Below are 72,089 nucleotides of genomic sequence, written 5' to 3'. Positions count from 1 at the left end.
CCGACTTAAGGACAAGAAGAGTGAAACTTCTAAGAGTATGTGCTTTGAACGACTCCTCGGAGACCAGTATTAGATTCCGATGCACCAGAGCAGGTTAACTGTATACCTTGGACCTTTACATTGACAGTGAGACACAGAAGTTGTATCGGCATTGGTTACGAAAAGGACAATGCCGACTTAAGTACATAAAGAGTGAATCTTCTAAGAGTTTGTGATTTTAGTGGCTAGTGGGAGACCAGTTTTAGACTCCGATGCACCAGTGCAGGTTTACTGTATCCCTTGGACCTTCACATTGACCATGAAGCACAGAAATTGCATCGGGACTGAATACAAAATGTACAATGCCGACATAAATACAAGAAGAGTGAATCTTCTAAGTGTTTGTACGTTGAGCGCCTCCTTGGAGACCAGTATTAGATTACAATGCACCATTGGAGATATACTGTATACCTTGGACATTCACATTAACCATGAAACACAGAAATTGCAACGGTATTGAATACAAAAGGGACAATGCCGACTTTGGTACAAGGAGAGTGAATCTTCTAAGAGTCTGTGCTTTGAGCGGCTCATGAGAGACTAGTATTAGATTCCGATGCACCAATGCTGGTTTACTGTATACCTTGGACCTATACATTGACCATGAAACACAGAAATTGCATCGGGATTGAATACAAATAGCACAATGACAACTTAAGTACAAGAAGATAGAATCTTCTAAGAGTTTGTGATTTCTGCGGCTCCTGGGAGACCAGTATTCGACTCCGATGCAGCAGTGCAGTTTTACTGTTTCCCTTGGACCTTCACATTGACCATGAAACACAGATGTGGCATTGGCATTGAGTACAAAAGGGACAATGCCGACTTAAGTACAAGGAGAGTGAATCTTCTGAAAGTTTGTGCTTTGAGCGGCTCCTGGGAGCCCAGTATTACATTCCGATGCACCAGTGCAAGTTTACTGTATCCCTTGGACCTTCACATTGACCATGAAGCACAGAAATTGCATCGAATTGAATACAAAATGCACAATGCCAACTTATGTACAAGAAGAGTGAATCTTCTACGAGTTTGTGGTTTGAGCGGCTCCTGGGAGACCTATATTAGAATCCGATGCACCAGTGCACGTTTACTGTATCCCTTTGACCTTCACCTTGACCATGAAACACACATATTGCATCGGGATTGAATACAAATTGGGAAATGCCGACTTAAGTACAAGAAGAATGAGCTTTCTAAGAGTTTGTGGTTTGAGCGGCTCCTGGTAGACTAGTAATAGATTACGATGCACCAGTGAAGGTCTACTGTAATCCTTGGACCTTCACATTGACCATGAAACAAAGAAATCGCATCGTGATCAAGTAAAGAAGCGCAATGACGAATTAAGTACAAGCAAAGTGAATCTTCTAAGGGTTTGTGGTTTTAGCGGCTCATGGGAGACCAGTATTAGATTCCGATGCACCAGTGCAGGTTTACTGTATCCCTTGGACCTTCACATTGACCATGACGCACAGAAATTGCACCGGGATTAATACAAATGGCACAATGACGACTTAAGTACAAGAGGAGTGAAGCCCCTAAGAGTATGTGTATTGAGCGGCTCCTGGGAGACCACTATTACATTCCGATGCACCAGTTCAGGTTGACTGTATCATTTGGACCTTCACATTGACCGTGAAACACAGAAATCCCATCGTGATTGAATACAAAAGGCACAATGCCGAATTAAGTACAAGATGAGTGAATCGCCTAAGAGTTTGTGGTTTGAGCGGCTTATGGGAGACCAGTATTAGATTCAGATACACCAGTGCAGGTTTACTATATCCCTCAGACCTTAACATTGACCATGAAACACAGAAATTGCATCGGGATTGAATAGAAAAAGCACAATGCCGACTAAAGTACAAGAAGAGTGAACCTTCTAAGAATTTTTGCTTTGAGCGTCTCCTGGGAGACCACTATTATATTCCGATGGACCAGTGCAGCTTTACTCTATCACTTGGACCTGCACATTGACCATGAAACACAGAAATTGCATCGGGATTAAATTCAGAAGGGACAATGGCGACTTATGAACAAGAAGAGTGAAACTTCTAAGAGTTTGTGCTTTGAGCGGCTCCTCGGCGACCAGTTTTAGACTCCGATGCACCAGTGCAGGTTTACTGTATCCCTTGGACCTTCACATTGACCATGAAGAACAGAAATTGCATCGGGACTGAATACAAAATGTACAATGCTGACATAAATACAAGAAGAGTGAATCTTCTAAGTGTTTGTACGTTGAGCGCCTCCTTGGAGACCAGTATTAGATTACAATGCACCATTGCAGATTTACTGTATCCCTTGGACCTTCACATTGACCATGAAACACAGAATTTGCATCGGGATTGAATACAAAAGGGACAAGGCCGACTTAAGTACAAGAAGAGTGAATCTTCTAAGAGTCTGTGCTTTGAGCGGCTCCTGAGAGACTAGTATTAGATTCCGATGCACCAGTGCAGGTTTACTGTATTCTTTGGACCTTCACGTTGACCATGAAACACAGATATTGCATCGAGGTTGAATACAAAATGCACAATGCCAACTTAAGTACAAGAAGAGTGAATCACCTAAGAGTTTGTGGTTTGAGCGGCTCCTGGGAGACCTGTAATAGATTCCGATGCACCAGTTCACGTTCACTGTATTCCTTGGACCTTCGCATTGACCATGAAGCACAGTAATTGCATCGGGATGGAATGCAAAAGGCACAATGTCGACTTAAGTACAAGACGAGTGAATCTTCTAAGAGTTTGTGATTTGTGCGTCTCCTGGGAGACCAGTATTAGAATCCGATGCACCAGTGCACGTTTACTGCATCCCACTTACCTTCACATTGACCATCAAACACAGAAATTGCATCGGGGTTGAATTCAAAAAGGACAATGCCGACTTAAGTACAAGTAGAGTAAATTTTCTAAGAATTTGTGGTTTGAGCGGCTCTTGGGAGACCAGCATTCCATTCCGATGCACCAGTGAAGGTTTACTGCATAACTTGTACCTTCAAATTGACCATGAAACATAGAAATCGCATCGTGATTGAATACAAAAGGCACAATGCCGGATAAAGTACAATAAGAGCGAATCTTCTAAGAGCTTGTGGTTTCAGCGGCTCATGGGAGACCAGTATTAGATTCCGATGCACCGCTGCAGGTTTGCCGTATCCTTTGGACCTTCACATTGTCCATGTAACACAGAAATTGCATCGAGATTAATACAAAAGGTACAATGCCGACTTAAGTAAAAGAAGAGTGAATCTTCTAAAAATTTGTGCTTTGAGCGGCTCCTGGGAGACCAGTATTAGATTCCGATGCACCAGTGCAGGTTTACCATATACATTGGACCATTACATTGACCATGAAACACAGAAATTGCATCGGGATTGAATACACAAGGCACAATGCCGACTAAAGTACAAGAAGAGAGAATCTTCTAAGTGTTTTTGCTTTGAGCATCTCCTAGGAGACCAGTATTATATTCTGTTGCACCAGGGCAGGTTTACTTTATCACTTGGACCTGCACATTGACCATGAAACACAGAAATTGCATCGGGACTGAATACAAAATGCACAATGCCGACTAAAGTACAAGAAGAGATAATCTTCTAAAAGATTTTGCTTTGAGCATCTCCTGGGAGATTATATTCCGATGCACTAGTGCAGGATTACTTTATCACTTGGACCCGCACATTGACCATGAAACACAGAAATAGCATCGGGACAATGCCGACTAAAGTACAAGGAGAGTGAGTTTTCAAAGAGTTTGTGGTTTTAGCGGCTCCTGGGAGACCAGTATTAAATTCCGATGCACCAATGAAGGTTTACTGTATCCCTTCGACCTTCACATTGACCATGAAACACAGAATTCGCATCGTGACTGAATACAAAATTCACAGTGCCGAATTAAGTACAAGAAAAGTGAATCTTATAAGGGTTTGTGGTTTGAGCGGCTCACGGGAGACCAGTATTAGATTCTGATGCACCAGTGCAGGTTTACTCTATCCCTTGAACATTTACATTGAGAATGAAACACAGATATTGCAACGGGATTGAACACAAAAACCACAATGCCGACTTAAGTACAAGATGAGTGAATCTTCTAAGAGTTTGTGCTTCCAGCGGCTACTGGGAGACTAGTATTAAATTCCGATGCACCAGTGCAGGTTTACCGTATCTATTGGACATTCACATTGACCATGAAACACAGAAAATGCATTAGGATTGAATACAAAAGGGACAATGCCGAATTATGTACAAGGAGAGTGAATCTTCTAAGCGTTTGTGCTTTGAGCGGCTCCTGGGAGACCTATATTAGAATCCGATGCACCAGTGCACGTTTACCGTATCCCTTGGACCTTCACATTGACCATGACACACAGAAATTGCACTGGGATTAATACAAATGGCACAATGACGACTTAAGTACAAGAAGAGTGAATCTTCTAAGAGTTTGTGCTTTGAGCGGCTCCTGAGAGACCTATATTAGAATCCGATGCACCAGTGCACGTTTACCGTATCCCTTGGACCTTCACATTGACCATGACACACAGAAATTGCACCGGGATTAATACAAATGGCTCAATGACGACTTAAGTACAAGAAGAGTTAATCTTCCAAGTGTTTGTGGTTTGAGCGGCTCATGGGAGACCAGTATTTGATTCCAATGCACCAGTGCAGATTTACTGTATCCCTTTGACCTTCTCATTGACCATGAAACACAGAAATTGCATCGGGATTAAATACAAAAGGCACAATGCTGACTTAAGTACAAGAAGAGTGAATCTTCTAAGAGTTCATGTTTTGAGCGGCTGCTGGGAGACCTGTATTACATTCCGATGCACCAGTAGAGATTTACTGTATCCCTTGGACCTTCGCATTGACCATGAAACACTGAAATTGCATCGGGATTGAATACAAAAGGCACAATGCCGACTAAAGTACAAGAAGAGTTAATCTTCTAAGAGTTTTTCCTTTGAGCGTCTCCTGGGAGACCAGTATTGTATTCCGATGCACCAGTGCAGGTTTACTTTATCACTTGGACCTGCACTTTGACCATGAAACACAGAATTTGCATCGGGATTGAATACAAAAGGGACAATGCCGACTTAAGGACAAGAAGAGTGAAACTTCTAAGAGTATGTGCTTTGAACGACTCCTCGGAGACCAGTATTAGATTCCGATGCACCAGAGCAGGTTTACTGTATACCTTGGACCTTTACATTGACAGTGAGACACAGAAGTTGCATCGGCATTGGTTACGAAAAGGACAATGCCGACATAAGTACATAAAGAGTGAATCTTCTAAGAGTTTGTGATTTTAGTGGCTAGTGGGAGACCAGTTTTAGACTCCGATGCACCAGTGCAGGTTTACTGTATCCCTTGGACCTTCACATTGACCATGAAGCACAGAAATTGCATCGGGACTGAATACAAAATGTACAATGCCGACATAAATACAAGAAGAGTGAATCTTCTAAGTGTTTGTACGTTGAGCGCCTCCTTGGAGACCAGTATTAGATTACAATGCACCATTGGAGATATACTGTATCCCTTGGACCTTCACATTGACCATGAAACACAGATTTTGCATCGGCATTGATTATGAAAGGGACATTGACGACTTAAGTACCTTAAGAGTGAATCTTCTAAGAGTTTGTGTTTTTGGTGGCTGCTGGGAAACCAGTATTAGAATCCGATGCACCAGTGCAGGTTTACTGTATACCTTGGACATTCACATTGACCATGAAACACAGAAATTGCAACGGCATTGAATACAAAAGGGACAATGCCGACTTTGGTACAAGGAGAGTGAATCTTCTAAGACTCTGTGCTTTGAGCGGCTCATGAGAGACTAGTATTAGATTCCGATGCACCAATGCTGGTTTACTGTATACCTTGGACCTATACATTGACCATGAAACACAGAAATTGCATCGGGATTGAATACAAATAGCACAATGACGACTTAAGCACAAGAAGATAGAATCTTCTAAGAGTTTGTGATTTCTGCGGCTCCTGGGAGACCAGTATTCGACTTCGATGCAACAGTGCAGTTTTACTGTATCCCTTGGACCTTCACATTGACCATGAAACACAGATGTGGCATTGGCATTGAGTACAAAAGGGACAATGCCGACTTAAGTACAAGGAGAGTGAATCTTCTGAGAGTTTGTGCTTTGAGCGGCTCCTGGGAGCCCACTATTACATTCCGATGCACCAGTGCAAGTTTACTGTATCCCTTGGACCTTCACATTGACCATGAAGCACAGAAATTGCATCGAATTGAATACAAAATGCACAATGCCAACTTATGTACAAGAAGAGTGAATCTTCTACGAGTTTGTGGTTTGAGCGGCTCCTGGGAGACCTATATTAGAATCCGATGCACCAGTGCACGTTTACTGTGTCCCTTTGACCTTCACCTTGACCATGAAACACACATATTGCATCGGGATTGAATACAAATTGGGAAATGCCGACTTAAGTACAAGAAGAGTGAGCTTTCTAAGAATTTGTGGTTTGAGCGGCTCCTGGTAGACTAGTAATAGATTACGATGCACCAGTGAAGGTCTACTGTAATCCTTGGACCTTCACATTGACCATGAAACAAAGAAATCGCATCGTGATCAAGTAAAGAAGCGCAATGACGAATTAAGTACAAGCAGAGTGAATCTTCTAAGGGTTTGTGGTTTTAGCGGCTCATGGGAGACCAGTATTAGATTCCGATGCACCAGTGCAGGTTTACTGTATCCCTTGGACCTTCACATTGACCATGACGCACAGATATTGCACCGGGATTAATACAAATGGCACAATGACGACTTAAGTACAAGAGGAGTGAAGCCCCTAAGAGTATGTGTTTTGAGCGGCTCCTGGGAGACCACTATTAGATTCCGATGCACCAGTTCAGGTTGACTGTATCATTTGGACCTTCACATTGACCGTGAAACACAGAAATCCCATCGTGATTGAATACAAAAGGCACAATGCCGAATTAAGTACAAGATGAGTGAATCGCCTAAGAGTTTGTGGTTTGAGCGGCTTATGGGAGACCAGTATTAGATTCAGATACACCAGTGCAGGTTTACTATATCCCTTAGACCTTAACATTGACCATGAAACACAGAAATTGCATTGGGATTGAATAGAAAAAGCACAATGCCGACTAAAGTACAAGAAGAGTGAACCATCTAAGAATTTTTGCTTTGAGCGTCTCCTGGGAGACCACTATTATATTCCGATGGACCAGTGCAGCTTCACTTTATCACTTGGACCTGCACATTGACCATGAAACACAGAAATTGCATCGGGATTCAATTCAGAAGGGACAATGCCGACTTATGAACAAGAAGAGTGAAACTTCTAAGAGTTTGTGCTTTGAGCGGCTCCTCGGCGACCAGTTTTAGACTCCGATGCACCAGTGCAGGTTTACTGTATCCCTTGGACCTTCATATTGACCATGAAGCACAGAAATTGCATCGGGACTGAATACAAATGTACAATGCCGACATAAATACAAGAAGAGTGAATCTTCTAAGTGTTTGTACGTTGAGCGCCTCCTTGGAGACCAGTATTAGATTACAATGCACCATTGCAGATTTACTGTATCCCTTGGACCTTCACATTGACCATGAAACACAGATTTTGCATCGGGATTGAATACAAAAGGGACAATGCCGACTTAAGTACAAGAAGAGTGAATCTTCTAAGAGTCTGTGCTTTGAGCGGCTCTTGAGAGACTAGTATTAGATTCCGATGCACCAGTGCAGGTTTACTGTGTTCTTTGGACCTTCACGTTGACCATGAAACACAGATATTGCATCGGGATTGAATACGAAAGGCACAATGCCGTCTTGAGTACAAGAAGAGTGACTCTTCTAAGAGTTTGTGCTTTGAGCGGCTCCTGGGAGACCAGTATTAAATTCCTATGCACCAGTGCAGGTTTACTGTATCCCTCGGACCTTCACGTGGACCATGAAACACAGAAATTGCATCGGGATTGAATACAAAATGCACAATGCCAACTGAAGTACAAGAAGAGTGAATCACCTAAGAGTTTGTGGTTTGAGCGGCTTCTGGGAGACCTGTAACAGATTCCGATGCACCAGTTCACGTTCACTGTATTCCTTGGACCTTCGCATTGACCATGAAGCACAGTAATTGCATCGGGATGGAATGCAAAAGGCACAATGTCGACTTAAGTACAAGAAGAGTGAATCTTCTAAGAGTTTGTGATTTGTGCGTCTCCTGGGTGACCAGTATTAGAATCCGATGCACCAGTGCACGTTTACTGCATCCCACTTACCTTCACATTGACCATCAAACACAGAAATTGCATCGGGGTTGAATGCAAAAAGGACAATGCCGACTTAAGTACAAGTAGAGTAAATTTTCTAAGAGTTTGTGGTTTGAGCGGCTCTTGGGAGACCAGCATTCGATTCCGATGCACCAGTGAAGGTTTACTGCATAACTTGTACCATCAAATTGACCATGAAACGTAGAAATCGCATCGTGATTGAATACAAAAGGCACAATGCCGGATAAAGTACAATAAGAGCGAATCTTCTAAGAGCTTGTGGTTTCAGCGGCTCATGGGAGACCAGTATTAGATTCCGATGCACCGCTGCAGGTTTACCGTATCCTTTGGACCTTCACATTCTCCATGTAACACAGAAATTGCATCAAGATTAATACAAAAGGTACAATGCCGACTTAAGTAAAAGAAGAAAGAATCTTCTAAAAATTTGTGCTTTGAGCGGCTCCTGGGAGACCAGTATTAGATTCCGATGCACCAGTGCAGGTTTACCATATCCATTGGACCATTACATTGACCATGAAACACAGAAATTGCATCGGGATTGAATACACAAGGCACAATGCCGACTAAAGTACAAGAAGAGAGAATCTACTAAGAGTTTTTGCTTTGAGCATCTAATAGGAGACCAGTATTATATTCCGTTGCACCAGGGCAGGTTTACTTTATCACTTGGACCTGCACATTGACCATGAAACACAGAAATTGCATCGGGACTGAATATAAAATGCACAATGCCGACTAAAGTACAAGAAGAGATAATCTTCTAAGAGATTTTGCTTTGAGCATCTCCTGGGAGATTATATTCCGATGCACTAGTGCAGGATTACTTTATCACTTGGACCCAGACATTGGCCATGAAACACAGAAATAGCATCGGGACAATGCCGACTAAAGTACAAGGAGAGTGAGTTTTCTAAGAGTTTGTGGTTTTAGCGGCTCCTGGGAGACCAGTATTAAATTCCGATGCACCAATGAAAGTTTACTGCATCCCTTCGACCTTCACATTGAGCATGAAACACAGAATTCGCATCGTGACTGAATACAAAATTCACAGAGCCGAATTAAGTACAAGAAAAGTGAATCTTATAAGGGTTTGTGGTTTGAGCGGCTCACGGGAGACCAGTATTAGATTCCGATGCACCAGTGCAGGTTTACTCTATCCCTTGGACATTCACATTGATAATGAAACACAGATATTGCAACGGGATTGAACACAAAAACCACAATGCCGACTTAAGTATAAGAAGAGTGAATCTTCTACGAGTTTGTTCTTTGGGCGGCTCCTGGGAGACCAGTATTAGATTGCGATGCACCAGTGCAGGTTTACCGTATCTATTGGTCATTCACATTGACCATGAAACACAGAAAATGCATTAGGATTGAATACAAAAGGGACAATGCCGAATTATGTACAAGAAGAGTGAATCTTCTAAGAGTTTGTGTTTTGAGCGGCTCCTGGGAAACCAGTATTAGATTCCGATGCACCAGTGCCGGTTTACCATATCCCTTGGACCTTCACATTGACCATGAAACACAGAAATTGCATCGGGATTGAATACAGAAGGGACCATGCCGACATAAGTAGAAGAAGAGTGAATCTTCTAGGAGTTCGTGCTGTGAGCAGCTGCTGGGAGACCAGTACTAGATTCCGATGCACCAGAGCAGGTTACTGTATCCCTTGGCCCTTCACATTGACCATGAAACACAGAAATCGCATCGTGATTGAATACAAAAGGCACAATGCCGAATTTAGTACAAGAAGAGTGAATCTTCTAAGGGTTTGTGGTTTTAGCGGCTCATGGGAAACCAGTATTTGATTCCGATGCACCAGTGCAGATTTACTGTATCCCTTAGACCTTCTCATTGACCATGAAACACAGATATTGCATCGGGATTCAATACAAAAGGCACAATGCCGACTTAAGTACAAGAAGAGTGAATCTTCTAAGAGTTCGTGATTTGAGCGGCTGCTGGGGGACCTGTATTACATTCCGATGCACCAGTGGAGATTTACTGTCTCCCTTTGACCTTCACAATGACCATGAAACACAGAAATATCATCGTGATTGTGTAAAAAGGCACAATGACGAATTAAGTTTAAGAAGAGTGGATCTTCTAAGAGTTTGTGATTTGTGCGGCTCCTGGGAGACCTGTAACAGATTCCGATGCACCAGTGCAGGTTTACTGTATCCCTTGGACCTTCACATTGGCCATGAAACACATAATTTGCATCGGTGTTGATTACAAAAGGCACAATGACGACTTAAGTACAAGAAGAGTGAATCTTCTAAGAATTTGTGCTTTACGCGGCTCCTGGGAGACCAGTATTGGAATCCGATGCACCAGTGCACGTTTCTGTATCCCCCTGACCTTCACATAGACCATCAAGTACAGAAATTGCATCAGGATTGGATACAAAAAGGACAATGCCGACTTAAAAACAAGAAGAGTGAATTTTCTAAGAGTTTGTGGTTTGAGCGGCTCTTGGGAGACCAGCATTCGATTCCGATGCACCAGTGAAGGTTTACCGTATAACTTGGACCTTCAAATTTACCATGAAACACAGAAATTTCACCGGGATTGAATACAAATGGCACAATGGCGACTTAAGTACAAGAAGAGTGAATCCTTTAAGAGTATGTGCTTTGAGCGTCTCCTGGGAGACCAGTATTATATTCCGATGCACCAGTGCATGTTTACATTATCACTTGGACCTGCACATTGACCATGAAACACAGAAATTGCATCGGGATTGAATAAAAAAGGGACAATGGCGACTTAAGGTCAAGAAGAGTGAATTTTCTAAGAGTTTGTGCTTTGAGCGGCTCCTCGAAGACCAGTATTAGATTCCGATGTACTAGAGCAGGTTTACTGTATACCTTGCACCTTTGCATTGACAGTGAAACACAAAAGTTGCATCGGCATTGAATACGAAAAGGACAATGCCGACTTATGTACATAAAGAGTGAATCTTCTAAGAGTTTGTGTTTTTAGTGGCTAGTGGGAGACCAGTTTTAGACTCAGATGCACCAGTGCAGGTTTACTGTATCCCTTGGACCTTCACATTGACCATGAAGCACAGAAATTGCATCGGGACTGAATACTAAATGTACAATGCCGACATTAATACAAGAAGAGTTAATCTCCTAAGTGTTTGTACGTTGAGCGCCTCCTTGGAGACCAGTATTAGATTACAATGCACCAGTGCAGATTTACTGTATCCCTTGGACCTTCACATTGACCATGAAACACAGAATATGCATCGGCATTGAATACGAAAGGGACAATGACGACTTAAGTACCTTAAGAGTGAATCTTCTAAGAGTATGTGTTTTTGGTGGCTCCTGGGAAACCAGTATTGGAATCCGATGCACCAGTGTAAGGTTACTGTATACCTTGGACATTCACATTGACCATGAAACACAGAAATTGCAATGGCATTGATTACAAAAGGGACAATGCCGACTTAGGTACAAGGAGAGTGAATCTTCTAAGAGTCTGTGCTTTGAGCGGCTCCTGATAGCCTTGTATTAGATTCCGATGCACCAGTGCTAGTTTACTGTATACCTTGAACCTTCACATTGACCATGAAACACAGAAATTGCATCGGGATTGAATACAAAAAGCACAATGACGACTTAAGTACAAGAAGATAGAATCTTCTAACAATTTGGGATTTCTGCGGCTCCTGGGAGACCAGTATTCGATTCCGATGCAGCAGTGCAGTTTTACTGTATCCCTTGGACCTTCATATTGACCATGAAACACAGATGTTGCATTGGCATTGAGTACAAAAGGGACAATGCCGACTTAAGAACAAGGAGAGTGAATCTTCTAAGAGTTTCTGCTTTGAGCGGCTCCTGGGAGACCTATATTAGAATCCGATGCACCAGTGCACGTTTACTGTATCCCTTTGACCTTCACCTTGACCATGAAACACACATATTGCATCGGGATTGAATACAAAATGGGAAATGCCGACTTAAGTACAAGAAGAGTGAGCTTTCTAAGAGTTTGTGGTTTGAGCGGCTCCTGGTAGACTAGTAATAGATTACGATGCACCAGAGAAGGTCTACTGTAACCCTTGGACCTTCACATTGACCATGAAACAAAGATATCGCATCGTGATTAAGTAAGGAAGCGCAATGACGAATTAAGTACAAGCAGAGTGAATCTTCTAAGGGTTTGTGATTTCTGCGGCTCATGGGAGACCAGTATAGGATTCCGATGCACCAGTGCAGGTTTACTGTATCCCTTGGACCTTCACATTGACCATGACACACAGAAATTGCACCGGGATTAATACAAATGGCACAATGACGACTTAAGTACAAGAAGAGTGAATCCTCTAAGAGTATGTACTTTGAGCGGCTCCTGGGTGACCACTATTAGATTCCGATGCACCAGTTCAGGTTGACTGTATCATTTGGACCTTCACATTGACCGTGAAACACAGAAATCCCATCGTGATTGAATACAAAAGGCACAATGCCGAATTAAGTACAAGAATAGTGAATCTTCTAAGGGTTTGTGGTTTGAGCTGCTCATGGGAGACCAGTATTTGATTCCAATGCACCAGTGCAGATTTACTGTATCCCTTAGACCTTCTCATTGACCATGAAACACAGAAATTGCATCGGGATTGAATACAAAAGGCACAATGCTGACTTAAGTACAAGAAGAGTGAATCTTCTAAGAGTTCATGTTTTGAGCGGCTGCTGGGAGACCTGTATTACATTCCGATGCACCAGTAGAGATTTACTGTATCCATTGGACCTTCGCATTGCCCATGAAACACTGAAATTGCATCGGGATTGAATACTAAATGCACAATGCCGACTAAAGTCCAAGAAGAGTAAATCTTCTAAGAGTTTTTGTTTTAGCGTCTCCTGGGAGACCAGTATTGTATTCCGATGCACCAGTGCAGGTTTACTGTATACCTTGGACCTATACATTGACCATGAAACACAGAAATTGCATCGGGATTGAATACAAAAAGCACAATGACGACTTAAGTACAAGAAGATAGAATCTTCTAAGAGTTTGTGATTTCTGCGGCTCCTGGGAGACCAGTATTCGATTCCGATGCAGCAGTGCAGTTTTACTGTATCCCCTGGACCTTCACATTGACCATGAAACACAGATGTGGCATTGGCATTGAGTACAAAAGGGACAATGCCGACTTAAGTACAAGGAGAGTGAATCTTCTAAGAGTTTGTGCTTTGAGCGGCTCCTGGGAGACCAGTATTAGATTCCGATGCACCAGTGCAAGTTTACTGTATCCCTTGGACCTTAACATTGACCATGAAGCACAGAAATTGCATCGAATTGAATACAATATGCACAATGCCAACTTATGTACAAGAAGAATGAATCTTCTACGAGTTTGTGGTTTGAGCGGCTCCTGGGAGACCTATATACGAATCCGATGCACCAGTGCACGTTTACTGTATCCCTTTGACCTTCACCTTGACCATGAAACACAGATATTGCATCGGGATTGAATACAAAATGGGAAATGCCGACTTAAGTACAAGAAGAGTGAGCTTTCTAAGAGTTTGTGGTTTGAGCGGCTCCTGGTAGACTAGTAATAGATTACGATGCACCAGTGAAGGTCTACTGTAACCCTTGGACCTTCACATTGACCATGAAACAAAGAAATCGCATCGTGATCAAGTAAAGAAGCGCAATGACGAATTAAGTACAAGCAGAGTGAATCTTCTAAGGGTTTGTGGTTTGAGCGGCTCATGGGAGACCAGTATTAGATTCCGATGCACCAGTGCAGCTTTACTTTATCACTTGGACCTGCACATTGACCATGAAACACAGAAATTGCATCGGGATTCAATTCAGAAGGGACAATGCCGACTTATGAACAAGAAGAGTGGAACTTCTAAGAGTTTGTGCTTTGAGCGGCTCCTCGGCGACCAGTTTTAGACTCCGATGCACCAGTGCAGGTTTACTGTATCCCTTGGACCTTCAGATTGACCATGAAGCACAGAAATTGCATCGGGACTGAATACAAAATGTACAATGCCGACATAAATACAAGAAGAGTGAATCTTCTAAGTGTTTGTACGTTGAGCGCCTCCTTGGAGACCAGTATTAGATTACAATGCACCATTGCAGATTTACTGTATCCCTTGGACCTTCACATTGACCATGAAACACAGAATTTGCATCGGCATTGAATACGAAAGGGACAAGGACGACTTAAGTACCTTAAGAGTGAATCTTCTGAGAGTTAGTAATTTTGGTGGCTCCTGGGAAACCAGTATTAGAATCCGATGCACCAGTGCAGGTTTACTGTATACCTTGGACATTCACATTGACCATGAAACACAGAAATTGCAACGGCATTGAATACAAAAGGGACAATGCCGACTTTGGTACAAGGAGAGTGAATCTTCTAAGAGTCTGTGCTTTGAGCGGCTCCTGAGAGACTAGTATTAGATTCCGATGCACCAGTGCAGGTTTACTGTGTTCTTTGGACCTTCACGTTGACCATGAAACACAGATATTGCATCGGGATTGAATACGAAAGGCACAATGCCGTCTTGAGTACAAGAAGAGTGAATCTTCTAATAGTTTGTGCTTTGAGCGGCTCCTGGGAGACCAGTATTAAATTCCTATGCACCAGTGCAGGTTTACTGTATCCCGCGGAGATTCACGTGGACCATGAAACACAGATATTGCATCGGTATTGAATGCAAAATGCACAATGCCAACTTAAGTACAAGAAGAGTGAATCACCTAAGAGTTTGTGGTTTGAGCGGCTCCTGGGAGACCTGTAATAGATTCCGATGCACCAGTTCACGTTCACTGTATTCCTTGGACCTTCACATTGACCATGAAGCACAGTAATTGCATCGGGATGGAATGCAAAAGGCACAATGTCGACTTAAGTACAAGAAGAGTGAATCTTCTAAGAGTTTGTGATTTGTGCGTCTCCTGGGTGACCAGCATTAGAATCCGATGCAACAGTGCACGTTTACTGTATCCCTCTTACCTTCACATTGACCATCAAACACAGAAATTGCATCGGGGTTGGATACAAAAAGGACAATGCCGACTTAAGTACAAGTAGAGTAAATTTTCCAAGAGTTAGTGGTTTGAGCGGCTCTTGGGAGACCAGCATTCGATTCCGATGCACCAGTGAAGGTTTACTGCATAACTTGTACCTTCAAATTGACCATGAAACATAGAAATCGCATCGTGATTGAATACAAAAGGCACAATGCCGGATAAAGTACAATAAGAGCGAATCTTCTAAGAGCTTGCGGTTTCAGCGGCTCATGGGAGACCAGTATTAGATTCCGATGCACCGCTGCAGGTTTACCGTATCCTTTGGACCTTCACATTGTCCATGTAACACAGAAATTGCATCGAGATTAATACAAAAGGTACAATGCCGACTTAAGTAAAAGAAGAGTGAAACTTCTAAAAATTTGTGCTTTGAGCGGCTCCTGGGAGACCAGTATTAGATTCCGATGCACCAGTGCAGGTTCACCATATCCATTCGACCATTACATTGACCATGAAACACAGAAATTGCATCGGGATTGAATGCACAAGGCACAATGCCGACAAAAGTACTAGAAGAGAGAATCTTCTAAGAGTTTTTGTTTTGAGCATCTCCACGGAGACCAGTATTATATTCCGTTGCACAAGGGCAGGTTTACTTTATCACTTGGACCTGCACATTGACCATGAAACACAGAAATTGCATCGGGATTGAATACAAAAGGCACAATGCCGACTAAAGTGCAAGAAGAGAGAATCTTCTAAGAGATTTTGCTTTGAGCATCTCCTGGGAGATTATATTCCGATGCACCAGTGCAGGATTACTTTATCACTTGGACCTGCAAATTGGCCATGAAACACAGAAATAGCATCGGGAATGAATACAAAAGGACAATGCCGACTAAAGTACAAGGAGAGTGAGTTTTCTAAGGGTTTGTGGTTTTAGCGGCTCCTGGGAGACCAGTATAAAATTCCGATGCACCAATGAAGGTTTACTGTATCCCTTGGACCTTCACATTGACCATGAAACACAGAAATCGCATCGTGACTGAATACAAAATTCACAATCCCGAATTAAGTACAAGAAAAGTGAATCTTATAAGGGTTTGTGGTTTGAGCGGCTCACGGGAGACCAGTATTAGATTCCGATGCACCAGTGCAGGTTTACTCTATCCCTTGGACATTCACATTGACCATGAAACACAGAAATTGCATCGGGATTCAATTCAGAAGGGACAATGCCGACTTATGAACAAGAAGAGTGAAACTTCTAAGAGTTTGTGCTTTGAGCGGCTCCTCGGCGACCAGTTTTAGACTCCGATGCACCAGTGCAGGTTTACTGTATCCCTTGGACCTTCACATTGACAATGAAGCACAGAAATTGCATCGGGACTGAATACAAAATGTACAATGCCGACATAAATACAAGAAGAGTGAATCTTCTAAGTGTTTGTACGTTGAGCGCCTCCTTGGAGACCAGTATTAGATTACAATGCACCATTGCAGATTTACTGTATCCCTTGGACCTTCACATTGACCATGAAACACAGAATTTGCATCGGCATTGAATACGAAAGGGACAAGGACGACTTAAGTACCTTAAGAGTGAATCCTCTGAGAGTTAGTAATTTTGGTGGCTCCTGGGAAACCAGTATTAGAATCCGATGCACCAGTGCAGGTTTACTGTATACCTTGGACATTCACATTGACCATGATACACAGAAATTGCAACGGCATTGAATACAAAAGGGACAATGCCGACTTTGGTACAAGGAGAGTGAATCTTCTAAGAGTCTGTGCTTTGAGCGGCTCCTGAGAGACTAGTATTAGATTCCGATGCACCAGTGCAGGTTTACTGTGTTCTTTGGACCTTCACGTTGACCATGAAACACAGATATTGCATCGGGATTGAATACGAAAGGCACAATGCCGTCTTGAGTACAAGAAGAGTGAATCTTCTAATAGTTTGTGCTTTGAGCGGCTCCTGGGAGACCAGTATTAAATTCCTATGCACCAGTGCAGGTTTACTGTATCCCGCGGACATTCACGTGGACCATGAAACACAGATATTGCATCGGTATTGAATACAAAATGCACAATGCCAACTTAAGTACAAGAAGAGTGAATCACCTAAGAGTTTGTGGTTTGAGCGGCTCCTCGGAGACCTGTAATAGATTCCGATGCACCAGTTCACGTTCACTGTATTCCTTGGACCTTCACATTGACCATGAAGCAAAGTAATTGCATCGGGATGGAATGCAAAAGGCACAATGTCGACTTAAGTACAAGAAGAGTGAATCTTCTAAGAGTTTGTGATTTGTGCGTCTCCTGGGTGACCAGTATTAGAATCCGATGCAACAGTGCACGTTTACTGTATCCCTCTTACCTTCACATTGACCATCAAACACAGAAATTGCATCGGGGTTGGATACAAAAAGGACAATGCCGACTTAAGTACAAGTAGAGTAAATTTTCTAAGAGTTTGTGGTTTGAGCGGCTCTTGGGAGACCAGCATTCGATTCCGATGCACCAGTGAAGGTTTACTGCATAACTTGTACCTTCAAATTGACCATGAAACATAGAAATCGCATCGTGATTGAATACAAAAGGCACAATGCCGGATAAAGTACAATAAGAGCGAATCTTCTAAGAGCTTGTGGTTTCAGCGGCTCATGGGAGACCAGTATTAGATTCCGATGCACTGCTGCAGGTTTACCGTATCCTTTGGACCTTCACATTGTCCATGTAACACAGAAATTGCATCGAGATTAATACAAAAGGTACAATGATGACTTAAGTAAAAGAAGAGTGAAACTTCTAAAAATTTGTGCTTTGAGCGGCTCCTGGGAGACCAGTATTAGATTCCGATGCACCAGTGCAGGTTTACCACATCCATTCGACCATTACATTGACCATGAAACACAGAAATTGCATCGGGATTGAATGCACAAGGCACAATGCCGACAAAAGTACTAGAAGAGAGAATCTTCTAAGAGTTTTTGCTTTGAGCATGTCCTCCGAGACCAGTATTATATTCCGTTGCACCAGGGCAGGTTTACTTTATCACTTGGACCTGCACATTGACCATGAAACACAGAAATTGCATCGGGATTGAATACAAAAGGCACAATGCCGACTAAAGTGCAAGAAGAGAGAATCTTCTAAGAGATTTTGCTTTGAGCATCTCCTGGGAGATTATATTCCGATGCACCAGTGCAGGATTACTTTATCACTTGGACCTGCACATTTGCCATGAAACACAGAAATAGCATCGGGAATGAATACAAAAGGACAATGCCGACTAAAGTGCAAGGAGAGTGAGTTTTCTAAGAGTTTGTGGTTTTAGCGGCTCCTGGGAGACCAGTATAAAATTCCGATGCACCAATGAAGGTTTACTGTATCCCTTGGACCTTCACATTGACCATGAAACACAGAAATCGCATCGTGACTGAATACAAAATTCACAATCCCGAATTAAGTACAAGAAAAGTGAATCTTATAAGGGTTTGTGGTTTGAGCGGCTCACGGGAGACCAGTATTAGATTCCGATGCACCAGTGCAGGTTTACTCTATCCCTTGGACATTCACATTGATAATGAAACACAGATATTGCAACGGGATTGAACACAAAATCCACAATGCCGACCTAAATACAAGATGAGTGAATCTTCTAAGTGTTTCTGCTTCCAGCGGCTACTGGGAGACCAGTATTAAATTCCGATGCACCGCTGCAGGTTTACCGTATCCCTTGGATCTTCGCATTGACCACGAAACGCAGATATTCCATCGGGATTGAATACAAAAGTACAATGCCGACTTAAGTACAAGAAGAATGGATCTTCTAATTGTTTGTGGTTTGAGCGGCTCATGGGAGACCAGTATTTGATTCCGATGCACCAGTGCAGATTTACTGTATCCCTTTGACCTTCACCTTGACCATGAAACACAGATATTGCATCGGGATTCAATACAAAAGGCACAATGCCGACTTAAGTACAAGAAGAGTGAATCTTCTAAGAGTTCGTGATTTGAGCGGCTGCTGGGAGACCTGTATTACATTCCGATGCACCAGTGGAGATTTACTGTCTCCCTTGGACCTTCACAATGACCATGAAACACAGAAATATCATCGTGATTGAGTAAAAAGGCACAATGACGAATTAAGTTTAAGAAGAGTGGATCTTCTAAGAGTTTGTGACTTGTGCGGCTCCTGGGTGACCAGTATTAGATTCCGATGCACCAGTGCAGGTTTACTGTATCCCTTGGACCTTCACATTGACCATGAAACAAAGAAATCGCATCGTGATTAAGTAAAGACGCGCAATGACGAATTAAGTGTTGATTACAAAAGGCACAATGACGACTTAAGTACAAGAAGAGTGAATCTTCTAAGAATTTGTGCTTTACGCGGCTCCTGGGAGACCAGTAATAGAATCCGATGCACCAGTGCACGTTTACTGTATCCCCCTGACATTCACATTGACCATCAAGTACAGAAATTGCATCAGGATTGGATACAAAAAGGACAATGCGACTTAAAAACAAGAAGTGTGAATTTTCTAAGAGTTTGTGGTTTGAGTGGCTCTTGGGAGACCAGCATTCGATTAAGATGCACCAGTGAAGGTTTACCGTTTAACTTGGACCTTCAAATTTACCATGAAACACAGAAATCGCATCGTGATTGAATACAAAAAGCACAATGCCGGATTAAGTACAATAAGAGCGAATCTTCTAAGAGTTTGTGGTTTGAGCGGCTCATGGGAGATCAGTATTAGATTCCGATGCAGCAGTGCAGGTTTACTGAATCCCTTTGACCTTCACCTTGACCATGAAACACAGATATTGCATCGGGATTGAATACAAATGGCACAATGACGACTTAAGTACAAGAAGAGTGAATCCTTTAAGAGTATGTGCTTTGAGCGTCTCCTGGGAGACCAGTATTATATTCCGATGCACCAGAGCAGGTTTACTGTATACCTTGGACCTTTGCATTGACAGTGAAACACAAAAGTTGCATCGGCATTAAATACGAAAAGGACAATGCCGACTTAAGTACATAAAGAGTGAATCTTCTAAGAGTTTGTGTTTTTAGTGGCTAGTGGGAGACCAGTTTTAGACTCCGATGCACCAGTGCAGGTTTACTGTATCCCTTGGACCTTCACATTGACCATGAAGCAGAGAAATTGCATCGGGACTGAATACAAAATGTACAATGCCGACATAAATACAAGAAGAGTTAATCTCCTAAGTGTTTGTACGTTGAACGCCTCCTTGGAGACCAGTATTAGATTACAATGCACCAGTGCAGATTTACTGTATCCCTTGGACCTTCACATTGACCATGAAACACAGAATATGCATCGGCATTGAATGCGAAATGGACAATGACGACTTAAGTACCTTAAGAGTGAATATTCTAAGAGTTTGTGTTTTTGGTGGCTCCTGGGAAACCAGTATTAGAATCCGACGCACCAGTGCAGGTTTACTGTATACCTTGGACATTCACATTGACCATGAAACACAGAAATTGCAATGGCATTGAATACAAAAGGGACAATGCCGACTTAGGTACAAGGAGAGTGAATCTTCTAAGAGTCTGTGCTTTGAGCGGCTCCTGATAGACTAGTATTAGATTCCGATGCACCAGTGCTGGTTTACTGCATACCTTGGACCTTCACATTGACCATGAAACACAGAAATTGCATCGGGATTGAATACAAAAAGCACAATGACGACTTAAGTACAAGAAGAAAGAATCTTCTAAGAGTTTGGGATTTCTGCGGCTCCTGGGAGACCAGTATTCGATTCCGATGCAGCAGTGCAGATTTACTGTATCCCTTTGACCTTCACCTTGACCATGAAACACACATATTGCATCGGGATTGAATACAAAATGGAAAATGCCGACTTAAGTACCAGAAGAGTGAGCTTTCTAAGAGTTTGTGGTTTGAGCGGCTCCTGGTAGACTAGTAATAGATTACGATGCACCAGTGAACGTCTACTGTAACCCATGGACCTTCACATTGACCATGAAACAAAGAAATCGCATCGTGATTGAGTAAAGACGCGCAATGACGAATTAAGTACAAGCAGAGTGAATCTTCTAAGGGTTTGTGATTTCTGCGGCTCATGGGAGACCAGTATAAGATTCCGATGCACCAGTGCAGGTTTACTGTATCCCTTGGACCTTCACATTGACCATGACACACAGAAATTGCACCGGGATTAATACAAATGGCACAATGACGACTTAAGTACAAGAAGAGTGATTCCTCTAAGAGTATGTGCTTTGAGCGGCTCCTGGGAGACCACTATTACATTCCGATGCACCAGTTCAGGTTGACTGTATCATTTGGACCTTCACATTGACAGTGAAACACAGAAATCCCATCGTGATTGAATACAAACGGCACAATGCCGAATTAAGTACAAGAAGACTGAATCTTCTAAGGGTTTGTGGTTTGAGCGGCTCATGGGAGACCAGTATTTGATTCCAATGCACCAGTGCAGATTTACTGTATCCCTTAGACCTTCTCATTGACCATGAAACTTAGAAATTCCATCGGGATTGAATACAAAAGGCACAATGCTGACTTAAGTACAAGAAGAGTGAATCTTCTAAGAGTTCATGTTTTGAGCGGCTGCTGGGAGACCTGTATTACATTCCGATGCACCAGTACAGATTTACTGTATCCCTTGGACCTTCGCATTGGCCATGAAACACTGAATCTGCATCGGGATTGAATACAAAAGCACAATGCCGACTAAAGTACAAGAAGAGTGAATCTTCTAAGAGTTTTTGCTTTGAGCGTCTCCTGGGAGACCAGTATTGTTTTCCGATGCACCAGTGCAGGTTTACTTTATCACTTGGACCTGCACTTTGACCATGAAACACAGAATTTGCATCGGGATTGAATACAAAAGGGACAATGCCGTTTTAAGGACAAGAAGAGTGAAGCTTCTAAGAGTATGTGCTTTGAACGACTCCTCGGAGACCAGCATTAGATTCCGATGCACCAGAGCAGGTTTACTGTATACCTTGGACCTTTACATTGACAGTGAAACACAGAAGTTGCATCGGCATTGGTTACGAAAAGAACAATGCCGACTTAAGTACATAAAGAGTGAATCTTCTAAGAGTTTGTCATTTTAGTGGCTAGTGGGAGAGCAGTTTTAGACTCCGATGCACCAGTGCAGGTTTACTGTATCCCTTGGACCTTCACATTGACCATGAAACACAGATGTGGCATTGGCATTGAGTACAAAAGGGACAATGCCGAATTAAGTACAAGGAGAGTGAATCTTCTAAAGTTTGTGCTTTGAGCGGCTCCTGGGAGACCAGTATTAGATTCCGATGCACCAGTGCAAGTTTACTGTATCCCTTGGACCTTCACATTGACCATGAAGCACAGAAATTGCATCGAATTGAATACAAAATGCACAATGCCAACTTATGTACAACAAGAGTGAATCTTCTACGAGTTTGTGGTTTGAGCGGCTCCTGGGAGACCTATATTAGAATCCGATGCACCAGTGCACGTTTACTGTATCCCTTTGACCTTCACCTTCACCATGAAACACAGATACTGCATCGGGATTGAATACAAAATCGGAAATGCCGACTTAAGTACAAGAAGTGTGAGCTTTCTAAGAGTTTGTGGTTTCAGCGGCTCCTGGTAGACTAGTAATAGATTACGATGGACCAGTGAAGGTCTACTGTAACCTTGGACCTTCACATTGACCATGAAACAAAGAAATCGCATCGTGATCAAGTAAAGAAGCGCAATGACGAATTAAGTACCAGCAGAGTGAATCTTCTAAGGATTTGTGGTTTGAGCGGTTCATGGGAGACCAGTATTAGGTTCCGATGCACCAGTGAAGGTTTACTGTATCCCTTGGACCTTCACATTGACCATGACACACAGAAATTGCACCGGGATTAATACAAATGGCACAATGACGACTTAAGTACAAGTAGAGTGAAGCCTCTAAGAGTATGTGCTTTGAGCGGCTCCTGGGAGACCACTTTTAGATTCCGATGCACCAGTTCAGGTTGACTGTATCATTTGGACCTTCACATTGACCGTGAAACACAGAAATCCCATCGTGATTGAATACAAAAGGCACAATGCCGAATTAAGTACAAGAAGAGTGAATCGCCTAAGAGTTTGTGGTTTGAGCGGCTTATGGGAGACCAGTATTAGATTCAGATACACCAGTGCAGGTTTACTATATCCCTTAGACCTTAACATTGACCATGAATCACAGAAATTGCATCGGGATGAATAGAAAAGGCACAATGCCGACTAAAGTACAAGAAGAGTGAATCTTCTAAGAATTTTTGCTTTGAGCGTCTCCTGGGAGACCACTATTATATTCCGATGGACCAGTGCAGCTTTACTTTATCACTTGGACCTGAACATTGACCATGAAACACAGAAATTGCATCGGGATTAATTCAGAAGGGACAATGCCGAGTTATGAACAAGAAGAGTGAAACTTCTAAGAGTTTGTGCTTTGAGCGGCTCCTCGACGACCAGTATTAGATTTTGATGCACCAGAGCAGTTTTACTGTATCCCTTGGACCTTCACATTGACCATGAAACACAGAAATTGCATCGGGAATGAAAACAAAAGGACAATGATGACTTAAATACAAGAAGAGTGAGTTTTCTAAGAGTTTGTGGTTTTAGCGGCTCCTGGGAGACCAGTATTAAATTCCGATGCACCAGTTAAGGTTTACTGTATCCCTTGGCCCTTCACATTGACCATTAAACACAGAAATCGCATCGTGATTGAATACAAAAGGCACAATGCCGAATTAAGCACAAGAAGAGTGAATCGTCTAAGGGTTTGTGGTTTGAGCGGCTCATGGGAGACCAGTATTTGATTCCGATGCACCAGTGCAGATTTACTGTATCCCTTAGACCTTCTCATTGACCATAAAACACATAAATTGCATCGGGATTGAATACAAAAGGCACAATGCTGACTTAAGTACAAGAAGAGTGAATCTTCTAAGAGTTCATGTTTTGAGCGGCTGCTGATAGACCTGTATTACATTCCGATGCACCAGTGGAGATTTACTGTATCCCTTGGACCTTCGCATTGACCATGAAACACTGAAATTGCATCGGGATTGAATACAAAAGGCACAATGCCGACTAAAGTACAAGAAGAGTGAATCTTCTAAGAGTTTTTGCTTTGAGCGTCTCCTGGGAGACCAGTATTGTATTCCTATGCACCAGTGCAGGTTTACTTTATCACTTGGACCTGCACATTGACTTGAAACACAGAAATTTTATCAGGATTGAATACAAAAGGGACAATGCCGACTTAAGGTCAAGAAGACTGAAACTTCTAAGAGTATGTGCTTTGAGCGGCTCCTCGGAGACCAGTATTTGATTCCGATGCATAAGAGCAGGTTTACTGTATCCCTTGGACCTTCACAACTACCATGAAGCACAGAAATTGCATCGGGAATGAAAACAAAAGGACAATGATGACTTAAATACAAGAAGAGTGAGTTTTCTAAGAGTTTGTGGTTTTAGCGGCTCCTGGGAGACCAGTATTAAATTCCGATGCACCAGTTAAGGTTTACTGTATCCCTTGGCCCTTCACATTGACCATGAAACACAGAAATCGCATCGTGATTGAATACAAAAGGCACAATGCCGAATTGAGCGCAACAAGAGAGAATCGTCTAAGGGTTTGTGGTTTGAGCGGCTCATGGGAGACCAGTATTTGATTCCGATGCACCAGTGCAGATTTACTGTATCCCCTAGACCGTCTCATTGACCATGAAACACAGAAATTGCATCGAATTGAATACAAATGGCATAATGACGACAAACGTACAAGATGAGTGAATAATCTAAGAGTTTGTGCTTTGAGCGGCTCCTGGGAGACAAGTATCAGATTCTGATGCACCACTTCAGGTTTACTGTATACCTTGGACCTTTACATTGACAATGAAACACAGAAATTGCATCGGCATTGAATACGAAAAGGACAATGCCGACTTAAGTACATAAACAGTGAATCTTCTAAGAGTTTGTGCTTTTACTGGTTCCTGGGAGACCAGTATTAGACTCCGATGCACCAGCGCAGGTTTACTGTATACCTTGGACCTTCACATTGACCATGAAGCACAAAAATTGCATCGGGATTGAATACAAAATGTACGATGCCGACATAAGTACAAGAAGAGTGAATCTTCTAAGTGTTTGTGCTTTGAGCGCCTCCTTGGAGACCAGTATTAGATTACAATGCACCAGTGCCGATTAACTGTATCCCTTGGACCTTCACATTGACCATGAAACACAGAATATGCGACGGCATTGAATACGATAGGGACAATGGCGACTTAAGTTCATTAAGAGTGAATCTTCTAACAGTTTGTGTTTTTGGTTGCTCCTGGGAAACCAGTATTCGATTCCGATGCAGCAGTGCAGTTTTACTGTATCCCTTGGACCTTCACATTGACCATGACGCTTAGATATTGCATTGGCATTGAGTACAAAAGGGACAATGCCGACTTAAGTACAAGGAGAGTAAATCTTCTAAGAGTTTGTGCTTTGAGCGGCTCCTGGGAGACCGGTATTAGATACCGTTGCACCAGTGCGAGTTTACTGTATCCCTTGGACCTTCACATTGACCATGAAACACAGAAATTGAATCGAATTGAATACAAAATGCACAATGCCAACTTATGTACAAAAAGAGTGAATCTTCTACGAGTTTGTGGTTTGAGCGGCTCCTGGGAGACCTATATTAGAATCCGATGCACCAGTGCACGTTTACTGTATCCCTTTGACCTTCACCTTGACCATGAAACACAGATATTGTATCGGGATTGAATACAAAATGCAAAATGCCGACTTAAGTACAAGAAGAGTGAGTTTTCTAAGAATTTGTGGTTTGAGCGGCTCCTGGGAGACTAGTAACAGACTACGATGCACCAGTGAAGGTTTACTGTATCCCTTGGAATTCACATTGACCATGAAACAAAGAAATCGCATCGTGATTATGTAAAAAAGGACAATGACGAATTATGTACAAGAAGAGTGAATCTTCTAAGGGTTTGTGGTTTGAGCGGCTCATTGGAGACCAGTATTAGATTCAGATGCACCAGTGCAGGTTTACTGTATCCATTAGACCTTCACATAGACCATGAAACACAGAAATTGCATCATGATTGAATACAAAAGGCACAATGCCGACTTAAGTACAAGAAGAGTGAAACTTCTAAGAGCATGCGCTTGCTGCGGCTCCTGGGAGACCAGTATTAGATTCCGATGCACCAGTACAGGTGTACTGTATCCCTTGGACCTTCACATAGACCAATTAACACAGAAATTGCATCGAACTGAACACAAATGGCACAATGCCGACAAATGTACAAGATGAGTGAATCTTCTAAGAGTTTGTGCTTTGAGCGGCTCCTGGGAGACCAGTATTAGATTCCGATGCACCAGTGTAGGTTTACTGTATCCCTTGGACCTTCAAATTAAATATGAAACACAGAATTTGCATCGGCATTGAATACGTAATGGACAATGCAGACTTAAGTACATAAAGGGTGAATCTTCTAGGAATTTGTGTTTTTAGTGGCTCCTTGGAGACCAGTATTAGAATCCGATGCACCAGTGTGGGTTTACTCTATCCCTTGGACCTTCACATTGACCATGAAACACAGAAATCGCATCGTGATTTAATACAAAAGGCACAATGCCTAATTAAGTACAAGAAGAATGAATCTTCTAAGGATTTGTTGTTTGAGCGGCTCTTGGGAGACCAGTATTAGATTCCGATGCACCAGTGCAGGTTTACTGTATCTCTTAGACCTTCACATTGACCATGAAACACAGAAATGGCATCGGGATTGAATACAAAATGCCAATGTCGACTTATGTACAAGAAGAGTGAATCTTCTAAGGGTTTGTGGTTTTGCGGCTCATGGGAGACTAGTATTAGATTATGTTGCACCAATGCAGGTTTACTGTATCCCTTTTACCTTCACATTGACCATGAGACACAGATATTGCATCGGGATTGATTACAAAATGCACAATGCTGACTTAAGTGAAAGAAGAGTGAATCTTCTAAGAGTTATTGCTCTGAGCGGCGCCTGGGAGACCAGTATTAGATTCCGTTGCACCAGTGCAGGTTTACTGTATCCCTTGTACCTTCACATTGACCATGAAACACAGAAATTGCATCGGGATTGTATACAAAAGGGACAATGCCGACTGAAGTACAAGAAGAGTGAATTTTCTAAGAGTTTGTGGTTTCAGCGGCTCCTGGGAGACCAGTGTTAGATTCCGATGCACCAGTGCAGGTTTACTGTATCCCTTGGACCTTCACATTGTCCATGAAACACAGAAATTGCACGGTATTGAATACAAAATGCACAATACCAAATTAAGTACAAGAAGAGTGAATTTTCTAAGAGTAAGTGTTTTGAGCGGCTCCATGGAGACCAGTATTAGATTCCGATGCACCAGTGCTGGTTTGCTATATCCCTTGGACCTTCACATTGACCATGAAACACATAAATTGAATCGGGATGAGATACATAAGGGATAATGGCGACTTTAGTACAAGAAGAGTGAATCCTCTAAGAATACGTGCTTTGAGCGGCTCCTGAGTGTCCAGTATTACATTCCGATGCACCTGTGCAGGTTTAGTGTATCCCTTGGACCTTTACATTGACCTTGAAACACAGAAATTTCATCGGGGTGGAATACAAAATGCACAATGCCATCTTAAGAACATGAAGAGTGAATTTTCTAAGAGTTTGTGCTCTGAGCAACTCCTCAGAGACCAGAATTAGATTCCGATACACCAGTGCAGGTTTACAGTATCCCTTGCCCCTTAACATTGACCAAGAAACACAGAAATTGCATCGGGATTAAATACATAGGTACAATGCCGATTTAAGTACAAAAAGAGTGAATCCTCTATGGGTTTGAGTTTTGAGCGGCTCCTGGGTGTCCAGTATTAGATTCCGATGCACCTATGCAGGTCTACTGTGTCCCTTGGACCTTCACTTTAACCATGAGACACAGATATTGCTTCGGGATTGAATACAAAAGGCACAACCGAGTTACGTACAAGAAGAGTGAATCTTCTAAGAGTTCGAGCTTTGAGCGGCTCCTGGGAGACCAGTATTAGATTCCGATGCACCAGTGCTGGTATACTGTATCCCTTGCACCTTCACATAGACCATGAAACACAGAAATTGCATCGGGATTGAATACAAAATGCACAATGCCATCTTATGTACAAGAAGAGTGAATTTTCAAAGAGTTTGTGCTTTGAGCGGCTCCTCAAAGACCAGTATTACATTCCGATACACCAGTGGCGGTTTACTGTATCCCTTGGCCCTTAACACTGACCATGAAACACAGAAATTGCATCTGGATTAAATACATAATGCTCAGTGCCGACTTAAGTACAAGCAGATCGAACCTTCTAAGACTTTGTGCTTTGAGCGGCTCTTGAGAGACCAGTCTCAGATTCCGTTGTATCAGTGCAGGTTTACTGTATCCCTTGGACCTTCACATTAACCATGAAACACAGAAATTGCATCGGGATTGATTACAAAATGCACAATGCCAACTTAAGTAGAAGAAGAGTGAATCTTTTAAGAGTTTGTGCTCTGGGCGGCTCCTGGGTGTCCAGTATTAGATTCCGTTGCACCAGTGCAGGTTTACTGTATCCCTTGTACCTTCACATTGACCATGAAACACAGAAATTTCATCGGGATTGAATACAAAAGGGACAATGCCGACTGAAGTACAGTAAGAGTGAATTTTCTAAGAGTTTGTGGTTTGAGCGGCTCCTGGGAGACCAGTGTTAGTTTCCGATGCACCAGAGCAGGTTTACTGTATCGCGTGGACCTTCACATTGACCATGAAACACAGAAATTGCATCGGAATTGAATACAAAACAGACAATGCCGACTTAGGTACAAGAGGAGTGAAACTTTTACGAGTTTGTGCTTTGAGCGGCTACTGGGAGACCAGTACTAGGTCCCGATTCACCTGTTCAGGTTTACTGTATCCCTTGGTCCAACACATGGACCATGAAACACAGAAATTGCATCGGTATTAAATACAAAATACACAATGCCAACTTAAGTGCAAGAAGAGTGAATATTCTAAGGGTTTGTGCTTTGAGCGGCTCCTCGGAGAGCAGTATTAGAATCCGATGCACCAGTGCAGGTTTACTGTATCCCTTGGACCTTTACATTGACCTTGAAACACAGAAATTGCATCGGGATATAATACAAAATGCACAATGCCAAATTAAGTACAAGAAGAGTGAATTTTCTTAGAGTTTGTGCTTTGATCGGCTTCTCGGAGACCAGTATCAGATTCCGATGCACCAGTGCAGGTTTACTGTAACCCTTGACCTTCACATTGACCATGAAAGACAGATATTTCATCAGGATTGATTTCAAAACGCACAATGCCAACTTAAGTACAAGAGGAGTGAATTTTCTAAGAATTTGTGCTTTGAGCTTCTCCTCGGAGACCAGTATCAGATTCCGATGCATCAGTGCAGGTTTACTCTATCCCTTGGACCTTCACATTGACCTTGAAACACAGGAGCTGCATCGGGATTGATTACAAAAGGGACAATTCCGACTTAAGTACAAGAAGTGTGAATTTCCAAAGAGTTTGTAGTTTGAGCGGCTTCTGGGAGGCCAGTGTTAGATTCCGATGCACCAGTGCTGGTATACTGTATCCCTTGGACCTTCACATTGACCATGTAACACAGAAATTGCATCGGGATTGAGTACAAAATGCACAATGCCATCTTAAGAACATGAAGAGTGAATTTTCTAAGAGTTTGTGCTCTGAGCAGCTCCTCAGAGACCAGAATTTAATTCCGATACACCAGTGCAGGTTTACTGTATCCCTTGTACCTTCACATTGACCATGAAACACAGAAATTTCATCGGGATTGAATACAAAAGGGACAATGCCGACTGAAGTACAGTAAGAGTGAATTTTCTAAGAGTTTGTGGTTTGAGCGGCTCCTAGGAGACCAGTGTTAGTTTCCGATGCACCAGAGCAGGTTTACTGTATCGCGTGGACCTTCACATTGACCATGAAACACAGAAAAGTGCATCGGGATTGAATACAAAACAGACAATGCCGACTTAAGTGCAAGATGAGTGAATCTTGTCAGAGTTTGTGCTTTGAGCGGCTCCTGGGATACCAGTATTAGTTTCAGATGCACCAGTGCAGGTTTACTGTATCCCCTGGACCTTCACATTGACCATGACACCGAAATTGAATAGGGATTGAATACAAATGGGACAACGCTGACTTAAGTACAAGAAGTGTTAGACTTCCAAGTGTTTGTGCTTCGAGCGGCTCCTGGGAGACCAGTATTAGATTCCAAAGCACCAGTGCTGGTATACTGTATCCCTTGCAGCTTCACATTGACAATGAAACACAGAAATTGCGACGGGATTGAATACAAAATGCACAATGCCATCTTAAGTACAAGAAGAGTGAATTTTCAAAGAGTTTGTGCTTTGAGCGGCTCCTCAAAGTCCAGTATTAGATTCCGATGCACCAGTGGGGGTTTACTGTATCCCTTGGCCCTTTACATTGACCATGATACACAGGAATTGCATCGGGATGGAATACATAGGGACAATGCCGACTTAAGTGCAAAAAGAGTGAATCTTCTAAGAGTTTGAGTTTTGAGCGGCTCCTGGGTGTCCAGTATTAGATTCCGATGCACCTGTGCAGGTTTACTGTATCCCATGGACCTTCACATTGCCCATGTAACAGAGAAATTGCATCGGGATTGAATACAAAAGGGTCAAGCCGACTTAAGTACAAGAAGAGTAAATTTTCTCAGAGTTTGTGGTTTGGACCGCTCCTGGGAGACCAGTGTTAGTTTCCGATGCACCAGAGCAGGTTTACTGTATCCCGTGGACCTTCCCATTGACCATGAATCACATAAATTGCATCGCGATTGAATACAAAATGCACAATGCCAACTTAAGTACAAAAAGAATGAATTTTCTAAGAGTTTGTGCTTTGAGCGGCTCCTCGGAGACCAGTATTTGATTCCGTTGCACCAGTGCAGGTTTACTGTATCCCTTGGACTTTCACATTGACCATGAAACACAGTCATTCATTCGGGATAAAATACAAAATCGACAATGCGACGTAAGTTTAAGAAGAGTGAATTTTCTAAGAGTTTGCAGTTTGAGCGGCTCCTGGGAGGCCAGTGTTAGATTCCGATGCACCAGTGCAGGTTTTCTGTATCACTTGGACCTTCACATTGACCATGAAACACAGAGGTTGCATCGGGATAGAATACAAAAGGGACAATGCCGACTTAAGTACAAGGAGAATGAATCTCTTCAGAGTTTGTGCTTTGAGCGGCTCCTAGGATACCAGTATTAGATTCCGATGCACCAATGCAGGTTTATTCTCTCCCTTGGACCTTCACATTGACCAAGAAACTCAGAAATTGCATCGGGATTGAAAACAAAATGCCAATGTCGACTTTAGTATAAGAAGAGTGAATCTTCTAAGGGTTTGTGGTTTGAGCGGCTCATGGGAGACCAGTATTAGATTCCGATGCACCAGTGCTGGTTTGCTGTATCCCTTAGACCTTCACATTGACCATGACGCACAGAAATTGCTTCGGGATTGAATATAAAAGGCACAATGCCGACTTAAGTACAAGTAGAGTTAAATTTCTAAAAGTTTGTGCTTCCAGCGGCTCCTGGGAGACCAGTATTAGATTCCAAAGCACCAGTGCTGGTATACTGTATCCCTTGCACCTTCACATCGACCATGAAAAACAGAAAATGCGACGGGATTGAAAACAAAATGCACAATGCCATCTTAAGTACAAGAAGAGTGAATTTTCAAAGAGTTTGTGCTTTGAGCGGATCCTCAAAGACCAGTATTAGATTCCGATGCGCCAGTGGCGGTTTACTGTATCCCCTGGCCCTTAACATTGACCATGACACACAGGAATTGCATCGGGATGGAATACATAGGTACAATGCCGACTTAAGTACAAAAAGAGTGAATCTTCTAAGAGTATGAGCTTTGAGCGGCTCCTGGGTGTCCAGTATTAGATTCCGATGCACCTGTGCAGGTTTACTGTCTCGCTTGGACCTTCACATTGACCATGAAACACAGAAATTGCATCTTGATTGAATACAAAATGGACAATGCCGACTTCAGTACAAGAAGGGTGAATCTTCTAAGAGTTTGTGCTTTGAGTTGTTCCTGGGAGACCAGTATTAGATTGCGATACACAAGTGCAGGTTTACTGTATCCCTTGGTAGATCACATTGATCATGAAGCACAGATATTGCATCGGGATTGAATACAAAAGGGACAAAGCCGACTTAAGTACAAGAAGAATGAATCTCTTCAGCGTATGTGCTTTGAGCGGCTCTTGGGATACCAGTATTAGATTCCGATGCACCAGTGCAGGTTTACTCTCTCCCTTGGACCTTCGCATTGACCATGAAACACAGATATTGCATCGGGACTGAATACAATAGGCAGAATGCCGCCTTAAGTACAAGATGAGTGAATTTTCTAAGAGTTTGTGCTTTGCGCGGTTCCTGGGATTCCAGTATTAGATTCCGATGCACCAGTGAAGGTTTACTATATCCCTTGGACCTTCACATTGGTCATGAAACAAAGATATCGCATCGAGATTGAATACAAAATGCACAATGACGATTTAAGTTTAAGAAGAGTGAATCTACTAAGGGTTTGTGGTTTGAGCGGCTCATGGGAGACCAGTAATAGATTCCGATGCACCAGTGCGGGATTACTGTATCCCATGGACCTTCACATTGACCATGTAACAGAAAAATTGCATCGGGATTGAATACAAAAGGGTCAAGCCGACTTAAGTACAAGAAGTGTAAATTTTCTCAGAGTTTGTGGTTTGGGCGGCTCCTGGGAGACCAGTATCAGATTCCGATGCACCAGTGCAGGTTTACTGTATCCCTCGGACCTTCACATTGACCATGAATCACAGTCATTGCATCGGGATTGAATACAAAATGGACAATGCCGACTTAAGTTTAAGAAGAGTGAATTTTCTAAGAGTTTGTAGTTTGAGCGGCTCCTGGGAGACCAGTGTTAGATTCCGATGCACCAGTGCAGGTTTACTGTATCACTTGGACCTTCACATTGACCATGAAACACAGAAGTTGCATCGGGATAGAATACAAAAGGCACAATGCCGCCTTAAGTACAAGCAGAGTTAATATTCTAAGAGTTTGTGTAGTGAGCGGCTCCTGGGAGACCAATATAAGTTTCCGATGCACCAGCGCAGGTTTACTGTATCCCTTGGACCTTCCCATTGACCATGGGTCACAGATATTGCATCGGGATTGAATACAAATGGGTCAATGCCGACTTAAGTACAAGAAGAGGGAACTTTGTAAGATATTGTGATTTGCGCGGCTCCTGGGAGACCAGTATTAGATTCCGATGCACCAGTGCTGGTTTAATGTATCCCTTGGACCTTCACATTGAATATGAAACACAGAAATCACATCGGTATTGAGAACAAAAGGGACAATGCAAACTTAAGTGCAAGAAGAGTGAATTTTCAAAGATTTTGTGTTTTGAGCAGCTCCTCGGAGACCAGTTCTAGATTCCGATGCACCAGCGCTGGTTTACTGTATCCCTTGGACCTTCAAATTGACCATGAAACACAGAAACAGCATCGGGATTGAATACAAAATGCCAATGTCGACTTAAGTATTAGAAGAGTGAATCTTCTAAGGGTTTGTGGTTTGAGCGGCTCCTGGGAGACCAGTATTAGATTGCGATGCACAAGTGCAGGTTTACTGTATCCCTTGGCCCTTCACATTGACCATGAAACACAGAAATTGCATCGGGATTGAATACAAAATGCACAATGCCAACTTAAGTGCAAGAAGAGTGAATTTTCAAAGATTTTGTGTTTTGAGCAGCTCCTCGGAGACCAGTATTAGATTCCGATGCACCAGTGAAGGTTTACTATATCCCTTGGACCTTCACATTGGTCATGAAACAAAGATATCGCATCGAGATTGAATACAAAATGCACAATGACGATTTAAGTATAAGAAGAGTGAATCTACTAAGGGTTTGTGGTTTGAGCGGCTCATGGGAGACCAGTATTAGATTCCGATGCACCAGTGCTGGTTTGCTGTATCCCTTAGAACTTCACATTGACCACGACCGACAGAAATTGCTTCGGGATTGAATATATAAGGGACAATGCCGACTTAAGTACAAGATGAGTGAACCTTCTAAGAGTTTCTGCTCTGATCGGCTGCTGGGAGACCAGTATTTGAATCCGTTACACCAGTGCCGGTTTACGGTATCCCTTGGACTTTCACATTGACCATGAAACACAGTCTTTGCATCGGGATTGAATATAAAAGGGACAATGCCGACTTAAGCACAAGAAGAGTGAATTTTCTAAGAGTTTGTGGTTAGAGCGGCTCCTTGGTGACCAGTGTTAGATTCCGATGCACCAGTGCAGGTTTACTGTATCACTTGGACCTTCACATTGACCATGAAACACAGAAATTGAATCGGGATTGAATACAAAAGAGACAATGCCGACTTAAGTACAAGAGGAGTGAACCTTCTAAGAGTTTGCGTTTTGGGCGGCTCTTGGGAGACCAGTATTAGGTTCCGATGCACCAGTGCAGGATTACTGTATCCCTTGGTCCATCACATTGATCATGAAGCACAGATATTGCATCGGGATTGAATACAAAAGGGACAATGCTGACTTAAGTACAAGATGAATGAATCTCCTCAGAGTTTGTGTTTTGAGCGGCTCCTGGGATACCGGTATTAGATTCCGATGCACCAGTGCAGGTTTAATCTCTCCTTTGGACATACACATTGACCAATAAACACAGAAATTGAATCGGGATTGATTAAAAAAGCAAAATGCCGCCCTAAGTACAAGAAGAGTTAATATTCTAAGAGTTTGTGTGTTGAGTGGCTCCTGAGAGACCAGTATAAGTTTCCAATGCACCGGTGCATGTTTACTGTAACCCTTCGACCTTCACATTCACCATGAAACACAGAAATTGATCGGGATTGAATACAAATGGGTCAATGCCGACTTAAGTGCAAGAAGAGTGATTTTTCAAAGAGTTTGTGTTTTGAGTGGCTCCTCGGAGACCAGTATTACATTCCGATGCACCAGTGCAGGTTTACAATATCCCTTGGACCTTCACATTGACCATGATACACAGAAATTGCATCGGGATTGCATACAAAATGCACAATGATAACTTAAGTGCAAGAAGAGTGTATTTTCAAAGATTTTGTGTTTTGAGCAGCTCCTCGGAGAGCAGTATTAGATTCCGATGCACCAGTGCTGGTTTACTGTATCCCTTGGACCTTCAAATTGACCTTGAAACACAGAAATAGCATCGGGATTGAATACAAAATGCCAATGTCGACTTAAGTATTAGAAGAGTGAATCTTCTTAGGGTTTGTGGTTTGAGCGGCTCATGGGAGACCAGTATTAGATTCCGATGCACCAGTGCTGGTTTGCTGTATCCCTTAGACCTTCACATTGACCATGAAACACAGAAATTGCATCGGGATTGAATACAAAATGCACAATGCCAACTTAAGTGCAAGAAGAGTGAATTTTCAAAGATTTTGTGTTTTGAGCAGCTCCTCGGATACCAGTATTAGATTCCGAAGCACCAGTGCTGGTTTACTGTATCCCTTGGACCTTCACATTGAATATGAAACACAGAAATCGCATCGGTATTGAGAACAAAAGGGACAATGCCGACATAAGTACAAGAAGAGTGAATCTTCAAAGGGTTTGTGCATTGAGCGGCTCCTGGGAGACCAGTATTAGATTGCGATGCACAAGTGCAGGTTTACTGTATCCCCTGGCCCTTCACATTGACCATGAAACACAGAAATTGCATCGGGATTGAATACAAAATGCACAATGCCAACTTAAGTGCAAGAAGAGTGAATTTTCAAAGATTTTGTGTTTTGAGCAGCTCCTCGGAGACCAGTATTAGATTCCGATGCACCAGTGCTGGTTTACTGTATCCCTTGGACCTTCAAATTGACCATGAAACACAGAAATAGCATCGGGATTGAATACAAAATGCCAATGTCGACTTAAGTATTAGAAGAGTGAATCTTCTAAGGGTTTGTGGTTTGAGCGCCTCATGGGAGACCAGTATTAGATTCCGATGCACCAGTGCTGGTTTGCTGTATCTCTTAGACCTTCACATTGACCATGACCCACAGAAATTGCTTCAGGATTGAATATATAAGGGACAATGCCGACTTAAGTACAAGAAGAGTGAATCTTCTAAGGGTTTCTGCTCTGATCGGCTGCTGGGAGACCAGTATTTGAATCCGTTACACTGGTGTCGGTTTTCGGTATCCCTTGGACTTTCACATTGACCATGAAACACAGTCATTGCATCGGGATTGAATACAAAAGGGACAATGCCGACTTAAGTACAAGAAGAGTGAATTTTCTAAGAGTTTGTGGTTAGAGCGGCTCCTTGGTGACCAGTGTTAGATTCCGATGCACCAGTGCAGGTTTACTGTATCAATTGGACCTTCACATTGACCATGAAACACAGAAATTGATTTGGGATTGAATACAAAAGAGACAATGCCGACTTAAGTACAAGAGGAGTGAATCTTCTAACAGTTTGCGACTTGAGCGGCTCTTGGGAGACCAATATTAGGTTCCGATGCACCAGTGCAGGATTACTGTATCCCTTGGTCCATCACATTGATCATGAAGCACAGATATTGCATCGGGATTGAATACAAAAGGGACAATGCTGACTTAAGTACAAGATGAATGAATCTCCTCAGAGTTTGTGCTTTGAGCGGCTCCTGGGATACCGGTATTAGATTCCGATGCACCAGTGCAGGTTTAATCTCTCCTTTGGACCTTCACATTGACCAATAAACACAGAAATTGAATCGGGATTGAGTGAAAAAGCACAATGCCTCCCTAAGTACAAGAAGAGTTAATATTCTCAGAGTTTGTGTGTTGAGCGGCTCTTGGGAGACCAGTGTAAGTTTCCGATGCACCGGTGCAGGTTTACTGTAACCCTTCGACCTTCACATTCACCATGAAACACAGAAATTGTGTCTGGATTGAATACAAATGGGTCAATGCCGACTTAAGTGCAAGAAGAGTGATTTTTCAAAGAGTTTGTGTTTTGAGCGGCTCCTCGGAGACCAGTATTACATTCCGATGCACCAGTGCAGGTATACAGTATCCCTTGGACCTTCACATTGACCATGAAACACAGAAATAGCTTAGGGATTGAATAGAAAATGCCAATGCCAAATTAAGTACAAGAAGAGTGAATCTACTAAGGGTTTGTGGTTTGAGCGACTCATGGGAGACCGGTATTAGATTCCGATGCACCAGTGCTGGTTTACTGTATCCCTTGGACATTCACATTGACCACGTCACACAGAAATTGCTTCGGGATTGAATACATTATTCACGATGCCGACTTTAGTACAAGAAAAGTGAATCTCCTAAGAGTTTGTGGTTTGAGCGGCTCCTGGGATATCAGTGTTAGTTTCCGATGCATCAGTGCTGATTTACTGTATCCCTTGGACCATCACATTGACCATGAAACACAGAAATCGCATCGGTATTGAGAACAAAAGCGACAATGCCGACATAAGTACAAGAAGAGTGAATCTTCAAAGGGTCTGTGCATTGAGCGGCTCCTGGGAGACCAGTATTAGATTGCGATGCACAAGTGCCGGATTACTGTATCCCTTGGACCTTCACATTGACTATGAAACACAGAAATTGCATCGGGATTGAATACAAAATGCACAATGCCAACTTAAGTGCAAGAAGAGTGATTTTTCAAAGAGTTTGTGTTTTGAGCGGCTCCTCGGAGACTAGTATCACATTCCGATGCACCAGTGTAGGTTTACAGTATCCCTTGGACCTTCACATTGACCATGAGACACAGAAATAGCATCGGGATTGAATACAAAATGCCAATGCCGAATTAAGTACAAGAAGAGTGAATCTTCTAAGGGTTTGTGGTTTGAGCGACTCATGGGAGACCAGTATTAGATTCCGATGCACCAGTGCTGGTTTACTGTATCCCTTGGACATTCACATTGACCACGACACACAGAAATTGCTTCGGGATTGAATACAAAATGCCAATGTCGACTTATGTACAAGAAGAGTGAATCTTCTAAGGGTTTGTGGTTTTGCGGCTCATGGGAGACTAGTATTAGATTATGTTGCACCAATGCAGGTTTACTGTATCCCTTTTACCTTCACATTGACCATGAGACACAGATATTGCATCGGGATTGATTACAAAATGCACAATGCTGACTTAAGTGAAAGAAGAGTGAATCTTCTAATAGTTATTGCTCTGAGCGGCGCCTGGGAGACCAGTATTAGATTCCGTTGCACCAGTGCAGGTTTACTGTATCCCTTGTACCTTCACATTGACCATGAAACACAGAAATTGCATCGGGATTGTATACAAAAGGGACAATGCCGACTGAAGTACAAGAAGAGTGAATTTTCTAAGAGTTTGTGGTTTCAGCGGCTCCTGGGAGACCAGTGTTAGATTCCGATGCACCAGTGCAGGTTTACTGTATCCCTTGGACCTTCACATTGTCCATGAAACACAGAAATTGCACGGGATTGAATACAAAATGCACAATACCAAATTAAGTACAAGAAGAGTGAATTTTCTAAGAGTAAGTGTTTTGAGCGGCTCCACGGAGACCAGTATTAGATTCCGATGCACCAGTGCTGGTTTGCTATATCCCTTGGACCTTCACATTGACCATGAAACACATAAATTGCATCGGGATGGAATACATAAGGGACAATGGCGACTTTAGTACAAGAAGAGTGAATCCTCTAAGAATATGTGCTTTGAGCGGCTCCTGAGTGTCCAGTATTACATTCCGATGCACCTGTGCAGGTTTAGTGTATCCCTTGGACCTTTACATTGACCTTGAAACACAGAAATTTCATCGGGATGGAATACAAAATGCACAATGCCAACTTAAGTACAAGAAGAGTGAATTTTCTTAGAGTTTGTGCTTTGATCGGCTCCTCGGAGACCAGTATCAGATTCCGATGCACCAGTGCAGGTTTACTGTATCCCTTGGCCTTCACATTGACCATGAAACACAGATATATCATCAGGATTGATTTCAAAACGCACAATGCCAACTTAAGTACAAGAGGAGTGAGTCTTCTAAGAGTTTGTGCGATGAGCGGCTCCTAGGAGACCAGTATTAGGTTCGGATGCACCAGCCCAGGTTTACTCTATCCCTTGGCCCTCCACATTGAGCATGACACACAGACATTGCATAGGGATTGAATAAAACAAAGACAATGCCTCCTGAAGTACAAGAGCTGGGATTCTTCTAAGAGTTTGTGCTTTGAGCGGCTTCTGAGAGATCAGTATTAGGTTCCAATTCATCTGCGCAGTTTTACTGTATCCCTTGGTCCAACACATGGACCATGAAACACAGAAATTGCATCGGTATTAAAATACAAAATACATAATGCCAACTTAAGTGCAAGAAGAGTGAATATTCTAAGGGTTTGTGCTTTGAGCGGCTCCTCGGAGAGCAGTATTAGAATCCGATGCACCAGTGCAGGTTTACTGTATCCCTTGGACCTTTACATTGACCTTGAAACACAGAAATTGCATCGGGATATAATACAAAACGCACAATGCCAAATTAAGTACAAGAAGAGTGAATTTTCTTAGAGTTTGTGCTTTGATCGGCTTCTCGGAGACCAGTATCAGATTCCGATGCACCAGTGCAGGTTTACTGTATCCCTTGACCTTCACATTGACCATGAAACACAGATATTTCATCAGGATTGATTTCAAAACGCACAATGCCAACTTAAGTACAAGAGGAGTGAATTTTCTAAGAATTTGTGCTTTGAGCTTCTCCTCGGAGACCAGTATCAGATTCCGATGCACCAGTGCAGGTTTACTCTATCCCTTGGACCTTCACATTGACCTTGAAACACAGGAGCTGCATCGGGATTGATTACAAAAGGGACAATTCCGACTTAAGTACAAGAAGTGTGAATTTCCTAAGAGTTTGTAGTTTGAGCGGCTTCTGGGAGGCCAGTGTTAGATTCCGATGCACCAGTGCTGGTATACTGTATCCCTTGGACCTTCACATTGACCATGTAACACAGAAATTGCATCGGGATTGAGTACAAAATGCACAATGCCATCTTAAGAACATGAAGAGTGAATTTTCTAAGAGTTTGTGCTCTGAGCAGCTCCTCAGAGACCAGAATTAGATTCCGATGCACCAGTGCAGGTTTACAGTACCCCTTGCCCCTTGACATTGACCACGAAACACAGAAATTGCATCGGGATTAAATACATAGGTACAATGCCGATTCAAGTACAAAAAGAGTGAATCCTCTATGGGTTTGAGATTTGAGCGGCTCCTGGGTGTCCAGTATTAGATTCCGATGCACCTATGCAGGTCTACTGTATCCCTTGGACCTTCACATTAACCATGAGACACAGATATTGCTTCGGGATTGAATACAAAAGGCACAACCGAGTTACGTACAAGAAGAGTGAATCTTCTAAGAGTTCGAGCTTTGAGCGGCTCCTGGGAGACCAGTATTAGATTCCGATGCACCAGTGCTGGTATACTGTATCCCTTGCACCTTCACATTGACCATGAAACACAGAAATCGCATCGGGATTGAATACAAAATGCACAATGCCATCTTATGTACAAGAAGAGTGAATTTTCAAAGAGTTTGTGCTATGAGCGGCTCCTCAAAGACCAGTATTATATTCCGATACACCAGTGGCGGTTTACTGTATCCCTTGGCCCTTAACACTGACCATGAAACACAGAAATTGCATCTGGATTGAATACTTAATGCTCAGTGCCGACTTAAGTACAAGCAGATCGAACCTTCTAAGACTTTGTGCTTTGAGCGGCTCTTGGGAGACCAGTCTCAGATTCCGTTGTACCAGTGCAGGTTTACTGTATCCCTTGGACCTTCACATTAACCATGAAACACAGAAATTGCATCGGGATTGATTACAAAATGCACAATGCCAACTTAAGTACAAGAAGAGTGAATCTTTTAAGAGTTTGTGCTCTGGGCGGCTCCTGGGAGTCCAGTATTAGATTCCGTTGCACCAGTGCAGGTTTACTGTATCCCTTGTACATTCACATTGACAATGAAACACAGAAATTTCATCGGGATTGAATACAAAAGGGACAATGCCGACTGAAGTACAGTAAGAGTGAATTTTCTAAGAGTTTGTGGTATGAGCGGCTCCTGGGAGACCAGTGTTAGTTTCCGATGCACCAGAGCAGGTTTACTGTATCGCGTGGACCTTCACATTGACCATGAAACACAGAAATTGCATCGGGATTGAATACAAAACAGACAATGCCGACTTAGGTACAAGAGGAGTGAAACTTTTAAGAGTTTGTGCTTTGAGCGGCTACTGGGAGACCAGTACTAGGTCCCGATTCACCTGTTCAGGTTTACTGTATCCCTTGGTCCATCACATTAAATCATGAAGCACATATATTGCATCGGGATTGAATACGAAAGGGACAATGCCGACTTAAGTACAAGATGAGTGAATCTTTTCAGAGTTTGTGCTATGAGCGGCTCCTGGGATACCAGTATTAGTTTCAGATGCACCAGTGCAGATTTACTGTATCCCCTGGACCTTCACATTGACCATGACACCGAAATTGAATAGGGATTGAATACAAATGGGACAACGCTGACTTAAGTACAAGAAGTGTTAAACTTCCAAGAGTTTGTGTTTCGAGCGGCTCCTGGGAGACCAGTATTAGATTCCAAAGCACCAGTGCTGGATTACTGTATCCCTTGCAGCTTCACATTGACAATGAAACACAGAAATTGCGACGGGATTGAATACAAAATGCACAATGCCATCTTAACTACAAGAAGAGTGAATTTTCAAAGAGTTTGTGCTTTGAGCGGCTCCTCAAAGACCAGTATTAGATTCCGATGCACCAGTGGGGGTTTACTGTATCCCTTGGCCATTAACATTGACCATGATACACAGGAATTGCATCGGGATGGAATACATACGGACAATGCCGACTTAAGTGCAAAAAGAGTGAATCTTCTAAGAGTTTGAGTTTTGAGCGGCTCCTGGGTGTCCAGTATTAGATTCCGATGCATCTGTGCAGGTTTACTGTATCCCTTGGACTTTCACATTGACCATGAAACACAGTCATTGCATCGGGATAAAATACAAAATCGACAATGCGACGTAAGTTTAAGAAGAGTGAATTTTCTAAGAGTTTGCAGTTTGAGCGGCTCCTGGGAGGCCAGTGTTAGATTCCGATGCACCAGTGCAGGTTTTCTGTATCACTTGGACCTTCACATTGACCATGAAACACAGAGGTTGCATCGGGATAGAATACAAAAGGGACAATGCCGACTGAAGTACAAGGAGAATGAATCTCTTCAGAGTTTGTGCTTTGAGCGGCTCCTAGGATACCAGTATTAGATTCCGATGCACCAGTGCAGGTTTATTCTCTCCCTTGGACCTTCACATTGACCAAGAAACTCAGAAATTGCATCGGGATTGAATACAAAATGCCAATGTCGACTTAAGTATAAGAAGAGTGAATCTTCTAAGGGTTTGTGGTTTGAGCGGCTCATGGGAGACCAGTATTAGATTCCGATGCACCAGTGCTGGTTTGCTGTATCCCTTAGACCTTCACATTGACCATGACGCACAGAAGTTGCTTCGGGATTGAATATAAAAGGCACAATGCCGACTTAAGTACAAGAAGAGTTAAATTTCGAAAAGTTTGTGCTTCCAGCGGCTCCTGGGAGACCAGTATTAGATTCCAAAGCACCAGTGCTGGTATACTGTATCCCTTGCACCTTCACATCGACCATGAAAAACAGAAAATGCGACGGGATTGAAAACAAAATGCACAATGCCATCTTAAGTACAAGAAGAGTGAATTTTCAAAGAGTTTGTGCTTTGAGCGGATCCTCAAAGACCAGTATTAGATTCCGATGCTCCAGTGGCGGTTTACTGTATCCCCTGGCCCTTAACATTGACCATGAAACACAGGATTTGCATCGGGATGGAATACATAGGTACAATGCCGACTTAAGTACAAAAAGAGTGAATCTTCTAAGAGTATGAGCTTTGAGCGGCTCCTGGGTGTCCAGTATTAGATTCCGATGCACCTGTGCAGGTTTACTGTCTCGCTTGGACCTTCACATTGACCATGAAACACAGAAATTGCATCTTGATTGAATACAAAATGGACAATGCCGACTTCAGTACAAGAAGGGTGAATCTTCTAAGAGTTTGTGCTTTGACTTGTTCCTGGGAGACCAGTATTAGATTGCGATGCACAAGTGCAGGTTTACTGTATCCCTTGGTAGATCACATTGATCATGAAGCACAGATATTGCATCGGGATTGAATACAAAAGGGACAAAGCCGACTTAAGTACAAGAAGAATGAATCTCTTCAGCGTATGTGCTTTGAGCGGCTCTTGGGATACCAGTATTAGAATCCGATGCACCAGTGCAGGTTTACTCCCTCCCTTGGACCTTCGCATTGACCATGAAACACAGATATTGCATCGGGACTGAATACAATAGGCAGAATGCCGCCTTAAGTACAAGTAGAGTTAATATTCCAAGAGTTTGTGTATTGAGCGGCTCCTGGCAGACCAGTATTAGATTCCGATGCACCAACGCAGGTTTACTGTATCCCTTGGACCTTCACATTGACCATGAAACACAGAAATTGCATCGGAATAGAATACAAAATGCACAATGCCAACTTAAGTACAAGATGAGTGAATTTTCTAAGAGTTTGTGCTTTGAGCGGCTCCCGGGTGTCCCGTATTACATTCCGATGCATCTGTGCAGGTTTACTGTATCCCTTGGACCTTCACACTGACCATGAAACACAGAAATTGCATCGGGATTGAAAACAAAAGGGACAATGATGACTGAAGTACAAGAAGAGTGAAACTTTTAAGGGTTTGTGCTGTGAGCGGTTCCTGGGATTCCAGTATTAGATTCCGATGCACCAGTGAAGGTTTACTATATCCCTTGGACCTTCACATTGGTCATGAAACAAAGATTTTGCATCGAGATTGAATACAAAATGCACAATGACGATTTAAGTATAAGAAGAGTTAATCTACTAAGGGTTTGTGGTTTGAGCGGCTCATGGGAGACCAGTAATAGATTCCGATGCACCAGTGCGGGATTACTGTATCCCATGGACCTTCACATTGACCATGTAACAGAAAAATTGCATCGGGATTGAATACAAAAGGGTCAAGCCGACTTAAGTACAAGAAGTGTAAATTTTCTCAGAGTTTTTGGTTTGGGCGGCTCCTGGGAGACCAGTATTAGATTCCGATGCACCAGTGCAGGTTTACTGTATCCCTCGGACCTTCACATTGACCATGAATCACAGTCATTGCATCGGGATTGAATGCAAAATGGACAATGCCGACTTAAGTTTAAGAAGAGTGAATTTTCTAAGAGTTTGTAGTTTGAGCGGCTCCTGGGAGACCAGTGTTAGATTCCGATGCACCAGTGCAGGTTTACTGTATCACTTGGACCTTCACATTGACCATGAAACACAGAAAATGCATTGGGATAGAATACAAAAGGCACAATGAAGCCTTAAGTACAAGCAGAGTTAATATTCTAAGAGTTTGTGTAGTGAGCGGCTCCTGGGAGACCAATATAAGTTTCCGATGCACCAGCGCAGGTTTACTGTATCCCTTGGACCTTCCCATTGACCATGGGTCACAGATATTGCATCGGGATTGAATACAAATGGGTCAATGCCGACTTAAGTACAAGAAGAGGGAACTTTGTAAGAAATTGTGATTTGCGCGGCTCCTGGGAGACCAGTATTAGATTCCGATGCACCAGTGCTGATTTAATGTATCCCTTGGACCTTCACATTGAATATGAAACACAGAAATCACATCGGTATTGAGAACAAAAGGGACAATGCCAACTTAAGTGCAAGAAGAGTGAATTTTCAAAGATTTTGTGTTCTGAGCAGCTCCTCGGAGAGCAGTATTAGATTCCGATGCACCAGTGCTGGTTTACTGTATCCCTTGGACCTTCAAATTGACCATGAAACACAGAAATAGCATCGGGATTGAATACAAAATGCCAATGTCGACTTAAGTATTAGAAGAGTGAATCTTCTAAGGGTTTGTGGTTTGAGCGTCTCCTGGGAGACCAGTATTAGATTGCGATGCACAAGTGCAGGTTTACTGTATCCCTTGGCCCTTCACATTGACCATGAAACACAGAAATTGCATCGGGATTGAATACAATATGCACAATGCCAACTTAAGTGCAAGAAGAGTGAATTTTCAAAGATTATGTGTTTTGAGCAGCTCCTCGGAGACCAGTATTAGATTCCGATGCACCAGTGAAGGTTTACTATATCCCTTGGACCTTCACATTGGTCATGAAACAAAGATATCGCATCGAGATTGAATACAAAATGCACAATGACGATTTAAGTATAAGAAGAGTGAATCTACTAAGGGTTTGTAGTTTGAGCGGCTCATGGGAGACCAGTATTAGATTCCGATGCACCAGTGCTGGTTTGCTGTATCCCTTAGAACTTCACATTGACCATGACCGACAGAAATTGCTTCGGGATTGAATATATAAGGGACAATGCCGACTTAAGTACAAGATGAGTGAACCTTCTAAGAGTTTCTGCTCTGATCAGCTGCTGGGAGACCAGTATTTGAATCCGTTACACCAGTGCCGGTTTACGGTATCCCTTGGACTTTCACATTGACCATGAAACACAGTCATTGCATCGGGATTGAATACAAAAGGGACAATGCCGACTTAAGCACAAGAAGAGTGAATTTTCTAAGAGTTTGTGGTTAGAGCGGCTCCTTGGTGACCAGTGTTAGATTCCGATGCACCAGTGCAGGTTTACTGTATCACTTGGACCTTCATATTGACCATGAAACACAGAAATTGAATCGGGATTGAATACAAAAGAGACAATGCCGACTTATGTACAAGAGGAGTGAACCTTCTAAGAGTTTGCGTTTTGGGCGGCTCTTGGGAGACCAGTATTAGGTTCCGATGCACCAGTGCAGGAGTACTGTATCCCTTGGTCCATCACATTGATCATGAAGCACAGATATTGCATCGGGATTGAATACAAAAGGGACAATGCTGACTTAAGTACAAGATGAATGAATCTCCTCAGAGTTTGTGTTTTGAGCGCCTCCTGGGATACCGGTATTAGATTCCGATGCACCAGTGCAGGTTTAATCTCTCCTTTGGACATACACATTGACCAATAAACACAGAAATTGAATCGGGATTGATTAAAAAAGCACAATGCCGCCCTAAGTACAAGAAGAGTTAATATTCTAAGAGTTTGTGTGTTGAGCGGCTCCTGAGAGACCAGTATAAGTTTCCAATGCACCGGTGCAGGTTTACTGTAACCCTTCGACCTTCAAATTCACCATGAAACACAGAAATTGATCGGGATAGAATACAAATGGGTCAATGCCGACTTAAGTGCAAGAAGAGTGATTTTTCAAAGAGTTTGTGTTTTGAGTGGCTCCTCGGAGACCAGTATTACATTCCGATGCACCAGTGCAGGTTTACAATATCCCTTGGACCTTCGCATTGACCATGATACACAGAAATTGCATTGGGATTGCATACAAAATGCACAATGCCAACTTAAGTGCAAGAAGAGTGAATTTTCAAAGATTTTGTGTTTTGAGCAGCTCCTCGGAGAGCAGTATTAGATTCCGATGCACCAGTGCTGGTTTACTGTATCCCTTGGACCTTCAAATTGACCATGAAACACAGGAATAGCATCGGGATTGAATACAAAATGCCAATGTCGACTTAAGTATTAGAAGAGTGAATCTTCTAAGGGTTTGTGGTTTGAGCGGCTCATGGGAGACCAGTATTAGATTCCGATGCACCAGTGCTGGTTTGCTGTATCCCTTAGACCTTCACATTGACCATGAAACACATAAATTGCATCGGGATTGAATACAAAATGCACAATGCCAACTTAAGGGCAAGAAGAGTGAATTTTCAAAGATTTTGTGTTTTGAGCAGCTCCTCGGAGACCAGTATTAGATTCCGATGCACCAGTGCTGGTTTACTGTATCCCTTGGACCTTCACATTGAATATGAAACACAGAAATCGCATCGGTATTGAGAACAAAAGGGACAATGCCGACATAAGTACAAGAAGAGTGAATCTTCAAAGGGTTTGTGCATTGAGCGGCTCCTGGGAGACCAGTATTAGATTGCGATGCACAAGTGCAGGTTTACTGTATCCCTTGGCACTTCTCAATGACCATGAAACATAGAAATTGCATCGGGATTGAATACAAAATGCACAATGCCAACTTAAGTGCAAGAAGAGTGAATTTTCAAAGATTTTGTGTTTTGAGCAGCTCCTCGGAGACCAGTATTAGATTCCGATGCACCAGTGCTGGTTTACTGTATCCCTTGGACCTTCTAATTGACCATGAAACACAGAAATTGCATCGGGATTGAATACAAAATGCCAATGTCGACTTAAGTATTAGAAGAGTGAATCTTCTAAGGGTTTGTGGTTTGAGCGGCTCATGGGAGACCAGTATTAGATTCCGATGCACCAGTGCTGGTTTGCTGTATCCCTTAGACCTTCACATTGACCATGACCCACAGAAATTGCTTCGGGATTGAATATATAAGGGACAATGCCGACTTAAGTACAAGAAGAGTGAATCTTCTAAGGGTTTCTGCTCTGGTCGGCTGCTGGGAGACCAGTATTTGAATCCGTTACACTGGTGTCGGTTTACGGTATCCCTTGGACTTTCACATTGACCATGAAACACAGTCATTGCATCGGGATTGAATACAAAAGGGACAATGCCGACTTAAGTACAAGAAGAGTGAATTTTCTAAGAGTTTGTGGTTAGAGCGGCTCCTTGGTGTCCAGTGTTAGATTCCGATGCACCAGTGCAGGTTTACTGTAACCCTTCGACCTTCACATTCACCATGAAACACAGAAATTGTGTCTGGATTGAATACAAGTGGGTCAATGCCGACTTAAGTGCAAGAAGAGTGATTTTTCAAAGAGTTTGTGTTTTGAACGGCTCCTCGGAGACCAGTATTACATTCCGATGCACCAGTGCAGGTATACAGTATCCGTTGGACCTTCACATTGACCATGAAACACAGAAATAGCTTAGGGATTGAATAGAAAATGCCAATGCCAAATTAAGTACAAGAAGAGTGAATCTACTAAGGGTTTGGGGTTTGAGCGATTCATGGGAGACCGGTATTAGATTCCGATGCACCAGTGCTGGTTTACTGTATCCCTTGGACATTCACATTGACCACGTCACACAGAAATTGCTTCGGGATTGAATACATTATTCACGATGCCGACTTTAGTACAAGAAAAGTGAATCTCCTAAGAGTTTGTGGTTTGAGCGGCTCCTGGGATATCAGTGTTAGATTCCGATGCATCAGTGCTGATTTACTGTATCCCTTGGACCATCACATTGTTCATGAAACACAGAAATCGCATCGGTATTGAGAACAAAAGCGACAATGCCGACATAAGTACAAGAAGAGTGAATGTTCAAAGGGTTTGTGCATTGAGCGGCTCCTGGGAGACCAGTATTAGATTGCGATGCACAAGTGCCGGATTACTGTATCCCTTGGACCTTCACATTGACTATGAAACACAGAAATTGCATCGGGATTGAATACAAAATGCACAATGCCAACTTAAGTGCAAGAAGAGTGATTTTTCAAAGAGTTTGTGTTTTGAGCGGCTCCTCGGAGACCAGTATCACATTCCGATGCACCAGTGCAGGTTTACTGTATCACTTGGTCCTTCACATTGACCATGAAACACAGAACGTGCATCGCGATTGAATACAAAAGGGACAATGCCGACTTATGTACAAGAATGGTGAATCTTCTAAGAGTTTGTGCTTTGAGCGGCTCCTGGGAGACCAGTGTTAGATTTCGATGAACCAGCCCTGCTTACCTTTATACCTTGGACCTTCACATTGACCATGAAACACTGAAATTGCATCGGGATTGAATACAAAAGGCACATTGCTGCCTTAAGTACAAGAAGAGTTAATATTCTAAGATTTTGTGTATTGAGCGGCTCCTGGGAGACCAGAATAAGATTCCGATGCACCATTGCAGGTTTACTGTATCCCTTGGACCTTCACATTGACCATGAAACACAGAAATTGCATCGGGATTGAATACAAATGGGTCAATGCCGACTTAAGTACAAGAAGAGTGAATCTTCTAAGAGATTGTGATTTGAGCGGCTCCTGGGCGACAAGTATTAGATTCGGATGCAAAAGTGCTGGTTTACTGTATCCCTTGGACATTCACATTGACCATGATATACAGAAATCGCATCGAGATTGAGTACAGAAAAGACAATGCCAACATAAGTACAAGAAGAGTGAATCTTCTAAGGGTTTCTGCTTTGAGCGGCTCCTCGGAAACCAGTATTAGATTGCGATGCACAGGTGCAGGTTTATTATATCCCTTGGACCTTCACATTGCCCATGAAACACAGTAATTGCATCGTGATTTAATACAAGATGCACAATGCCAACTTAAGTGCAAGAAGAGTGAATTTTCAAAGAGTTTGTGCTTTGAGCGGCTCCTCGGAGACCACTATTAGATTCCGATGCACCAGTGCAGGTTTACTGTATCCCTTGGACCTTCACATTGACCATGAAACACAGAACTAGCATCGGGATTGAATACAAAATGCCAATGGCGACTTAAGTACAAGAAGAGTGAAACTCCTAAGGGTTTGTGGTTTGAGCGGCACATGGGAAACCAGTATTAGATTCCGATGCACCAGTGCTGGTTTACTGTATCCCTTGGACCTTCACATTGACCATGACACACAGAAATTGCTTCGGGATTGAATACATAATGCACAATGCTGACTTAAGTACAAGAAGAGTGAATCTTCTAAGAGTTTCTGCTCTGGGCGGCTCCTGGTAGACCAGTATTTGATTCCGTTTCACCAGTGCAGGTTTACTGTATCCCTTGGACTTTCACATTGACCATGAAACACAGAAATAGCATCGGGATTGAATACAAAATAGACAATGCCGTCTTAAGTACAAGAGGAGTGAATTTTCTAAGAGTTTGTGTTTGAGCGGCTCTTGGGAGACATGTATTTGTTTCCGATGCACCAGTGTAGGTTTACTGTATCCCTTGGTCCATCACTTTCATCATGAAGCACAGGTATTGCATCGGGATTGAATACAACAGGGACAATGCCGACATAAGTACAAGGAGAGTGAATCTTCTCAGGGTTTGTGCTTTGAGCAGCTACTGGGAGACCAGTATCAGGTTCCGATGCACCAGTGCAGGTTTACAGTACCCCTTGCCCCTCGACATTGACCACGAAACACAGAAATTGCATCGGGATTAAATACATAGGTACAATGCCGATTTAAGTACAAAAAGAGTGAATCCTCTATGGGTTTGAGATTTGAGCGGCTCCTGGGTGTCCAGTATTAGATTCCGATGCACCTATGCAGGTCTACTGTATCCCTTGGACCTTCACATTAACCATGAGACACAGATATTGCTTCGGGATTGAATACAAAAGGCACAACCGAGTTACGTACAAGAAGAGTGAATCTTCTAAGAGTTCGAGCTTTGAGCGGCTCCTGGGAGACCAGTATTAGATTCCGATGCACCAGTGCTGGTATACTGTATCCCTTGCACCTTCACATTGACCATGAAACACAGAAATCGCATCGGGATTGAATACAAAATGCACAATGCCATCTTATGTACAAGAAGAGTGAATTTTCAAAGAGTTTGTGCTTTGAGCGGCTCCTCAAAGACCAGTATTACATTCCGATACACCAGTGGCGGTTTACTGTATCCCTTGGCCCTTAACACTGACCATGAAACACAGAAATTGCATCTGGATTGAATACTTAATGCTCAGTGCCGACTTAAGTACAAGCAGATCGAACCTTCTAAGACTTTGTGCTTTGAGCGGCTCTTGGGAGACCAGTCTCAGATTCCGTTGTACCAGTGCAGGTTTACTGTATCCCTTGGACCTTCACATTAACCATAAATCACAGAAATTGCATCGGGATTGATTACAAAATGCACAATGCCAACTTAAGTACAAGAAGAGTGAATCTTTTAAGAGTTTGTGCTCTGGGCGGCTCCTGGGAGTCCAGTATTAGATTCCGTTGCACCAGTGCAGGTTTACTGTATCCCTTGTACAATCACATTGACAATGAAACACAGAAATTTCATCGGGATTGAATACAAAAGGGACAATGCCGACTGAAGTACAGTAAGAGTGAATTTTCTAAGAGTTTGTGGTATGAGCGGCTCCTGGGAGACCAGTGTTAGTTTCCGATGCACCAGAGCAGGTTTACTGTATCGCGTGGACCTTCACATTGACCATGAAACACAGAAATTGCATCGGGATTGAATACAAAACAGACAATGCCGACTTAGGTACAAGAGGAGTGAAACTTTTAAGAGTTTGTGCTTTGAGCGGCTACTGGGAGACCAGTACTAGGTCCCGATTCACCTGTTCAGGTTTACTGTATCCCTTGGTCCATCACATTAAATCATGAAGCACATATATTGCATCGGGATTGAATACGAAAGGGACAATGCCGACTTAAGTACAAGATGAGTGAATCTTTTCAGAGTTTGTGCTATGAGCGGCTCCTGGGATACCAGTATTAGTTTCAGATGCACCAGTGCAGGTTTACTGTATCCCCTGGACCTTCACATTGACCATGACACCGAAATTGAATAGGGATTGAATACAAATGGGACAACGCTGACTTAAGTACAAGAAGTGTTAAACTTCCAAGAGTTTGTGTTTCGAGCGGCTCCTGGGAGACCAGTATTAGATTCCAAAGCACCAGTGCTGGTATACTGTATCCCTTGCAGCTTCACATTGACAATGAAACACAGAAATTGCGACGGGATTGAATACAAAATGCACAATGCCATCTTAACTACAAGAAGAGTGAATTTTCAAAGAGTTTGTGCTTTGAGCGGCTCCTCAAAGACCAGTATTAGATTCCGATGCACCAGTGGGGGTTTACTGTATCCCTTGGCCCTTAACATTGACCATGATACACAGGAATTGCATCGGGATGGAATACATACGGACAATGCCGACTTAAGTGCAAAAAGAGTGAATCTTCTAAGAGTTTGAGTTTTGAGCGGCTCCTGGGTGTCCAGTATTAGATTCCGATGCATCTGTGCAGGTTTACTGTATCCCATGGACCTTCACATTGCCCATGTAACAGAGAAATTGCATCGGGATTGAATACAAAAGGGTCAAGCCGACTTAAGTACAAGAAGAGTAAATTTTATCAGAGTTTGTGGTTTGGACCGCTCCTGGGAGACGAGTGTTAGTTTCCGATGCACCAGAGCAGGTTTACTGTATCCCGTGGACCTTCCCATTGACCATAAATCACATAAATTGCATCGCGATTGAATACAAAATGCACAATGCCAACTTAAGTACAAAAAGAATGAATTTTCTAAGAGTTTGTGCTTTGAGCGGCTCCTCGGAGACCAGTATTTGATTCCGTTGCACCAGTGCAGGTTTACTGTATCCCTTGGACTTTCACATTGACCATGAAACACAGTCATTGCATCGGGATAAAATACAAAATCGACAATGCGACGTAAGTTTAAGAAGAGTGAATTTTCTAAGAGTTTGCAGTTTGAGCGGCTCCTGGGAGGCCAGTGTTAGATTCCGATGCACCAGTGCAGGTTTTCTGTATCACTTGGACCTTCACATTGACCATGAAACACAGAGGTTGCATCGGGATAGAATACAAAAGGGACAATGCCGACTTAAGTACAAGGAGAATGAATCTCTTCAGAGTTTGTGCTTTGAGCGGCTCCTAGGATACCAGTATTAGATTCCGATGCACCAGTGCAGGTTTATTCTCTCCCTTGGACCTTCACATTGACCAAGAAACTCAGAAATTGCATCGGGATTGAATACAAAATGCCAATGTCGACTTAAGTATAAGAAGAGTGAATCTTCTAAGGGTTTGTGGTTTGAGCGGCTCATGGGAGACCAGTATTAGATTCCGATGCACCAGTGCTGGTTTGCTGTATCCCTTAGACCTTCACATTGACCATGACGCACAAAATTGCTTCGGGATTGAATATAAAAGGCACAATGCCGACTTAAGTACAAGAAGAGTTAAATTTCGAAAAGTTTGTGCTTCCAGCGGCTCCTGGGAGACCAGTATTAGATTCCAAAGCACCAGTGCTGGTATACTGTATCCCTTGCACCTTCACATCGACCATGAAAAACAGAAAATGCGACGGGATTGAAAACAAAATGCACAATGCCATCTTAAGTACAAGAAGAGTGAATTTTCAAAGAGTTTGTGCTTTGAGCGGATCCTCAAAGACCAGTATTAGATTCCGATGCGCCAGTGGCGGTTTACGGTATCCCCTGGCCCTTAACATTGACCATGAAACACAGGATTTGCATCGGGATGGAATACATAGGTACAATGCCGACTTAAGTACAAAAAGAGTGAATCTTCTAAGAGTATGAGCTTTGAGCGGCTCCTGGGTGTCCAGTATTAGATTCCGATGCACCTGTGCAGGTTTACTGTCTCGCTTGGACCTTCACATTGACCATGAAACACAGAAATTGCATCTTGATTGAATACAAAATGGACAATGCCGACTTCAGTACAAGAAGGGTGAATCTTCTAAGAGTTTGTGCTTTGACTTGTTCCTGGGAGACCAGTAATAGATTGCGATGCACAAGTGCAGGTTTACTGTATCCCTTGGTAGATCACATTGATCATGAAGCACAGATATTGCATCGGGATTGAATACAAAAGGGACAAAGCCGACTTAAGTACAAGAAGAATGAATCTCTTCAGCGTATGTGCTTTGAGCGGCTCTTGGGATACCAGTATTAGAATCCGATGCACCAGTGCAGGTTTACTCTCTCCCTTGGACCTTCGCATTGACCATGAAACACAGATATTGCATCGGGACTGAATACAATAGGCAGAATGCCGCCTTAAGTACAAGAAGAGTTAATATTCCAAGAGTTTGTGTATTGAGCGGCTCCTGGCAGACCAGTATTAGATTCCGATGCACCAACGCAGGTTTACTGTATCCCTTGGACCTTCACATTGACCATGAAACACAGAAATTGCTTCGGAATAGAATACAAAATGCACAATGCCAACTTCAGTACAAGATGAGTGAATTTTCTAAGAGTTTGTGCTTTGAGCGGCTCCCGGGTGTCCCGTATTACATTCCGATGCATCTGTGCAGGTTTACTGTATCCCTTGGACCTTCACACTGACCATGAAACACAGAAATTGCATCGGGATTGAAAACAAAAGAGACAATGATGACTGAAGTACAAGAAGAGTGAAACTTTTAAGGGTTTGTGATTTGAGCGGTTCCTGGGATTCCAGTATTAGATTCCGATGCACCAGTGAAGGTTTACTATATCCCTTGGACCTTCACATTGGTCATGAATTAAAGATTTCGCATCGAGATTGAATACAAAATGCACAATGATGATTTAAGTATAAGAAGAGTGAATCTACTAAGGGTTTGTGGTTTGAGCGGCTCATGGGAGACCAGTAATAGATTCCGATGCACCAGTGCGGGATTACTGTATCCCATGGACCTTCACATTGACCATGTAACAGAAAAATTGCATCGGGATTGAATACAAAAGGGTCAAGCCGACTTAAGTACAAGAAGTGTAAATTTTCTCAGAGTTTGTGGTTTGGGCGGCTCCTGGGAGACCAGTATTAGATTCCGATGCACCAGTGCAGGTTTACTGTATCCCTCGGACCTTCACATTGACCATGAATCACAGTCATTGCATCGGGATTGAATACAAAATGGACAATGCCGACTTAAGTTTAAGAAGAGTGAATTTTCTAAGAGTTTGTAGTTTGAGCGGCTCCTGGGAGACCAGTGTTAGATTCCGATGCACCAGTGCAGGTTTACTGTATCACTTGGACCTTCACATTGACCATGAAACACAGAAGTTGCATCGGGATAGAATACAAAAGGCACAATGAAGCCTTAAGTACAAGCAGAGTTAATATTCTAAGAGTTTGTGTAGTGAGCGGCTCCTGGGAGACCAATATAAGTTTCCGATGCACCAGCGCAGGTTTACTGTATCCCTTGGACCTTCCCATTGACCATGGGTCACAGATATTGCATCGGGATTGAATACAAATGGGTCAATGCCGACTTAAGTACAAGAAGAGGGAACTTTGTAAGAAATTGTGATTTGCGCGGCTCCTGGGAGACCAGTATTAGATTCCGATGCACCAGTGCTGATTTAATGTATCCCTTGGACCTTCACATTGAATATGAAACACAGAAATCACATCGGTATTGAGAACAAAAGGGACAATGCCAACTTAAGTGCAAGAAGAGTGAATTTTCAAAGATTATGTGTTTTGAGCAGCTCCTCGGAGACCAGTATTAGATTCCGATGCACCAGTGAAGGTTTACTATATCCCTTGGACCTTCACATTGGTCATGAAACAAAGATATCGCATCGAGATTGAATACAAAATGCACTATGACGATTTAAGTATAAGAAGAGTGAATCTACTAAGGGTTTGTGGTTTGAGCGGCTCATGGGAGACCAGTATTAGATTCCGATGCACCAGTGCTGGTTTGCTGTATCCCTTAGAACTTCACATTGACCATGACCGACAGAAATTGCTTCGGGATTGAATATATAAGGGACAATGCCGACTTAAGTACAAGATGAGTGAACCTTCTAAGAGTTTCTGCTGTGATCGGCTGCTGGGAGACCAGTATTTGAATCCGTTACACCAGTGCCGGTTTACGGTATCCCTTGGACTTTCACATTGACCATGAAACACAGTCATTGCATCGGGATTGAATACAAAAGGGACAATGCCGACTTAGGCACAAGAAGAGTGAATTTTCTAAGAGTTTGTGGTTAGAGCGGCTCCTTGGTGACCAGTGTTAGATTCCGATGCAACAGTGCAGGTTTACTGTATCACTTGGACCTTCACATTGACCATGAAACACAGAAATTGAATCGGGATTGAATACAAAAGAGACAATGCCGACTTAAGTACAAGAGGAGTGAACCTTCTAAGAGTTTGCGTTTTGGGCGGCTCTTGGGAGACCAGTATTAGGTTCCGATGCACCAGTGCAGGATTACTGTATCCCTTGGTCCATCACATTGATCATGAAACACAGATATTGCATCGGGATTGAATACAAAAGGGACAATGCTGACTTAAGTACAAGATGAATGAATCTCCTCAGAGTTTGTGTTTTGAGCGGCTCCTGGGATACCGGTATTAGATTCCGATGCACCAGTGCAGGTTTAATCTCTCCTTTGGACATACACATTGACCAATAAACACAGAAATTGAATCGGGGTTGATTAAAAAAGCACAATGCCGCCCTAAGTACAAGAAGAGTTAATATTCTAAGAGTTTGTGTGGTGAGCGGCTCCTGAGAGACCAGTATAAGTTTCCAATGCACCAGTGCAGGTTTACTGTAACCCTTCGACCTTCACATTCACCATGAAACACAGAAATTGATCGGGATTGAATACAAATGGGTCAATGCCGACTTAAGTGCAAGAAGAGTGATTTTTCAAAGAGTTTGTGTTTTGAGTGGCTCCTCGGAGACCAGTATTACATTCCGATGCACCAGTGCAGGTTTACAATATCCCTTGGACCTTCGCATTGTCCATGATACACAGAAATTGCATCGGGATTGCATACAAAATGCACAATGCCAACTTAAGTGCAAGAAGAGGGAATTTTCAAAGATTTTGTGTTTTGAGCAGCTCCTCGGAGAGCAGTATTAGATTCCGATGCACCAGTGCTGGTTTACTGTATCCCTTGGACCTTCAAATTGACCATGAAACACAGAAATAGCATCGGGATTGAATACAAAATGCCAATGTCGACTTAAGTATTAGAAGAGTGAATCTTCTAAGGGTTTGTGGTTTGAGCGGCTCATGGGAGACCAGTATTAGATTCCGATGCACCAGTGCTGGTTTGCTGTATCCCTTAGACCTTCACATTGACCATGAAACACATAAATTGCATCGGGATTGAATACAAAATGCACAATGCCAACTTAAGGGCAAGAAGAGTGAATTTTCAAAGATTTTGTGTTTTGAGCAGCTCCTCGGAGACCAGTATTAGATTCCGATGCACCAGTGCTGGTTTACTGTATCCCTTGGACCTTCACATTGAATATGAAACACAGAAATCGCATCGGTATTGAGAACAAAAGGGACAATGCCGACATAAGTACAAGAAGAGTGAATCTTCAAAGGGTTTGTGCATTGAGCGGCTCCTGGGAGACCAGTATTAGATTGCGATGCACAAGTGCAGGTTTACTGTATCCCTTGGACCTTCACATTGACTATGAAACACAGAAATTGCATCGGGATTGAATACAAAATGCACAATGCCAACTTAAGTGCAAGAAGAGTGATTTTTCAAAGAGTTTGTGTTTTGAGCGGCTCCTCGGAGACCAGTATCACATTCCGATGCACCAGTGCAGGTTTACTGTATCACTTGGTCCTTCACATTGACCATGAAACACAGAACGTGCATCGCGATTGAATACAAAAGGGACAATGCCGACTTATGTACAAGAATGGTGAATCTTCTAAGAGTTTGTGCTTTGAGCGGCTCCTGGGAGACCAGTGTTAGATTTCGATGCACCAGCCCTGCTTACCTGTATACCTTGGACCTTCACATTGACCATGAAACACTGAAATTGCATCGGGATTGAATACAAAAGGCACATTGCCGCCTTAAGTACAAGAAGAGTTAATATTCTAAGATTTTGTGTATTGAGCGGCTCCTGGGAGACCAGAATAAGAATCCGATGCACCATTGCAGGTTTACTGTATCCCTTGGACCTTCACATTGACCATGAAACACAGAAATTGCATCGGGATTGAATACAAATGGGTCAATGCCGACTTAAGTACAAGAAGAGTGAATCTTCTAAGAGATTGTGATTTGAGCGGCTCCTGGGAGACAAGTATTAGATTCGGATGCAAAAGTGCTGGTTTACTGTATCCCTTGGACATTCACATTGACCATGATATACAGAAATCGCATCGAGATTGAGTACAGAAAAGACAATGGCAACATAAGTACAAGAAGAGTGAATCTTCTAAGGGTTTCTGCCTTGAGCGGCTCCTCGGAAACCAGTATTAGATTGCGATGCACAGGTGCAGGTTTATTGTATCCCTTGGACCTTCACATTGCCCATGAAACACAGTAATTGCATCGTGATTTAATACAAGATGCACAATGCCAACTTAAGTGCAAGAAGAGTGAATTTTCAAAGAGTTTGTGCTTTGAGCGGCTCCTCGGAGACCACTATTAGATTCCGATGCACCAGTGCAGGTTTACTGTATCCCTTGGACCTTCACATTGACCATGAAACACAGAACTAGCATCGGGATTGAATACAAAATGCCAATGGCGACTTAAGTACAAGAAGAGTGAAACTCCTAAGGGTTTGTGGTTTGAGCGGCACATGGGAAACCAGTATTAGATTCCGATGCACCAGTGCTGGTTTACTGTATCCCTTGGACCTTCACATTGACCATGACACACAGAAATTGCTTCGGGATTGAATACATAATGCACAATGCTGACTTAAGTACAAGAAGAGTGAATCTTCTAAGAGTTTCTGCTCTGGGCGGCTCCTGGTAGACCAGTATTTGATTCCGTTGCACCAGTGCAGGTTTACTGTATCCCTTGGACTTTAACATTGACCATGAAACACAGAAATAGCATCGGGATTGAATACAAAATAGACAATGCCGTCTTAAGTACAAGAGGAGTGAATTTTCTAAGAGTTTGTGTTTGAGCGGCTCTTGGGAGACAAGTATTTGTTTCCGATGCACCAGTGTAGGTTTACTGTATCCCTTGGTCCATCACTTTCATCATGAAGCACAGGTATTGCATCGGGATTGAATACAACAGGGACAATGCCGACATAAGTACAAGGAGAGTGAATCTTCTCAGGGTTTGTGCTTTGAGCAGCTACTGGGAGACCAGTATCAGGTTCCGATGCACCAGTGCAGGATTACTGTATCCCTTGGACCTTCTCATTGACAATGAAAAACAGAAATTAAATCGGGATTGAATACAAAATGCACAGTGCCAACTTAAGTACAAGAAGAGTCAATCTTCTTAGAGTTTGAGCTTCGAGCGGCTCCTGGGTGTCCAGCATTACATTCCGATGCACCTGTGCACGTTTACTGTATCCCTTGGACCTTCACATTGACCATGAAACTCAGAATTTGCATCGGGATTGAATACAACAGGGACAATGCCAACGTAAGTATGAGGAGGGTGAATCTTAAAAGGATTTGTGTTTTGTGCTTCTCCTGGGAGACAGTATTACATTTCGATGTACCAGTCCTGGTTACCCGTATCCCTTGGACCTTCACATTGACCATGAGACACAGATATTGCATCGAAATTGAGTACAAATGAGACAGTGCTGACTTAAGTACGAGAGGAGTGAAACTTCTAAGAGTTTGTGTTTCGAGCAGCTTCTGGGAGACCTGTATTAGGTTCTGATGCACCAGTGCAGGTTTACTGTATCCCTTGGTCCATCACATTGTTCATGAAACACAGATATTGCGTCGGGATTGAATACAAAGGGGACAATGCCGACTTAAGTATAAGAAGAGTGAATCTCTTCAGAGTTTATAGCTTGAGCGGCTCCTGGGATACCAGTATTAGATTCTGATACACCAACGCAGGTTAACTGTATCCCTTGAACCTTCACATTGACCATGAAACACAGAAATTGGATCGGGATAGAATACAAAACGCACAATGCCAACTTAAGTTCAAGATGAGTTAATTTTCTAAGAGTTTGTGCTTTGAGCGGCTCCTGGGTGTCCAGTATTAGATTCCGATGCACCAGTGCTGGTTTACTGTATACCTTGGACCTTCACATTGACCATGAAACACAGAAATTGAATCGGGATTGAATGCAAAAGGGTTAATAACGACATAAGTACAAGAAGAGTGAATCCTCTAAGAGTTAGGGATTTGAGCGGTTCCTGAGTGTCAAGTATTAGATTACGATGCACCTGTGCAGTTTAACTGTATCCCTTGGACCTTCACATTGACCATGAAACAAAGAAATTGCATTGGGGATGAATACAATATGCACAATGCCGATTTAAGTACAAGGAGAGTGAATCTTCTAAGGGTTTGTGGTTTGAGCGGATTATAGGAGACCAGTAACAGATTCCGATGCATCAGTGCGGGTTTACTGTATCCCATGGACCTTCACATTGAACATGAAACAGAGAAATTGCATCGGGATTGAATACAAAAGGGTCAAGCCGACTTAAGTAAAAGAAGAGTGTATCTTCTAATAGTTTGAGCTTTGAGCGGCTCCTGGGTGTCCAGTATTACATTCAGATGCACCTGTGCAGGTTTACTGTATCCCTTAGACCTTCCCATTGACCACGAAACACATAAATTGCATCGCAATTCAATACAAAATGCACAATGCCAACTTAATTACAAGAAGAGTGAATTTTCTAAGAGTTTGTGCTTTGAGCGGCTCCTCGGAGACCAGAATTACATTCCGATGCACCAGTGCAGGTTTACTGTATCCCTTGGACTTTCACATTGACCATGAAACACAGAAATAGCATCGCGATTGAATACAAAAGAGACAATGCCGTCTTAAGTACAAGAGGAGTGAATCTTCTAAGAGTTTGTGGTTTGAGCGGCTCTGGGGAGACCATTATTTGGTTCCGATGCACCAGTGCAGGTTTACTGTATCCCTTGGTCCATCACACTGATCATGAAGCACAGATATTGCATCGGGATTCTATACAAAAGGGGCAATACCTACTTAAGTACAAGAAGAATGAATCTCTTCAGAATTTGTGCTTTGAGCGGCTCCTGGGATACCAGTATTAGATTCCGATGCACCAGTGCAGATTTAATCTCTCCCTTGGACCTTCTCATTGACCAAGAAACACAGAAATTGCATCGAGATTGAATACAAAATGCACAATGCCGCCTTAAGTACGAGAAGAGTTAATACTCTAAGAGCTTGTGAATTGAGCGGCTCCTGGGAGACCAGTATAAGATTCCGATGCACCAGTGCAGGTTTATTGTATCCCTTGCACCTTCACATTGACCATGAAGCACAGAAAACTCATCGGGATTAAGAACAAAAGGGACAATGGCGAAATAAGTAAAAGAAGAGTGAATCTTCTTAGGGTTTGTGCTTTGAGCGGCTCCTGGGACACCAGTATTAGATTGCGATGCACAGGTGCAAGATTACTGTATCCCTTGGACCTTCACATTGACCATGAAACACAGATATATCATCGGGATTGAATACAAAATGCCAATGAAGACTTAAGTACAAGAAGAGTGAATCTTCTAAGGGTTTGTGGTTTGAGCGGCTCGTGGGAGACCAGTATTAGATTCCGATGCACCAGTGCTGGTTTACTGTATCGGTTGGTCCTTCACATTGACCATGAAACACAGATATTAGATCGGGATTGAATACAAAACTCACAATGCCGTCTTAAGTACAAGATGAGTTAATATTCTAAGAGTTTGTGTATTGAGCGGCTCATGGGAGACCAGTATTAGATTCCGATGCGCCAGTGCAGGTTTACTATATCCCTTGGACCTTCACATTTACCATGATACACAGAAATTGCATCGGGATTCAATAGAAAAGGGACAGCCTACTTATGTACGAGAAGAGTTAATCATCTAAGAGTTTGTGTTTTGAACAGCTCCTGGGAGACCAGTATCAGATTCCGATGCACCAGTGCAGGTTTAATGTATCCCTTGGACCTTCACATTGACCATGAAACACAGAAATCGCATCGGGATTGAATACAAAAGGACAATGGCGACTTAAGAACAAGAAGAGTGAATCTTCTAAGGGATTGTGCTTTGAGCGTCTCCTGGGAGACCAGTATTAGATTCCGATGCACCAGTGCAGGTTAACTGTATCCATTGGACGCTCACATTGACCATGAAACACAGAAACTGCACTGGGATTGAATACAAGATACACAATATTAAACTATAGTACAAGAAGAGTGAATTTTCTAAGAGTTAGTGCTTTGAGCGCCTCCTCGGAGACCAGTGTTCTAATCCGATGCACCAGTGCAGGTTTACTGTATCCCTTGGACCTTCACATTGACCATGAAACACAGAAATAGCATCGGGATGGAATACATAAGGGACAATGCCGACTGAAGTACAAGAAGAGTGAATCATCTAAGAGTTAGGGATTTGAGCGGTTCCTGAGTGTCCAGTATTAGATTACGATGCACCTGTGCAGTTTAACTGTATCCCTTGGACCTTCACATTGACCATGAAACAAAGAAATCGCATCGGGGATGAATACAATATGGACAATGCCGATTTAAGTACAAGGAGAGTGAATCTTCTAAGGGTTTGTGGTTTGAGCGGATTATAGGAGACCAGTAATAGATTCCGATGCATCAGTGCGGGTTTACTGAATCCCATGGACCTTCACATTGAACATGAAACAGAGAAATTGCATCGGGATTGAATACAAAAGGGTCAAGCCGACTTAAGTAAAAGAAGAGTGTATCTTCTAATAGTTTGAGCTTTGAGCGGCTCCTGGTTGTCCAGTATTACATTCCTATGCACCTGTGCAGGTTTACTGCATCCCTTAGACCTTCCCATTGACCACGAAACACATAAATTGCATCGCAATTCAATAAAAAATGCACAATGCCAACTTAATTACAAGAAGAGTGAATTTTCTAAGAGTTTGCGCTTTGAGCGGCTCCTCGGAGACCAGAATTACATTCCGATGCACCAGTGGAGGTTCACTGTATCCCTTGGACTTTCACATTGACCATGAAACACAGAAATAGCATCGGGATTGAATACAAAAGAGACAATGCCGTCTTAAGTACAAGAGGAGTGAATCTTCTAAGAGTTTGTGGTTTGAGCGGCTCTTGGGAGACCATTTTTTGGTTCCGATGCACCAGTGCAGGTTTACTGTATCCCTTGGTCCATCACACTGATCATGAAGCACAGATATTGCATCGGGAATCTATACAAAAGGGGCAATGCCGACTTAAGTACAAGAAGAAAGAATCTCTTCAGAGTTTGAGCGTAGAGCGGCTCCTGGGTTACCAGTATTAGATTCCGATGCACCAGTGCAGATTTAATCTCTCCCTTGGACCTTCTCATTGACCAAGAAACACAGAAATTGCATCGGGATTCAATACAAAATGCACAATGCCGCCTTAAGTACGAGAAGAGTTAATACTCTAAGAGTTTGTGTATTGAGCGGCTCCTGGGAGACCAGTATAAGATTCCGATGCACCAGTGCAGGTTTACTGTATCCCTTGCACCTTCACATTGACCATGAAGCACAGAAATCTCATCGCAATTGAGAACAAAAGGGACAATGCCGACATAAGTAAAAGAAGAGTGAATCTTCTTAGGGTTCGTGCTTTGAGCGGCTCCTGGGACACCAGTATTAGATTGCGATGCACAGGTGCAGGTTTACTGTATCCCTTGGACCTTCACATTGACCATGAAACACAGAAATAGCATCGGGATGGAATACATAAGGGACAATGCCGACTGAAGTACAAGAAAAGTGAATCTTCTAAGAGTTTGAGCTTTGAGCGGCTCCTGGGTGTCCAGTATAAGATTCCGATGGACCTGTGCATGTTTACTGTATCCCTTGGACCTTCGCATTGCCCATGAAACACAGAAATTGCTTGGGATTGAAAACAAAAGGGACAATGCTGACTTAAGTACAAGAAGAGTGAATCCTCGAACGGTTTGTGCTTGGAACGGCTCCTGGGATACCAGTATTAGATTCCGATGCACCAGTGCAGATTTAATCTCTCCCTTGGACGTTCTCATTGACCAAGAAACACAGAAATTGCATCGGGATTGAATACAAAATGCACAATGCCGCCTTAAGTACGAGAAGAGTTAATATTCTAAGAGTTTGTGTATTGAGCGGCTCCTGGGAGACCAGTATAAGATTCCGATGCACCAGTGCAGGTTTACTGTATCCCTTCCACCTTCACATTGACCATGAAGCACAGAAATCTCATCGGGATTGAGAACAAAAGGGACAATGCCGACATAAGTAAAAGAAGAGTGAATCTTCTTAGGGTTTGTGCTTTGAGCGGCTCCTGGGACACCAGTATTAGATTGCGATGCACAGGTGCAGGTTTACTGTATCCCTTGTACCTTCACATTGACCGTGAAACACAGATATATGATCGGGATTGAATACAAAATGCCAATGCCGTCTTAAGTACAAGATGAGTTAATATTCTAAGAGTTTGTGCTTTGAGCGTCTCCTGGGAGACCAGTATTAGATTCCGATGCACCAGTGCAGGTTTACTGTATCCATTGGACGTTCACATTGACCATGAAACACAGAAACTGCATCGGGATTGAATACAAGATACTCGATATTAAACTATAGTACCAGAAGAGTGAATTTTCTAAGAGTTAGTGCTTTGAGCGCCTCCTCGGAGACCAGTGTTCTAATCCGATGCACCAGTGCAGGTTTACTGTATCCCTTGGACCTTCACATTGACCATGAAACACAGAAATAGCATCGGGATGGAATACATAAGGGACAATGCCGACTGAAGTACAAGAAAAGTGAATCTTCTAAGAGTTTAAACTTTGAGCGGCTCCTGGGTGTCCAGTATAAGATTCCGATGGACCTGTGCAGGTTTACTGTATCCCTTGGACCTTCGCATTGACCATGAAACACAGAAATTGCTCGGGATTGAAAACAAGAGGGACAATGCCGACTTAAGTACAAGAAGAGTGAATCCTCAAACGGTTTGTGCTTGGAACGGTTCCTGGGAGACCAGTATTAGATTCCGATGCACCAGTGCTGGTTTACTGTATACCTTGGACCTTCACATTGACCATGAAACACAGAAATTGAATCGGGATTGAATACAAAAGGGGTTGATAACGACATAAGTACAAGAAGAGTGAATCCTCTAAGAGTTAGGGATTTGAGCGGTTCCTGAGTGTTCAGTATTAGATTACGATGCACCTGTGCAGTTTAACTGTATCCCTTGGACCTTCACATTGACCATGAAACAAAGAAATCGCATCGGGGATGAATACAATATGCACAATGCCGATTTAAGTACAAGAAGAGTGAATCTTTTAAGGGTTTGTGGTTTGAGCGGCTCATGGGAGACCAGTGTTAGATTCCGATGCACCAGTGCAGGTTTACTGTATCCCTTGGACCTTCACATTGACCATGAAACACAGAAATTGCTCGGAATTGAATACAAGTGGGACAATGCCGACTTAAGTACAAGAAGAGTGAATCTTCGAACGGTTTGTGCTTTGAGCTGTTCCTGGGAGACCAGTATTAGATTCTGATGCACCAGTGCAGGTTTACTGTATCGCTAGGACCTTCATATTGACCATGAAACACAGAAATTGTATCGGGATTAAATACAAATGGGACTGCCGACTTAAGTACAAGAAGAGTTCATCATCTAAGAGTTTGTGTTTTGAGCGGCTCCTGGGAGACCAATATTAGATTCCGATGCACCAGTGCACGTTTACTGTATCCCTTCGACCTTCACATTGACCATGAAACATAGAAAGTGCATCGGGATTGAATACAAAAAGGACAATGAGAACTTAAGTGCTAGAAGAGTTAATCTTTTAAGGGTTTGTGCTTTGAGCGACTCCTGGGAGACCAGTATTAGATTCCGATGCACCAGTGCAGATTTTCTGTAGCCATTGGACCTTCACATTGAGCATGAAACACAGAAATTGCTCGGGATTGAATACAAGAGGGACAATGCCGACTTAATTACAAGAAGAGTGAATCTTCGAAGGGTTTGTGCTTTGAGCGAGTCCTGGGAGACCACTAATAGATTCCGATGCACCAGTGCAGGTTTACTGTATACCTTGGACCTTTTTATTGACCAGCAAACACAGATATTGCATCGAAATTGTATACAAAAGGGACAATTCCGACTAAAGTACAAGGAGAGAGAATTTTCTAAGATTTTGTGGGTTGAGCAGCTCCTGGGAGACCAGTATTTGATTCCGATGCACCAGTGCAGGTTTACTGTATCCCTTGGACCTTCACATTGACCATGAAACACAGAAATGCATCGAAATTGAATACAAAACGGACTGCCGACTTCAGTACAAGAAGAGTTAATCATCTAAGAGTTTGTGCTTTGAGTGGCTCCTGGGAGACCAGTATTAGATTCCGATGAACCAGTGCAGGTTAGCTGTATCCCTTCGATATTCACATTGACCATTGTAATATTAGTAATTTTCGCCTCACAAACATTAATATACGCTTAATAGTAAACGCCTGTTGGCCTAAAGTTATCGAACAATTGTAAAGCAAACGAAATGAACCATCGCATAGCAGCGACAGAATCCATTATTCTTTATCTTTGTCATTCTTGCGCGGTGCCAGTAAATCTCTATGTACATGTATCGATTAATGGTATAAAAAAGAATTCTGTTATTTCAAGACAAATGAGGCTTTTGGCGCCTCACCTTTTACTGTTTGTATTCCATGAGAGGCGGACGTGGACTTGCTGCGTTCTACAACTGTATTTTATATTTGATGTGAAAATATTGAGTGAATATGCTAATTGTTATTTTTTACAATTAGAAAAGATGTAGTTTCTAGTAACTGATATCGAACAGACAGCATCAAGAGGACATTTTGACTGTTATGTATAAAGTATTTAACCACAATGGTCATCTATTGTAATTTAATATGAAAAGGTATGTGGCATTAAAAAAAAACGTGTGTTAAAGATAAGTGTGCTTATTTTCGTAAATTAACCTTGATGAGTCCATCTCCTCATTTACTTAACTTAATTATTTTGTGTTACTTCATCATCAGAAATTACAATCACGCTGATGGGCCGAACGCAGCATGAGGCAGAAGGAACATTATCGTTTTCCTATTATTTCTGGACCAATTTTTTTTAATTGTGTAGTGCTGCATTTCTTTTAAAGTCTATAAATCTTCTGGTCCCTTAGTGTTGTTCCGGGTATGACTGTATCGCGACTATAAAAATGCACAGAAATGATAATGTTTCTTCTGAGCGATCTCAAATATATATATATATATATCAATATGCTGCTCTTATTCAGGTATTTAATGGTCAACGTATGTTATTATAATAGCGTAATAAATTTCTGATTCTGTTGCCAAGTGGCCCACCAAAATATTCACTTTTTCGACATTAAAAAAAAAAAGTAACAATTCTTTTTATTGTTTGTCCCCCAAGAGCAACGCTACACTTGGCGCCCGAACAGGGACATGATCAAAAATCATTTCATGTATGTGTTTATTAATTTTTCAGTGCTTGTTCTAATAACTGTTTCATTTTTTCATGTGGATGCAATTCAACCGAGAAAGAGAAGTGGGAAAACCTTTTAATTTATTCAGAAGAATGATTGATGAAATTACCAAAAAACGCGAGTATCCAGCTGTATCATTATCAAGACAGCCATAGTAAGTCAAATTTTTATACGCAGTAGCCAAGCTTTCGTAGTGACGTAGCATCTTTCGAGTTGATCAGAACGTAAACCTGTCTTTCCTTGCCTTGAAACAGCTTTATTTCAATTTGACCATAGTCCATTCTTATGTAGTTAAATTCAGTGAAAGTGTACCATTGTTGTCAGTGCATAAAAAAAATTACGATATGGCGGATAACTACGCTCAAAACGGGTAAAACGTGTGATATTTCATTTGTTTGTAATTAGTAGGAACCATCTTGTCTTCTTGGCGTAAATGAACGTCAGTTACCCGGAGTTAGAATTTTATCTTAGGTCCCAGTAAGCCATAGCACTACGTCACAGACAAACGACTGACGGCAGTGACAAACAGTATCTGTAGCATTTTGACATTTGACAAATAATTCACGACCATGGCTGACGGTAAACAGCGCACACAAACAAAACCAGACGACAGCGGTGATGCGAATGGACCTCACCATCCATTACTATCACGCGCGATAGGTACACGAGCGGAAGCAGAAGCAGCCTCGACCGAAGTTTTAGAAGCTGGTCCTAGTGTGCAAACTATTCCCGCATTTGAAAAAAATGACTTGGCTGCAATGATCGAAGCCATAATGGAACGCAAGTTCGAAAGCTAAAAACAGGAAAGATTAGATGAAAAGGCCCGCGAAGAAAAAGAGAAGGCCGAAAGACGGCATAATAAAAATCAGGTCCTTACAAATCTGTGCAACTCAGTAAAAGAAGACATAAATTCAGTAAAAACAGAAATAAATTCGTTAAAAATAGACATAAATTCAGTAGAAACAGATCTGCAAACGGAGATAAATGACCTAAATACACAGTTAAATTCGGTAAAGGCCGAACTAAAGGCAGACATAACAGCTGATTTAAATACCCTGTTGGGTAATGTCCAAAGCCAAATCAGTAGTCAGATCACGATCATGAGCCTAGAAATTGACACACAAGTAGAGTCAAAAATAGAGGATATTTCAAAACGGTTAGATGAAAAAATCGAAGCAGCCCAGGGAGAGATAAATTCAAAAGTGATAGAATATCAAAAACAAGCTGCGACCTTAAAACAAGATTATACTGCAATCTCTGATGAGGTCAAAGGAGTTAAAACCGCAGTAGACACGATCGAGAATGTTGTTGATGATCTTTCCAAACAGATTGAGACTCTTAATGTAGAGGATCAAATAAAGAATACTGTTAAGGCACATGCTGAAGCATTGTCCGACCACTACCAAGAGTGGATTAAAAACAAAAACGGATTCATAGAAAACAAGGTCAAGAACGAACTCAGGGGAACGGTCAAAAACGTGGCCTTTGAAATATTGGCAGCCCCTGGAAAAACAGGAGACACGGTGATGTCAGAATTAGGCCAGATAAGACGAACGTTAGCTCAAGATTTACCTGAATGGCGTCAACAGATAGTTGATGAAGTTTGTACACTAAAATGTCAAATTGAAAATTCCCCACCTTCCGTGTCAGGAGAGTGGAATAATTCACCACGAAGTAATGAACAACAGCAGGTGCACTACCGTTCACCATTTGATAACGCTCAAACTCATAGTTCTATAGAAGCACAAGTTAACCAGACTACCAGCCCACCCACTTTTGTCAGTTTGATGCAGGAGGAAAGCGTGATCAAACATCGTATTTTTCCGACCTTTCACCCACAGAAAAGAGAAATTGATCCTATAGTGTTCCTCCGAAATTTTTCACGAATTTTCCCGAATAGCTGGAGTGACCGATAGCGAATTCAATTCGTTAGTGGATTTATCGTAGGCGATGCTGCCTTATGGGGAACCGAAATGGTCGACTCTTGTAAAAGTTACAAAGAGTTTGAACAGATGTTTTTAGCTAAATTCTGGAGTTCTGGTGTGCAGCAGCGCCTGAGAAAAGAGGTTTACAACGCCGAAGTGTTTAACAGCAAGCGCGGTGGTTTGAGAAGATATTTTGAAAAGTATTTAGCGAAAATCAAGTTCTGGGATTCGCCGATCACCGCCAAAGACGTTATTATGATTCTAAAAACTAAGCTACCGATTGGGATCAGAGAAAAGTTAGTAAACGTGTCTGAGGACGATACGGACACTTTCCTATCTGTGTTAGACTCGTTAGATCTGATTTACGAGGACGCTAGAGTTGATGTTGGCAACGCTCACTTCAGTGCAGGCGGCCAGCACGATACAGAATACGTAGGCAACACTGGTGGCCGAGCGAAAGCGCGTCACAGCGACAACCAGTACCAACCCCACAACGGTTTCAAAAATAAAAACACTACGTACTCCAACAGCAAATACAAAAATAAGTACAATAACGGCCAGAGATACAATCCAATATATAATTCGTCACCACCTCAGTACGAAAATGCACATTATAACAAACAGCCCCAGCAATATGGAAACGCGCAACCGATCAACGGGAATTATCAAAACGATCAGTCTTACGATTCAAATCGACAGTGGAAAAGAAATAAATGCCATAAACAAGGTGGACACCAATGTACACCTTTCACTAACGGTTACAATCAACACAAGCCACAGCAAAATACTTTTCAGCCACAAGCGAACGGACCTTCGGGAACTCTGAAGCCTAAACGCCCGCATAATACGCAAATTTATTATGCGCAAGCGAATACGCCAGGACAACAAGAATCGTTTCCAACCGAGTTCGTACCACAAAACCAACACCAGTTCCAGACGGAAGAAACATTAAGAAATATAAATCAGCAGGAAAGTAAGCGTCGAGCGGAAAATTAAAAGCAGCACCTTTGAGCCTCCTAGATGATGCTGCAGGTTTGAATGGGGGCACCCTGTCCCTTAGTCCACACGAAATTAAAACAATTAGGTATGACAAAGAGACAAACTTACGGGATGATCTAGTAGCAGACACTGAGACGAAAGACAATGATGACGTATGGGACGAACAAGTTCAAGCTTCCATAAGAGTATCAATTGCCAACATACCAGTAACAGCCATTGTAGATACAGGAGCTAATATAAATGTCTTATCTTCATGTTTATTTAAGCCAATATCCTCTGTATGCAAAGTTTTATCACTTCCAATTCAAGGTTGCACCGTATCGGGAGCAATTGGTCCACTAACAGAACGTGTAAATCTTCAGACTCAGCTTCAAATCCAGATAGAGTCTATTTCAGTAACGTGCATTTTTCTTATTGTTAAAAACCTATCAGTGCCATGTATCCTGAGTATGGAATTCTTGAGGCAGACGAAAGCTAAAATTGACATCGAGTGTGGAATCTGTACTCTAGTAGCGAGTCAGCAACAAGTAACTGTAAATTTGTTAAGAAGTAAGGTGAAGACAAACTTTGGGGTGCTTCAAATAGCAGTACGGCCATGGACTAAAAGACAACAGTACAGTCAGACAGAAGACATGACAGATCTTGAAAGTGTTAATGACGATGAGTATAAAGACCTAATTCCCGGTCAGAATGAATTATACGGTAAAGCTAGTGAGTCCATTGAATCATCCAAACAACAGAAGAATGAGCTTTACAATTTGTTAACAGATTATGTTCAAGTATTTTCTAAGAAACCTGGACTAATAGAAGGCTTTGAATATCGAATGGATGTCCTGCCCCATTCAACCTACTGTAGAACAAGCTATTCCATTCCATATGCGAGACGAGAAGCTGTCAAATGCGAGATCAAGAAAATGTTACGCTGGAATGTGATAGAAGTATCTCATTCACCTTATTCGAGTCCTTTATTGTCTGCGCTAAAATCAGATGGTAGCGTAAGGCTAGTCCTAGATGCAAGATTAATCAATAAAATTATAGTACCCATAAGAACGAGACCAGAGGCTCTTGAAGAGCATCTGCAGAAGTTTCATGGAGTTAAGTATTTGAGTACCCTTGATTTGAAAAGCAGTTACTGGCAAGTAAAACTTGCGCAGGAGTCAAGGAAGTACACTGCCTTTATATTTGCAGGTAGATCTTACCATTT

This window comes from Schistocerca americana, chromosome 2 (genome assembly GCF_021461395.2).
Source record: "Schistocerca americana isolate TAMUIC-IGC-003095 chromosome 2, iqSchAmer2.1, whole genome shotgun sequence".
Lineage (NCBI taxonomy): Eukaryota > Metazoa > Arthropoda > Insecta > Orthoptera > Acrididae > Schistocerca > Schistocerca americana.
Note: the sequence above shows the minus strand (reverse complement) of the source record.